Source organism: Python bivittatus, unplaced genomic scaffold (assembly GCF_059951505.1).
Source record: "Python bivittatus isolate LINGU-HERP-01145 unplaced genomic scaffold, Pbiv_v1 ctg000080_np1212, whole genome shotgun sequence".
Lineage (NCBI taxonomy): Eukaryota > Metazoa > Chordata > Lepidosauria > Squamata > Pythonidae > Python > Python bivittatus.
In genome coordinates this window covers 61,719,353-61,791,280 of record NW_028277035.1, presented here as the reverse complement: position 1 = coordinate 61,791,280, position 71,928 = coordinate 61,719,353, and the positions used below count along the sequence as shown (strand labels likewise).

Here is a 71,928-nt window from a genome sequence, read left to right as displayed (position 1 = left end):
CTCTCTCTCCATCTCAGAAAGTTGTTATGTAGGTAAACAACTGCTAGGCATTCAACAAGAGTCTAAATGAGGTGAAAACAGGCTAAGTATTTTCACTGTGTTACTTCTAAGGATTGCCTGTAATTTCTTAAACACAGAGAAGACAGGCTTATATGTAATAGAAAAAGTATTGTAACCAGATGCAAATAAATGCAGTACATTTGAGGTTTGGTATTTAACTTTTAAACCAGGTATACTTACATGTCATTCTTAAAGCAGAATTCTTAAAGTTGGAATTTGAAGTTAGAAAATTTAAAAGAAATCAAGTTTATAAACATTAAAAACAGCAAAATTGTTGCTGAGGTGAAATCCATTCACCCCAAACTTTATTCCCAGTTCAGATGCACCCAAATTGTGATAATTCTTGCAAAGGGTCTAGAGGCCTTGGACATATGGAATAATAACACATTTTACTTTAAAATTTCCCACACTATTCCAGTTTAGGTTGAAATAAAGGCATAATGCCACTTGATGAGTCATTTCTGATTTCAAGCCACATTGACATGATACAGTTACCCTTCGGCCCATTCTGTCTACCAGTTTTCAAAGAATTAAACAGCCCTACCATTTATACATGGCTGGAGGGTCATTGTTTGCAACAAACAAATACTTGTCACACAGTTTACTTTTTTTTTTTTTTTGAAACACCGCTTCTTACATTCTACTTATCCCATTTATTGATGAGGGTTTTTTTTTTAGTTTTAGTCTTAGAGAGGAGCCACTATGTTTGCTGACTTGTCTAAATCAATCTGGGAACATATAAACAAACCAACAAGATTCTTGAAATGTTTAATTATTGAATTAAGCACACTGGGATTTATTATGCAAATTTATATGGTCGCCCATCTGAAATTTGGTCTAGTGGTTAAGGCACCAGGCTAGAAAGCAGGAGACAGTGAGTTCTAGTCCCACCTTAGGCATGAAAGCTGACTGGGTGACTTTGGGCCAGTCACTCTCTTTCAGCCCAACTCACCTCACAGGGTGGTTGTTCTTGTGGGAAAAATAGAAGGAGGAAGGAGTATTAGGTATGCTCACCACCTTGAGTTATTCATAAAAATAATAAAGGTGGGATAAAAAAAGCTAAAAAAAAAAACCCTCTGGCAGCTAACCAGAAAAATAGATACATCTCAAGACAATAGAAAAGACAATAGAAGAAGCCAGGTAAAAACCATCAACCCCATGGCAAAACCCCAAACCGAGCTCCAATAAAATCCTGGCCTAAGCCAAGGGAAGAGCCAAGTTCTCAAGGCTTTCCCAAACTCCAGCCAAGTCTGAAGTCCTGATGAGCCTCAAGGGGAGGCTGTTCCACAAGGTGAGCACCATGACCAAAAGGCTCCCTCCTAGGTCCTGGGAGATTACCTGGCTTCACAGAAGAGCCCTGGAGCATTCTTGCCCATCTGTCGGCCTTGCAGGGTAAACCAGATAGGAACCACAACCAGATGAGCTATTTCTACTTCATTGTAAAGTTACACTGACAAAATCTTGCAAGTATGAAAGCACAATTCTCCCCTCCCCACATCTCTTTTACAGCCCAAAAGACTAGGGAGGGTCTCTTCTGAGCCTCTTCCCCACCCATTATCTAGCTGCGGGCAATGCTGTCTCTTATCTGACTATTCCCTTGGCAGCTCCCAAGGTCTTTCTCACATACCATTACACCATCCTATCAGATCTGGTGGAATGGACAAAAAACCACCAGAGACCAGCCCCACAAGTATCCTGGCTCTGCAGGTGCTACGTAAGGCTGATGCATATGTGCATAAATGCATACCCACAGTATACCCAGCTCCATACCTTCTGGAGCAAAGAGAAGAACCAAGTGCCATAGCTCAGAGGCTTTCTGTGAAGGATCTTTGTGAGAATAGCAGCACTGGTGGAAAGTCATCAATTGCCACAATTAGATGAAGAGCAGCCTCTTTCTCAAGAAACTGCAGCTGCACACCTTTCAGTACCCATGTCAATAGCTGTTAGTTATTTACATCTATTTGTTACATATATAGTAGATCTCCAGGACCCCAAAGCAATGTCCTTAGTTCCCTGTGGGATAGGTTAGACCAAGTGATAGTGATTAGCCAAAATGATCCACTGAGGGGGGACTTGGACCTGGAGTAACCTCACCCAGTCCTACACTTCAACCTCTTCCCTGTGTTGGCTCTTAAATGGGCTCCACAGCTCTTTATGATCCCAAAGGGTTTCTCTGAAGACAACTTTTAGGTCAACCAAGATTCTCTCCTGGGAGTTGTGATATCTCTCTGAATTGTCTGACATGTAGAGCACTGCCCTTGCCCCATTTCCATTATCGTGCAGGTACATGCTCCCTTCTACACGTCCTTCTCTCTCTGGAGCTAGTGTGGATGAAGGGGGAGAAAGGAAATGCCATCTGGGTGGGCAATGGGACAGTGGGAAAATCAGCACTCCAGCCAGCCCCCCCACCTTATTTCTTCACTGCCTTATCTTTCACTGGGGTGGGGGGAAAGAGATCAGTGACAAACCAGGAAGGCAGAAAAGCCACCACTCCAAATAAACATAGAGAATGGGGAGGGGTGAAGAGAGAGAGAGAGAGAGATCTGAGGAGCCAGGAGATGAAAAAAGGTCAGATTTCTTGCCAGTGAGAAACTGTTTGCCCTGGAAATAACTGCAGGAGCAGGAGCTGAACCAAGAGTTAATCAGCTTACCTTCTCAAAACCTGCAGATTGTGAGGACACAAGGAGTTGGGTTGAGATCAAGATCTACAGTCAAAGGGGTGAAATAGGCCTCTTGGAATTATTTTGAAATGCCATAACTTATCTATGAAGGTGTCACAGTGATAGATAGATAGATAGATAGATAGATAGATAGATAGATAGATAGATAGATAGATAGATAGATAGAAATATATGACAGCCCCATGTGGTGTTAGTGGTTAAGGTGGTGAGGGAGATGAAGGTTCTAGTCCTCCTTTAGGCATGGAAGCCAGCTGGGTAACTTTGGACCAGTCACTGTCTCTCTCAGCCCTAAACTGGGAAGTCAAAAAACATTTATCTACCAACCCGCACTAGACCAGTGTGATAGATTACAGTTCCTAATTTTCAGTGAAGAGGTCTTCATCCGGCAATGGACTGGTTCAGAATGGTGATGATGATGATAATGCATATACAGTATATACATCCATCCACAAATTACATGTTGGTGGCTTCACCATCTTAAATGCTTCTCTGAAAGTATCTATACAGTCTTACTTTACTCTCTCCCCAAAGCTGCCCCTTGAGGTCAGCACTAATTGGTCCCCAGCTCCTTCATAATACTCTGAAAGGAAAGTGCAAGAAGGGAGCATCTGCATTCCTTTCTCACTCTCCAGGTCAGGGTCATTGTTCACAGGAAGTGAGACTGACTCTTGGCCATCCTACACTTTTTTTTTTAATTAATTTGTAGGGACTAACAAAATCTGATATCTTTCACCAATGGAAAATTAATATAAGAAAGGGAAAGAGAGAGGGAGATCCAGATATTTGCCCTTGATTTATATGCTTAGCACTGTGTGATTTCTTTACCATCTTTTTTTCTAGTTTTCAAGATATAAGTGATATATGTTTGTCAAGGAAATAAAGAACAAAATCCTGATATAACCATTTATAGGCCATCCAATTAATTTAAGAAGTTTGCATTACTAAATTTACCACCAAAGAGAAGGCATTATTTCAGACAGTGGCAGATAAACAGTGATATTATCCATAAAAATAATAAATATTAAGCTATTATTTTATAAGGCATCTTTGTTATATTAGAAGAATCAAGCACAGCAGTCAAAACAAAACAAAATCCCAAAAGGTAAGTCTTTTAAAAATTCTGAATCTTTTTCCTATGTTTTGACATCAAATACTGCCTGTAACCTAATCTACTAGATGTTTGATGTGGTCTTTAAGTCGTGTTCATTAAGCATAGCTTAAAACATAAATCTCAACAATGAGATCCAAAGGCAAGTAATGTCAAGACTCTGAACAGACAGAAACCATTTTTCTGGAGAAAGTGAGTTGAAAAGAAAGTAGGCTTGTAATAGCCTAAAGGTTCTGGGTCTCAAAAACTATACAATAACTCTGAATCATGGATCCATAGAATTGGAAGAACTCAGTGTAAAATTCCATAGTAAACTGTCCCTTACAGATGGCTGTCTGTGGAAGGAAAGGTTGGAAGAGAGGCAGCTGGAATTGTGTGCCTGCCCCTTTAATTCTAAAACACCCCAGCATCCAAATGGGGGAGAGATTGTATAAAAAGTCCTGTGTGTGGAACAGTGTATGGTAGTAGTGGGTGTTTTGGTATGTTGGATGTGGAGAGGTAGAAGGAAGTAAGGGACAGAGTAGCAGTCAAGATATATGGAAAGGCCAGGAACATTAGTACCTAGAAATAGTAGTAGATATTCTAGGGGTAGTAATAGTTTGATAGTTAGAGTAGTATAAGAATAAGTTGAGCGATAGAAAGTAGGTTAAGTGAAAACTGTATTGATGGGACTCCTGGGTGGAAAGGAGGACACTTTTGGTACTGTGTATATTGATTTGATAGGTAAAGAAACCCCAGTATAAAAGGGGAGAGAAATGCCTCTGTGTGTGCAGTGTATCTTTGGGAATACCTTGCTGAGTCTGGGTAATCCACTCTTGGATATTAAATGAACTTGTGACAAAAGTGGTGGCAGAAGTGGGATATTCAAATTAACTGGGATATCCAACTAAATTTTCCAATCCAGGTTTAAGGAAGGTGGGTTTGTTCAGACTCACAGGATTCCTTGAACACTGTAGATGAAAAGGAAGTCTTTGGTTGGCAAAGGAAGAGAGTTTGGGCCTTGCAGAACACAAACTGTACAAACCTTAGCCAATATACTCACTGCTGAAACCAGACCCCATACTAGAGCCTTTATAAAACAAACCAGAATGGAAAAGGCAGAAGGGGCTGAAACTCCTACACCCACAGAGGAGGCTATCACCAGAGATACAGGGTAGGCCAGTGGTTAAACCCAAGGGGAAAATGGAAAAGACAGAAAGGGCTAGGAGCAGAAGCCTAAGCAAACCTGGTTGTTGGAATGTTCCAACAGGAAGACAGGTTCTTGAGGGAGGCAGAATGAAGGGATAGGCTGGAGTGGGAAAAAGCTGAATGAGAGGCACGGAGGGAGGAATTTAAAGGGCTCCTAGATCTCTTTAAAGAGATACAGTCCCCAGGTGGAGCACATACCCCTACACTTATGAAGTGGGGGAGTGGAGGACCCAAGGATATGAAAATTCCCAAATTGACTGATGAGGAAGACACTGAGGCTTATTTTACAGTGTTCGAGAGGGTGGCTACGTCCTGTAAATGGACAAAAGATGAGTGGATAGCTAGGCTGTCTCCTAGTCTGTCAGGGAAAGCTTTGAGAGCATATAGTAGTCTCCCAGCTAAAGATATATTGGATTATCAATATGTGAAGGAAACAATTTTGTATAGATATGGTGTGATTCCATATGCGTATAAACAAAGATTTAGAGGTTATGTATTCAACTCCTAGGAGGGTGTTTGGGAGTTATGGGCTCATCTGGAAGATTTAGGAAGGAAATGGTTAAAGCCAGATGTAAAGAGGAAGTGGTAGAGGAAGTCATTCTTGAGCAGTTTCTTCATGTACTCCCTTCCAAAGTAAGGTTGTGGGTACAAGAACATCATTCTAAAACAGGTCTCAAGGCAGTTGAATTAGCAGAGGACTATTTGGCAGCTAGCAAAGCAGAGGAGGAATTGAAAGGAGTAAGGAAAGAAAAAGAAAGGAAGCCTGTACTGGAGAGTAGGAACATAATGATGCAGGAAGGGGTCAGAGAGGAATGTGTTAAAAAAGCTTTGACTCCTAACTTGAAGGAAAAGAGTAATAAGATCAGTTGTTATAATTGTGGAAAGAAAGGTCATTTGGCTGGGGACTGTTGGATTCAGAAAAAGAAAGGAGCATTTGCTGTTGTTCATGCACCACTGGGAACCAGGTTAAGGGTTCCTGCTAAGGCTAATGGAGTGACTGTTAAGGGTTTGGTGGACATTGGAAGCAGAAGAACCCTAGTACTGCCTCATTTAGTAAAAAAGATGGTTTGTATTGGTAAAGAGCCACTCACGAGTGTTTTTGGACAAACTGAGATGGTGGAGTTAATGAAGGCTAGGGTGCAGGCAAAAGGAATAGAGAAGAAAATGGTAATTGGGGTTCTCCCTAAGTTGCCTGGTGAGTTGGTCCTTGGAATGGATTTTCCAATCCTGGAGGGATGGTTCAACCCAAAAAGTTGTAGGGAAAAGGCTACAGTGGTGAGGATAACTACTAGGGCTTAGGCAAAGGAGGAAGAGAAACACACAGAGGTTCAAAAGAGTGAACATGTACTTCTTCCTAGCCATTTGGACTTATTGGGGAAAGTAGGCTATGCAAGAAAAGAGAAAGTATTAAGAAAGGCAGATAAAGCCAGAAGAGAACCTATAGGGTTAAAGAACCCTAAATGGGATATTGATTTAGGGTGGTTACAGAAAAAAGATCCTACTCTGAATCACTGTTGGCAGATAGCAAAAGAGGAGGGGGACAGAGAAAGTACACCTAGGTTTCAGGAAAAGGAAGGGTTACTATTTAGAATCAGACTTCATCCAGTGACAAAAGACATAATTGAACATGTTGTAGTTCCCCAAGAGTATTGTAAGCCAATCATAGAGTTAGCTCATGAGAACCCGTGGTCAGGACACATGGGAAGGGATAGGACTACAATCAATCCTTGATCGATTTTATCAGCCAGGGATTAGCAAGGATGTAGAACAGTTCTGTAAATCTTGCTCTGCCTGTCAACTGGTAAAATCAAAAAGGGAGCAGGACAAAGTACCATTAGAGACAGTTCCTCTCATCCCAATGCCATTTACCAAGATTGCTATGGATGTTGTGGGACCGTTGCCTAGATCAAGTAAAGGAAATGAGTATATTCTTGTCATATGTGATTACACCACCACATACCCAGAGGCAATCCCATTAAAAAGTGTAACTGCCAAATGAATAGCTGAGGAACTGATAAAGATTTTCAGTAGAGTGGGTATACCAAGAGAGATTCTTACGGATCAAGGAACCAACTTCCAATCAGCATTACTTAAATATCTATATACTGAGTTAGGAATTAAAGGCATTCGTACTAGTCCTTATCATCTACAAGCTGATGGGCTGACAGAACGGATTAATCAAATGCTGAAAGCTATATTAAAAAAAATACACAGGCCAAGACCCCAGGCACTGAGATGTTTGGTTACCATTTCTTTTGTCTACATACAGAGAAGTACCACAAGCATCCACAGGTTTTAGTCCATTTGAATTATTGTATGGAAGGCAGCCTAGGAGAATTTTGGATGTGATTAGGGAAGGATGGTGTGACAGGACTGAAGGGTCTTAGAATGTCAGAGTATCTCCTAGTGCAACTGGAAAAGTTGAAAATGTTAGGAAAGCTAGCTCAAGAACATATGGTAAGGGGCAAAGAGAAACAAAAGAAACTCTATGATAAGGGTCTGAAGGGAAAACAGTTTAGGGTAGGAGAGCAAGTACTACTATTACTACCAAGCAAGGAGAGCAAGTTGTTGGCAAAATGGCAGAGTCCCTATACTGTGGCAATGCCCGCCTTTTAAGAAGACCGATATATCATGCTAACCTGTTGCGCAAATGGTATGAAAGAACAGACTCTGACTTAGCATTACTAGTTTTGAAGGAACAGACTCCTGAATCTTGTGGACCAAGCATGGGATGTTATCTTATATCCATCCTGTGGAAAGGTTGACCTAAACATGGACCTAACCAAAGGTCAACAGGAAGAGTTGAACAAATTACTGTTGGACTATGAGGAAATGTTCACCGCAAAACCGGGATTGACAGATAAAGTGAAACACCGAATAGACACGGGTAACACTCAGCCTATTTGGCAATGGCCCTATAGAGTACCAGAAAGGTTGAAAGAGATGTTGAAAATGGAAGTAGACAAGATGCTTCGTATGGATATCATTGAACCTTCTGAAAGTAATTGGTCTTCGCCAGTGGTCTTAGTGCCAAAGCCAAATGGGGAGAAAAGATTCTGTGTGGGCTATAGACAACTAAATAGGGAAGCCAAATTTGATGGCTATCCAATGCCTTGAATAGATGATCTCCTGGATGGACTAGACGGTGCTGAGTATTTACCTCGTTGGATCTGACAAAGGGATATTGGCAGATTCTATTAGACAACCAAGGAGAAAACAGCATTTGCCACACCGCATGCACTATTCCAGTTCAACCGTATGCCATTTGGGTTGCATGGAGCATCTGCAACCTTTCAGAGGCTAATGGATCAAATATTACCAGGAAGGGACAAGTGGTGTGCAGCTTACTTAGACAACTTCCTCATATACAGCAAATCCCGGAAAGAACACCTTGAGCATATACGATTAGTATTGGACAGTCTAAAGAAGGCTGGTTTACATATAAATCCTCAAAAGTGTCATTTGGGTTTTTGGGAACTCAGTTATTTGGGATTCATTGGTGGAAAAGGAGAAGTTAAACCGGAACAAGGAAAAGTGGAAACTTTACAGAAAGTAGAACCTCCAAAAACTAAGAAGGAGGTTAGATCATTCCTGGGATTAGCTGGATATTACCAACTATTCATACCACACTTTTCCACGATAGAACAACCTCTAACAAAGCTTACAAAAAAGACAGAACCTAACAAAATAAGGTGGACAGAAAATTGTCAAGAGGCCTTTGAAAAAATAAAACAAGCCTTATGTGATAAACCAATATTATGCAGTCCAGACTTTAATCAGCCATTTGAATTACAAGTGGACACTTCCAATGTAGGATTGGGTGCAGTACTCATACAAAATTATGATGGAGTGGCCCATCCAATCAGTTATATCTTGACAAAATTACTCCCTCAGGAACAAAAATATAGTACCATCAAGAAGGAAGCATATGCCATCAAATGGGCTATTGAAACCTTCCGAATCTACCTATGGGGTAGAGAGTTTACAATAATCATAGACCACCAGCCTCTGAAGTGGCTCCAACAGATGAAAGATACAAATCCAAGACTGACATGGTGGTATCTCTCATTGCAGCCCTACAAATTCAGCATTACCCATAAAGCAGGACAGCAGAAGTGTGGATTTCCTTTCAAGATTCAGGGAAAATACTGAACTTGCCCTCACCTCCTGAGAATTGAAGAAGAAAGAGAGCAAAGATGAAAGGGAAAAAAAACAACTCACATGTTAGTTGTTTTTTTTTAATAAAGGAGGGAGGTATGTGGAAAGAAGGGTTGGAAAAGCAGCAGCTGGAATTGCACGCCTGCCCCTTTAATTCTAAAACACCCCAGCATCCAAATGTGGGAGAGATTGTATAAAAAGCCCTACGTATAGAACAGCTGGGTGTGGTAGTGGGTGTTTTGGTGTGTTGGTATGCTGGATGTGGAGAGGTGAGGTGAGGCAAGGCAGAAGGAAGCAAGGGAGAGAGTAGCAGTCAAGACATGTGGAAAGGCCAGGAGCATTAGTACCTGGAAATAGTAGTAGATATTCTAGGGATAGTAATAGTTTAATAGTTAGAGTAGTATAAGAGTAAGTTGAGCAATAGAAAATAGGTTAGGTGAAAACTGTATTGGTGGGAGCCCTGGGTGGAAAGGAGGACACTTTTGGTACTGTGCATATTTTGATAGGTAAAGAAACCCCAATATAATCCACCCTTGGATATTAAATGAACCTGTGACACTGTCCAATCTCTGTTCAAAAACATCTCTTGGTAATTAATTCCACTGTTGAACTACTCTTAACTTTTTGCACCTACTACTTAATTTTTTTCAAACATTCAACCAGAATCCACTTTCATGTAACTTAAGATCATTATTAATACATTATAGATAATAATAATGTATTAAACGTATATGCTGCCCAACTCTCAACCGCTCTCGGCAAATCACAATAACCAAATGATAGAAAACCGGTCATAGTCTTCTATGTGACTTAAGGACATACTTTTGAAAAATACTTGAAAATTACTATCAGGTAGACTCTCAATTTTCTCTTCTCAAGGCATACTCAGTTCCTTCACTCTCTCCTTGTAGGGCACATTCTTGTAGGACACATTCACATGCCCTTCTTTGGACTCATTCCATTTTGCCTAAGTCCAGTAGTGTAGGGCCTTTCCCCATCTGTTAAGCTGATGGAGTCAATATTTCAACTGCCCCAGCTGGCCATGAAGTGATTACTGGTAAGAACAGAACAGATATAATAATGCACAAGCATAGCAGAATTCCCTACCCAAAAGAGAGAAAGAGACATTGGATTCGTTCTAGATTAGGAAATAGATAAAACATCCCAGAGAATGTCAGTGGAAAACAACTTGGATAGCATTGCCAGGAAAACAATATGGATGCATCCACAAAGTCATCAGGAATCAAGCTTGACTCAAGGAAGAATCTACCTTTCACTGTAGGTTTGAGATAATGTGCAAAAACCCGTTTCTCTTTCTTTCTAGTCTTTACATTCTCAGTTTATGAACCTTATCTTCAGATTGCTTACTTTTATCAGCTGTTTGCAAAGCATTTGATGTTTAATTTTATTATAGTGTTGTATTTTTTAATCCAGACCCCTTTTGAATGCAGAAAAGCAATGTGTGAATATAAATACATATCAATACTGCCCATCTCAAATCAATAAACAAGCAATGCCGTTTCCTGCTGATGCATTGTTTTGCTAGATGCTATATGAAATGTAGCCTCTAGCCAAGAAAACCAAGAAAGCCAAGAAAACAAACCAATGAACCATCAAACAAATCAACTGGAGTTCTCATCTGAGATACAAATGACCAGGTTCAAATTATCCTACTTCAGACACATTATACAAAGATCCAGCTCTCTGGAAAAGGCTGTAATGCTGGGAAAGGTGGAAGGAAAGAGAGGAAGAGAGCAACCAGCAACAAGGTGGATGGACTCAGTTATAGTGGCAATGAGTGCATGGTGGAAGAGCTGAATGACTAGGTTTGGGACAGATCATCATGGAGAATATCTATGTGGTTGCTAAGAGTTTACCACAACTTGATGGCACATAATCATCAATCATCATCATCAATATGAAATACATTAAAAAAAACACTTAAATCACATTGTAGAAAGATGGCTTGATTTTTCAAAGATGGTATGTCTATAGTGACAAGTTGGTTTCATTTATCTAGCTATGGTGCTAACAAGGAGTACAATGATATACTAATTGACAGCAATTGCCATTTCACAAAAGAAGAGGAAGAAGGAAGAAGAAAGAATTTCTTGAATAATTATATTTGAAGTGGAAGAGTTGTCTTGCATTTGCAAAACAGAAGTTGACACTACTGAGAGGGAGATTCGGTCTCCCTGAAAATAACAATGTGGAGAAGTCCATGCTGGAAGAACATCCTCTATATTAGAACTCAAAGCATTTTTAGTGTCCTCCTTGCTCTTAATGAGGCAGGAGCTTTATCTTCTCTTCATATCTCTGTGCAAACACTCACCTAATTCATATGGAACAAAACCTCTTTCTTTTCTACCCTTCCCTTCTCTGGCCATACCTCGGTACTTTTTGTTCTGATTACCCCCCCCTTGTTTCTGTTGAAGGAGGAGAAAAGGTTTGTGAGTTATACATATACATATTTGTATGTATGTGTGAGAATGAGAGTGACAAAGACAGGCATATAGGCACAAACATATACAATGCATTATGCACACATTTATTGGGAAGAAAAAATAACTAGGATTGGTTTCAGCTGGAACTGGGTCACTCTAGTATGACAGAGAAGCTGGATGTTGCACAGGAATTTAATATGTATTTAGTTATTCCTGTCTAATCTTCCTTTGTCCTGGATAATAGTTGTAAATTCAGGGTTGTTTTTCTTCTGGGTAAATGCAATAACAACTAAATAGGGTTTTATAAAGCTTGCCTTGAAACTACCCCCTCTGACCTAGCATTCAGAGTTATTTGGATTCCTAGATGTAGACGCCAGCTGTGGTGAAGTTTATGAAGAAAGTTATGCTGTGCAGGTATTTAGTTACTGCTTCTATGTTCCAGAGGGTAGCACTGCCAAATGAAAGCAGTTCTCTGCTTTGGAGAATGAATCCTGACTTAAATTTCATCCTAACCAACACTAATCCAAGATGGAGTTGGGCATGCATGTCAATCCTCACTTCCAGCCTTGGGAAGGCTACTATATACATTTTCCTAAAGGCAAGTCTCAATGAATTTACCATGTTTTATTGCTGAAGACACAAATATAACTGTATTGTAGAGTAGCAGCTAAGGAGCCTTTGTTATTCCTATGAGAAGAGTGGCATTTGTTTTGCCAGCCCCAAAGTAGGAAATTTGAGGAGAAACAGCCCAACCAAAATCAGTCCTGAACTATGATGTCAAAGAAAAATGCTTCTAGAGTTCCCTACGTTCTACAAAATATCTAAATTTGCTCTTAGTCTGCATAATTACCTGATTTCTTACTACTCTATAGTAGCTTTTGGGAAAACTGGAATTATTTTCACACACTGGATTAAGTCACCATGGAAGCAGGAGGTAAGACTGGACCATCCTTACTGGCACCACCAATATTAAAGATTCAGTCCAAAGAAAGCTGGAACAACTGAAATCCCCATTAGGACAAAAGAGTCGTAAATGCTTAAGACTGTGATTAAGTTCCAGCTCATCCCGTTTCTTTGGATTTCATCCAATAGACACAAATAGGATGAAATATGTTGCATTATGAAAACTCATGTCCTTGGTAGAACTGCCAAATTCTAAATTACATTACTGTCCAATCCACACTTGGAGCATTTGAATGTTAGTTGTGTTTTCAGAGTAGAAATTGTTCTAAAATGTAAATATAAAATTACACCAATCAGAATATGTATTAGATTAAAATGGTTATCTACCTGGAATTTATACCTGACAGAAACAGTGCAAGTGAAACTCAAATCATAAATAGAAACAAATCTTTAAATGCTGCAATTATACTGAGTGGCTTAATACAAAAATCAGCTACTAGCAAGTCCTGGGCTGGTGGTTCTCAGAGCATTTTTTAAAATTCCCTGGCCCCCAAATCAGCCTGCTGTGTTGTTTGTCTGTGGCTCACTGGATTTGAGGAATCGTATTCTCTAATGTATGTGGCTTGCTTTATGCCTGACTATTTCTTTACTTAGTCTGTAAACAATTTCCCTTTGCTTAAGGGACTCAGAATCTCATTTTTTGAAATTTTAGGTTTTATTATGAACATAGTAACTTTCTAAAGTTTAAACCTTAGAATTATTTCAAGTTAATAGACACATATATCAGTCATTCCATAAGTTTCCTAACATTTTTAACTAATTACAGTAGATTGAGCACTGGAGGAGCAAAAGTGCCACATTTGTGCTCATGCAGCATTCTTGTTTTTATCATTTGTTTTCATTGCTGTATGCTGCTCAGAGTCACATTGTTTGAGTTGGCAGCCTTATACATGTAGTTAATAAATAAATAAATAAATAAACAGATAATATACAATTCCAGCAGTCACCAGAGGTCCTTTCTCTGTGTCTTTCTCCTCCATCTCTTCATTGACTCCTTACAAAACAATAAAGTTGCTAGGCACAGTTACAATTTGTTTTTTCTGAATACTTTAGACACACTTTAAACAAAATGTTCCAGTATCACTGCCACTCAGAACAGAGAGATGAAAAATCACCAGGACCAAGGAAATAGATGGCAAGTCCAGAAGCATGCATGAGACTTCCAGAGGGCATCTTATTCCAGGACTCCTCAATTTAATACCATGGATCTTCTGATCCACCTCCTTCAAGGTAGAACAGCCTAAGCCAGTTAGTAAGACAATTCCTAGCTTGGATTCTTGAGTATCAACTTAGAGCTATATTGAGAAAGTTTTAGTGTATCTTCATTGCACAGGGAGATGCTCTTTTCCAGACGTAAACTATTTAAATCTTAACCTTGTTCTAGAAATAAATCAACCATTTCTGTTCCATCTTCATTCTTCGGTGTCCTACCTCTATCCCCCCACCACTACCACTATACCAATACTATTGCATCAGATGTGCGGGGTTCCCCTGCACAGAAACAAGAACTTCTAAGATTGCATGAAGTGGAACAAGAATTGCTTTCACAAAAAAGGGGTAATTTTTATTATTATTATTCTTAGCAGTATTCACCTTGAAGGAATATGAGGGATGCATACATTTTTTACAGACAATATATAAACATGTTGTACATAATTAACAATAACTTAGTTCACTAATCCAAAAATTAAGCCAATTAAAAAAAAAAAACAACAGAAAATACTGCCAAATCTTTATGCTGATACAAGTACAAAATAATTTAAATCCTGACTGCGGTTCTTCTATGCTGCAGTGACTGACAATCTATTGCACTTTGTCAACCTTGGACTCGGTCCAGCAAGCGTTCCTGATCTGCAGCCTTGGTCTTCTTAAAAGGTGGGCGTGAGCAGGCCTCGCCTTTGACACAGCAGCAGTAGCACTGGGCGGGTTTGTTTCCTAGCATTATGATCTCCCTCAATCTCTCACCCAGCCACTCCCACCCACTTCCGACCCTCACGGAATTTGAGCTGGTCACTACAAAAGGTGGATAACTGTACCATGTAGGTTAAACATTCCCTTTCCTCACATACACACACACACATGCACCCAAATAAAGGAAAAGGAGTAAATAATTTCCATCTTGGTTAACAGAAATTAAAATTTAGCCCAGGTGGAATTTCTTTCAGTTTTGGTTGTTGTTGTTGTTGTTTTGTGGGGCTTTTTTTGTCTTTGTTTTGGGGGGGGGGATGGGGCTTTTTTTGTCATTTCTACTTCTTCACAAAGGGCAGCTACATTATGCCTACACAAACTAGAAAAGCGAGGAAAGGCATTTTGCTTGGAATGCTCGGTCCTTTGTTCTTTTACCAAAAACTGAATTAGATTTAGGAGGAAACAAAAACAATGTACACCTGGATTTTTGTTTTTAGCAGACTTTTGCAGTTAAAGATACAGTTGGGTTCCAATAAAAAAAAAAAACACTGAAAAAAAAGACAGTTAAAAACTTGCCACAGAGTTAAGTTTATGCGATTTACATTATCAAACCCCTCCGTTAACTGGGGTCGTTTTTTTTTTTCATCAGAAATATAGCTAAATATGTACATCATATGTTATATTGGACCTCGTGATCATGAAAGTCATCAGATCATAACAATCAATAGAATACATTTCACACTGGCAAGAGCTTTATTTTTCAGCTTTTTACGTACAGTATGGTTTCAGAATGGGAGACAACTTTGTTTTTGAACACTTGTGATTTTCTTTAAAAACAAATCTATATATATATATATATATATGCTATAGGAAACCATATACCCCATTTTCCCCATGAGCAGATCGCGCTCCCTTGCTGTTGCTACGTCTGACCTGTCAGAAGAGTCGAAAATATCTCTTTCTCTTACCCCTGTCTCGCAGATCTTCATTTACTTTCTGCTTTTCACCTCTTGTCAAGCAGATCACTTGTCACAACATGCGTGCCTACAGGTGGCAAATTCTATCTCTGCTTGGACAAAGTGTTAATATGTTTGCTCTATACGTTTATGCATCTTGGGCAAATCTCCTAACAAAACAGATTAAACTGAACCACCATGATGGATCCTTTCAGGGTTGTTCAGCTTAAAAGGGTTTTCCTTCTCCTGCCATGACCTGAAATTATATGTTAAATCTAAGAATACAGTTCCCTAGAGCAGTGTTTCTCAACCTTGGCAGCTTTAAGATATATGCACTTCAACTCTCAAAATTCCCCAGCCAGGAAGCTGGCTGGGAATTCTGGGAGTTGAAGTCTACATACCTTAAAGTTGCCAGGGTCAAAAAAACATTGCCCTAGAGAAAGGGCTACAACTACCTGGCAGCATAGATGCTTTGTACATCAAAGGTTTCATAGCTTCAATACTTGGCATCTCCTATTAAACAATCTTACAGAAGAGAAAGGAAAAGCTGCAGAGGATAGCTGCTGCAATGGCCAGCGCTGGGTTGGTTGGTCTGCATAAGGCAGTTCACTATCTCGTTAAACTGTCTTTGCATAATACAGGCAATTGGCATCAACCTGAATGGCAGAGATGCCTAGCATTTTGGAAAAGAATTTATGGATCCTAATGCAAGATATTATTGCAGATTTTCAACACAGCAGACTGAGCCATGGAAGGAGGTGAAGGGTTGGGGGCCCCACATCATTATTGTTAAGGTCCACCTAGTGATCCAGTTGGTTCCTATGCATTTAATGGGGAGAGAGCAATCCCTCTCTCAGCCTCAGGCAGCAAGAAGTCTTGGGACTTCCTTGCTCTCCAGCAGAATGGTCATGAATCATGCTGGTTGAGGAGACAGTAACTGCACCTAACCAGGGAGAGGACACCAAGCTGGGGAAGTCTGGGCTAAGGCAATGAAATCAGTTATGAAAAGCTGCCTGATGTCTGTGCTGACTTGCCACTGGAGAGCGCAAGGGAGAGGCCTTTGGGGCAGGCCAAATGGTTTGAGGTGGGAATGCCCCTTATCAGCCCACTAGCTGCGCACAAACATTCTTAGGAGAAGTATGATGAGAAAGACATCCAGACTCCCTCTGTTTTACTCTCCAACCATGGCAAGATTGTTCCCTGTGGAAAACCTTTTAGCCATTTGTCCAGTGTATCTGTTCTCTTGTTGAATGCCACATTTTTACGTCAAGATATTCATAACGAGAAAGAGACTGCAGAAATTATGTCTAAATAATCCATGTCTGAGGCTATTGTAACCAACATTAAAGCCAACCGTTTCCCTCTCTCACATACATCCCCTTCCTAGTAGATTTTTTAAAAAAAAAAATCTAACAGCAATGAAGAGAAACAAAAATGTGGCCATTAAGCAATAAAAATAATAATAATAATTAGAAAAACTGTTTTCTACTAGGTTGGACATTTCTTTAAACAAAATAAAAATAAAATAAAAGATCCATAAATTCATGCAAGAGTTTTGAAGCTCTTTCTAGAACACAAGAGCAAAATAAATAATGATTTCTTTTTGTGACTGGTTTCTTAAAAAGTAGATTTTTTTTTTTTTTTAATAAAGTTGTCCATTTTTCCTCCACACAAAACACAATCCAAGATAGAAATCCAGCATGGGTGGCTACCACTGAACTTCCTCTGCTTCAGGAGATGGCTAATCTCTTTACAATATTCACAGTAATGAACGAACAGAAAGGAAAGCTGGCTCCAGTTTCTTTCGCTACTTCGGCCATCTTTCCTTTCCACTGGGGCAAGCAGGTATCGTATCAAACAGATGAGTTCCTCTTTCTCCTTTTACCTGAGGGAGCAAAGTGCATAACAGGCACCATTAAGCATTTCTGCAGAAGACCCATCATTGCAAAGTTTCCACTTAGCACTAGGAGCTGAATTATGCTGGAACAAGATCCCCTTTTGCTTTCCTTCCTTTCTTCCTTGCATTCTCTTTCCTGGGCAAAGGCTTTCCTTCCTGTCATCTTAGGCAAAGCCCCCAGTGCTGGAAGTCCGTGAGAATCATTGAATTCTATCCCATAGCTGTAACCATGCTGGATGGATGTGGATGTCCAAATGAGATGCTGGAAGATGGGTGGATGGGGGTAGGAGTTGGGAGGATATGTCCAGAGTGGCTGAAGGGTGGCAAGTGGCCCATTGGTGTCATGTGACTAGCCAGGGCAGCAGCACTGAAAGGAGAGGACTTCTCTTGCATGCATTTCGACAGTTCCTCAAAACATTCAGAGCCTTTCTTGCTCTTCTTGGATTTGTTGGACATTTTCCTATTTCTGGTCTGAATCCCTTCCTTCTTCATGGTCAGAGGCCTGTTTACCTGCAAGAAATGAAAAAATCAGGCTCCTGCAAGCAAAGTAACCAAAAGAAAAATATTTGAACAACCTCCTAAATCTTCCTTGGATTGTGTCCTCCTCCCCCTAATCCAGTAGTCTATATTTCTCACTTTTCTCTCCCTGAAGATTTTGTTTATAAATTAGTTTTATTGGATAAAACCACACCAAACTCAAGTATATTCTGATTGCTTTCACCCTTCCTTTCTTTGCCCTGGCCCCTTAACAATCAATCAACTCTATATCCATAGATATTTTAGATGTATGGGTGTATACATGTTTTCAAGTCAATCTTGATTCATAGCAACTATATGGACAAATTCATGCAGGGTTTTTTGGCAAAATTTTGGAAATGGTTTATCACTTACAACCTTTTTGGAAGTGGTTTACCACTGCCTTCTTCCTAGGGCTGAGAGTGCATCTGACCCAGTCACCCAGGTGGCTTCAACACCTAAGGCTGGATTACAACTCATAGTCTGTCAGCTTCTAGTACAGTGCCTTTACCAAACTGGCTCTCCTATCTGCATTTGTATCTCTACCTCTATCTGTATACACACAGAATATTCTGCACACTTCTCCACATTGACTTCAAAGCTGGAGTTTTAAAAATCCTTCACCTTGCCCTAGATACATGCTCAAGTAAATCCAATATTTTCTCCTTGGATTGAGTCTGGATTTTTCAAATTAAATTTAATTGTTTTGTTTTGAAGCACCAACCTTACATAAAAATCATCCATTATATAAATCCATTTTAAATATCCTCCGAATTTCTGGGGTACAGTAGAGAAGAACTGAATATGCTTTAGCAATAACAGTGAGTTATAACTCTCTTTTGCCTAGATTATCCAGGCTTTAGAAGCCAAGCTAACACATCGTAATGTTATTGAACCCAGCATCACTATGCCAACAAAGAATGGTTATGACTTCCCCAGGGAACATTAAAGAGCTTTTTTTCAAAAAGTCCCTTTGCAATGAATGCAAGGGCTAGTGGACAGCAGGCAGTTAAGGCATCAATCTCAGCTAAGCAAGCAAAAGAAGACACAAGGCAAGAAAATACTCACATTGTGCAATTTGTAATACAGTCCACAGGCATTACAAACTGGATCCCCGTTGGCATTACGTCGCCATAAAGTGGTGGTGGTGGTTTGGCAGTTGGCACAACAAGTTCCTGCTCTCCTAGCAGCTGACTAATTAAAGATGAAAATATATATGTTGGAGAAGATGTTCTTTCAGTTTTAACTGGTGTTATTAGTTTTAAGTCAAATATTATATATTCAACCATCCCCCTCCTAAATTCCCAGTTTTTAAGGGTTTAAAGTTTCGGATAATTTGATTTCCACACCCAACTCAAAATGAAATGGAATATAGGCTCATTAACATCCCGTTTCCTTGCTAGTGTTGGATATCTTATGCATTTACAAAAACCCTGTCTCCCCACTTCCCTTCCAAGCAATTGGCCTCTCATCTTTTGCACATGGGCAAGGGAAGTCAACTAGCCAATGAATAGGAGATTCCAGCTATGCTTGAAGAGCCCCAGGGTTATATCAGAAATCAGAGAAAACTGGTGGTCAACTTTAAATGAGAATACATCTAAAAATCAAGAGACATAGCCTGTCAGCCTTTTACATGCTATCTATGTGTCAGGCCTGGGGAAGGTTACTCTTTTCATTAGCTTTCTCCACTCTAAGGCCCTCCAGATATATTGGAACTACAATTCCCAGAATTCCAATTCAACTTCTTAGAACTACTACATCACAACTGAAGAGTAGCAGGTTGGGAAAGGCCACTTTAATGAATATGTAGGCCAATTAGCTGAACTGTACAGATAAGCACTCACATGCTACTCTTCCCTTTTCTCATTCCACTTCATCATTTTAACTCATTTTCTCCCAGCCAGCCTCACTTCCAGCCACAGAACTGGACTAGGCGAAAACTGCTTAAAGCAGCAGAACACAACAAGATAAAGCAAAGCAGAGGCGAATATAGTTTCCCTATCTAGAATTATTTGAGTATAAAAATATCCAAACACACTCTTGCTTTATATGAGGGGGAGCCACAAGAACATCTACAGGATCGCTGTGAAGAATATTCAAGCTACCTGGCAGATAAAGTCTCCGATACACTCAAAGTTGGACTGAGGAACCCGGGTCTGGTCTTTGGGTTTATCTGGAATGAGCTTGAATCTGTGCCTCCTGAAGAAATGGACAGAGTCCTCCGAACTGGGAGCTCAGCCACTTGTGTTTTAGATCCAGGTCCCTCCAGGTTGTTAAGCCTGCAGGTTGGGTCCATGGGATGGTGTCAGCTTCTTTGAGAGAGGGTGCGGTTCCTTTGGCCTCAAAAGAGGTGGTGATATGCTGTGGGTCCTGGGAGTTGGGGGTACAGTATTATAGTGGTTTTCCTCTTTTTCTGTAGTTGACTTTGATGGGGGAGAGGTCAAGCCCATGGCTCCTCATTTGTGGAGTGCCTCTGGACTTGATGCTCTTGCCCCTTCTGTTTAACATCTACATGAAACTGCTGGGTCTGGTCATGAGGTCCCTGTATCTGCTAACGAGTCCTTAAACTCATGCTCAAATACAGAACCTCATAGCATTAATACTTATTACATTAAGCACTGTCTCACTGCCTCTAACTCCCTTTTGCATTTATATGTTTGCCATTTTCATAGCATGGTCAAATTACAAGACACTACAAATACCAGAATTTCTATTAGCCAGTGTATTTTCACCATCACTCATGAAAAACAAGGTAAATTAAACTCTATGTAAATGCCCCATTTCTGATTAATAGGAACCCGAATGCCTTAATTCCCATCAAAGAAAAAATTAATTATTTAGTGTTGATAACCTGCAATTTAAGGATTTGGAATATTTAGGCTACTTGTTCCAGTACTTAACACTCTGCCTCTGAAACCCGGTTGTAACACTCGAGATCTATAATGCTATACTGAAAAAGCATTCAGTATATATACCTCCATGTAACTACCATATTTGTAAAGATGATGCTGGTGTACAGCTGTATTACAGCTTTCACTTTAATATATAACTGATAACTGTCCCTTTATATCTTAAAAGAAGTAAATGAAACGGACCATCATGATTTGCTACACTTTAGCAAATCAAATATCAGCCCAACAGCAGCATCTATTGATTAGCTTATTTGTTCTACAAATCTTTGCTTTCAGGCACAGCCAGACTGACATTTTGAGCGGCTTAAATAAATGATCCAAGCCCAGGCTGTACTAATCTATGGCAAGACTGCTATGGATTCCAATAGGAGCTGTATTAATTTTTGCTTGGCCCTAAGGGAGGGGGGAGAAAAACTGATTCTGTACATGAAAGTAAGATTTACATTCAGACAAAATGCCTTTCCCCCTTAAACTGGTATTTGGCGGAATGACCCATAACCCTGAAAACAATAGGGTCATTTCAGAAGTTTTTAAGAGTAGAAGAAAATGCACCCTCTCTTTTAGGAAAGAATCTTTGGTAAGAAAGAGTTCCTGTTTCAGGAAATATTTTTCATCCACTCTTTGGTGCAGTATGTGTACGGGAATGTGGAAATATAGATGCTTTTTCCCCACATAAAAATATTTAGTCTATGACAGAGGCCCCTTAAAATCAGATTAATTTCTGTGCTGATTTTGGAAGCAGCCACACAATAATACAGCTAGCAACTATACAATCCTGTTTCATTGAGAATGTAAAACAGACCTATATTCCCCAACATTTAGATCAGGATCCCCAACTTTTGGGGCTGGTGGGTTCATTAACAACTTGAGAAAATGGTAAGGGCGCTATCTCAAAATGTGTGTTCAGAAGACTTCACTGATTTGCTTGAAAGGGGGAAACAGCCAGCTATAAGGCACCACATTACCAGAATGCTATTCACAAGTTCCATTTCTCAGATATCCTCCTGTTTACTTTTCTCCTTTTTCTCAGCAGCTAGAGTTACTCCCAAACAAAGCACTGACGATGCAACCACCCATCATTTTTATTTCAGACTAAGAAGTATTCTTGGAAATAAAGATGGAGGTTGTCCTTCTGTTGTTGGTGTTGAAGCATGCTAGCTCTGCATTTTTAAACATTAATATTTTTCAAAAATCTCAGAATGAAGAACAGGGAGCCCTGGGAGGTAGCAAGCTGAAGTGTCCACAGATAAATCTGGTGAAAGCGCTTTCTTTAATCTAAATGTGAAAGTGCTTTCTTTAATCTAAACATGAGAGTCCCATAAAACAAGCTTTGTTAATACGTTGTACTAACATTGTACTAATATTCCATCCAATCTCTACCACAAGACAATTAAGACTATGTATAGTCTAAAACTGGTGCTCATGTCTGAGAATTATGGAAATTGTAGTCTAACAAATCTGGAAGCACTAGGCAGTTGAGAGAGGCTAATTTTACTATGTATACCACACACTAATACTCCTTCCTTCCCCCCGCATTATAATATATTCTAAAAAGCATCTACTGATCAACTTTGCATATTCAATTTCTTCATGAATCTTGCACATTTTTCTTTAACAATCAAATTCAAGAATAATTAGTCCCGCTGATTTCAGTAGGATTCACACTAACCCAGTCTGGGTACAACTTTATATATTTGAATCATACAGTGGGGCAAAAAAGTATTTAGTTAGCCACCAATTGTGCAAGTTCTCCCACTTAAAAAGATGAGAGGGGCTTGTAATTTTCATCATAGGTATACCTCAACTATGAGAGCAAAATGAGAAAAAAAATCCAGAAAATCACATTGTCTGATTTTTAAAGAATTTATTTGCAAATCATGGTGGAAAATAAGTATTTGGTCACCTACAAACAAGCAAGATGTCTGGCTCTCTCAGATCTGTAACTACTTCTTTAAGAGGCTCCTCTGTCCTCCACTCGTTACCTGTAGTAATGGCACCTGTTTGACCTTGTTATCAGTATAAAAGACACCTGTCCACAACCTCAAACAGTCACACTCCAAACTCCACTATGGCCAAAACCAAAGAGCTGTTGAAGGACACCAGAAACAAAATTGTAGACCTGCACCAGGCTGGGAAGACTGAATCTGCAATAGGCAAGCAGCTTGGTGTGAAGAAATCAACTGTGGGAGCAATAATTAGAAAATGGAAGACATACAAGACCACTGATAATCTCCCTCAATCTGGGGCTCCACGCGAGATCTCACCCCGTGGGGTCAAAATGATCACAAGAACGACCTGCAGAGAGCTGGGACCAAAGTAACAAAGGCTACCATCAGTAACACACTATGCTGCCAGGGACTCAAATCCTGCAGTGCCAGATGTGTCCCCCTGCTTAAGCCAGTACATGTCTGGGCCCGTCTGAAGTTTGCTAGAGAGCATTTGGATGATCCAGAAGAGGATTGGGAGAATGTCATATGGCCAGATGAAACCAAAGTAGAACATTTTGGTCTAAACTCAACTTGTCGTGTTTGGAGGAGAGAGAATGCTGAGTTGCATCCAAAGAACACCATACCTACTGTGAAGCATGGGGGTGGAAACATCATGCTTTGGGACTATTTTTCTGCAAAGGGACCAGGACGACTGATCCGTGTAAAGGAAAGAATGAATGGGGCCATGTATCGTGAGATTTTGAGTGAACACCTCCTTCCATCAGCAAAGGCATTGAAGATGAAACGTGGTTGGGTCTTTCAGCATGACAATGATCCCAAACACATCGCCCGGGCAACGAAGGAGTGGCTTCGTAAGAAGCATTTCAAGGTCCTGGAGTGGCCTAGCCAGTCTCCAGATCTCAACCCCATGGAAAACCTTTGGAGGGAGTTGAAAGTCTGTGTTGCCCAGCGACAGCCCCAAAACATCACTGCTCTAGAGGAGATCTGCATGGAGGAATGGGTCAAAATACCAGCAACAGTGTGTGAAAACCTTGTGAAGACTTACAGAAAACATTTGACCTCTGTCATTGCCAACAAAGGATATATAACAAAGTATTGAGATGAACTTTTGATATTGACCAAATACTTATTTTCCACCATGATTTGCAAATAAATTCTTTAAAAATCAGACAATGTGATTTTTTGGATTTTGTTTCCCATTTTGTCTCTCATAGTTGAGGTATAGCTATGATGAAAATTACAGGCCTCTCTCATCTTTTTAAGTGGGAGAAATTGCCCAATTGGTGGCTGACTAAATATTTTTTTGCCCCACTGTATGCTTCAACAGTAAGAAAGGAAAATCAGTGACTGTAACTAGTATGCACATTAAAAGGAAGTAGAATATGACTGACACTTTAAAAATTCAGTATAACTGAGTGTGGCATCTATGTCAAGTAGCAGAATTTAAAATTTAAGGATAACAGAGAGAATAAAGACACAATCCTTCAGAGAATTCTCCTACATAAGTCTAACTAGAATTAGTCAGCATTATAAACAGCAGCATGAGAGAAGAAAGAATGTTATTTTAATTTTTTAAATGGGACCCAGAATAAATGGGACAAGCTGCAATTATATTATTTTGCTAACTAAGACAGTTTTCTGATGCTCTTTGTAAAAAGCTGCCTTAAAACAAGTTGCATCTGTTTTGTCCATATAGTCTAGTCTACTCTAAATATCAGCATGGCCCTGGAGGTCTGAGGAGCAGCCCTCCCATGCTTCTTACTAATCTTGCATGAGAACTCTCCTACTGAGCTGACCCACCGGCAATGCGACAAGGTCTAATAAAAGAGGATACCTAAACAAGGCAAGTATGCTCCCTTTTCTTGTTGGACCCCCATAAAAATTACTATCAGGAACTTCTGAGTCCAAAAGATGCCAACCAGTGCATCAATTCATGCAATGAGGCTCCTGCTAGAATAGGAAAATTCTCTTTTATCAGGCTATAGGCTTAGGACATGATACATAAATGGTCACCTTTCTATTCAGACTTCCAATTTTTTCTGTGTTCCAAGATGCCACAAGATAAAACAAGGTTTTAAAATGTATCTTACTTTTCACTGGACAAGAAAATGACAACTATATTGGCTGGTTCTGAATTTTAAATTATCTTGTCCCCGTTCCCTGATCCAACAATTACACACACACACACAACTCTAGAAACTCACTTGCTAAAAGCCAAACTTGCGAAGAGAGAGAGCTATGTTTGCATATTTAAGATTGCTTATTCGTACTAGACACTACCACTTAGCCCTATCCCATTTCGTCTGGCATGGAGTTTACCCTGTCAGAAACGATAACGTTTCACTGTTGTCTTAGCATTTTTCTAGTTGTGTCAGTCACTTCAGAAGTAAAGTAAGTCATTAAGACGATCACCCGCTTGAAGTTCTGACTCATGGCCAAAATCCTCTGCATCCTGTCTCAGCATTAGATCATTAGAACTGTTCCTTTAGCCTTGCAATCCTTGTTCTGGAAAAATGCCCCCTGCCAAAGGGCAAGGGGATTTTTAGTCTCCCTAAATCACATTGTTCCGTGTGTGTGTGTGTGTGTGTATATATATATTCTCCTTTTTTTAAACAAATATTTGTACAGGGGAGCATATTTGCAATTTCAAAACAGACTGCCTGAATAGCATGGCTTGCCTATAGAAACTCTTTAAACCTTTCAGAGCCAGGAAACAGATACACAAAGTTTCCTTATCTTCAGAATACAGATATCCGGATAGGAAACTACTACCAGGAGCTCAGAATTTTTTTAAAAAATTAAAAAATCAACAACCCTGAAATGGAAATACAAAGTATAGGTGACTCCATGGAAAAATAATCAGCTCTTTAAAAGGGCAATCAGGGGATCGCTTATAAAGAAGGCTAATGTTAGTTTTACCATGGAATATCTGACTACAAAATTATCCAAATAATAATTGAACAGACAGAAACAGCTTTGACTCATCTGTTATTTTTATTTTTTTTAATACTTTCTGCTTTGGGTCACTTTTTGTACTTTTCAGATGGGAGGGCATGCAAGAGTGATTCTTTCAGTTTGAGCATACATCTGACCTGTCCAAGAGGTCAAATGAATTAAAGCTGTCTTTTCTGGATAAAAGAGGCGGAATAATGCACGGGAAGAAGTAGGCTGATTTAATTGGGCACATACTTTCAAACAGGCAGGAATGTAGTGCAAAGATACAGACAGACAGAATGTGAGCGTGTGAGCCAGGGTAAGCAGAACCTTCCTTTGGTCTGTGCCACTGGCCCACTTCTTAGGATTGTTGTTAAGGCTATAAATCATAGGACTGAGAAAGCTCTAATCAAATGCTAAGCGTATACAAATGCATATACATATCCCCATATTAAATAGCTATCGTTCTATATCCTGGCGCACAAACTACTATGGGTGGAACCCTAGCCATTTGTCCCTAGGCTATTCTGTGACCTCTCAGTGACACAGACTTGACATGCAGCACAACATCTAGCTTCCATGCAAGCTCTGAAACACAAAGATGGATCAGGTGGTACCCCCTTCCTTCATATACAGGGGTGGTCCCATGAAACCATTTTGCCCCGAACCTGATAGAGAAAGAGACACCTACCAGTCTCCGCTTAGGTTTAATGAGAGGTCGATTTTGACCGTTCATTTTGTGGTAGAGCCCGCAGGCGTTACACAGGTAATGCCCAGTACCGTCTCTTCTCCAGAGAGGGGTAGCAGTAGCTCCACAGTTGACACACTCTCTGCCTTCTAAATGGAAACACGAAGAAACCGGATTTCTTTCTTTAAAAACAAATTCACAAAAGCTTTTTGCATTGTCCATTTAGGTAGATTCCAGATATCAAAACAGCACATTATTCAATTTATTTAAAAGGGAAGGAGAAACATGGATCAGCGACACATCATTTACAGTGCATACAATAAAGGTGTAGATCTGGTAGGGACATGTAGTTTCCAAGCATTTATTTTCTTATATTAACAATAATGCTGTCCAACCTAGAACTAGTATTTTTATTTCAGCTGCCACATGAGAGAACAGACTCTGTTCCAAAATGAAGAGTCATAGGCTATTCTTTCCTCCCTCTCCTCTCCAGTATCTAAGAAATAATATTGGAACTGAAACAAGCGTACAGAATTTTTGTTCATTAACGTTTTTTAGTTAGAGAAAAATTCTGTTCCTCTTGCCTGCCCAATCCTTTTCTGCTATAAATGTTGCACCCTTTAAAATAAAGCAGAATTAACTAACTTTGGTTTCTGTGCATTCCATAAACTCTCATACCCAACATCTATTTTATTATGCATTCTCTTTGTTACCGGCTTAAGAATGATCTGGCTCAAAATGCTTAAACGTGGCTGCTTGTTCAACAGGAATCTTTTTTAAAAGGAGAGGGGGTGGGGGCAAGAATATTAACTAAAAATTCATTTGTTTGAGGGCGAGGAAATTCTTTGAGCAGAGCTTATGCAAATCATACAGTATTTAATGCAGAGGAAACACACTTTGGCAGTAACTTGAGCAGGCCATACTGAGTTCAGCTGTGTCTATGTCTCCTTTAATCTATGGAGTGGGTGGTTTTTAAACAGCCCAGGCTGGAGTGAAAAATGAGGGACCTCTGTGAAGCCCAGAGCTCCTAGCTTTTGTCCCTCCTTGAGCAGGAAGCTGCAGGAGTCGCCTTGTCGTGAGTCTTGCTTTTCCTACAAAAACATTAAATGGTCACGAACTCTCCCCAGTTCCATCTACAGGACAGGATCTCCATTACAAAATGTAGGGAAACTTGCATCTAATAAACAGTTGTAGCGTATGGGAAAGGAGGACAGAAGTCGTGGGAGGAAGGCTGAAACCAAATTTCCCAACGATTCCTATTTCAGTTGACAGCAGTTTATAAAAGTAGCAGATTTTTTAAAACAAATATATTATATCTCTGTTGCCTATAGCACAAAATTCCAGAAATTCTCTCCAGAGAGGGTGATTCAAACTGAGAAGTAACAAAATATGCCCTATCTTGCAAGGCTCCTAAAAGTGGTCATGCCTCAGAATTACTAGCCACTTTGAAAAGAGATGCAAGTACATGCAAGTATATATTGTTTTATTTTTCTTTGGTGTCACAACTTCCATCTTTACTGTTTCCTGGTAAAGCCATTAAAATAAAATACAATTAACATAAAAGTATTATAAGTTTGGATTCGTGTGAGTATTTATTACACTGAATGTCTTTCTAAAAAGAAACCAAAGGAGCATCTTTGGCTTGAAGTCTGTATATTTAATGACAAGCAAATAAGTTGCAGGTTTAACAAACACATGAATTAGAGTTAAGTAACACATTATGTTCCTCGAGTTTTATTGGATTCATTTAAACTATTATTTAAAAGGTACCTTGGAAGCCTGCACTAGTATGTAAACTATATTTGAACTCTGCTCTTTGTATGATCTGGAGGAAGTAAAGTTCTGTAGAAGCTTTTAAAAAATGACCTTGTAAATTTCAGCTCTTAACTGAGTTCTTTACAAAGTCTGCTGTTTAATGAAGATGAACTTTATTGTAAATTAACAAAAACTTACAATAAAGTTCATCTTTATTAAGCAGTTAACAAATTAAAAAAAAAATCAATAATGAAGATCCCACCCAAAAGAGTAAAAGGCATAGAAGGCCTCCCCAATGAATCCAGCTGCCCAAGGCCGTCAATGGGGTTGCATTAAGAGATTTTCCAATATAAACCTTTATTTGCATAATTCAGATCTAGGAAGTTTGTGTATCTTTTTTTTATGGATTACGGCACCTCTTGGGCCCAGCTATAGTGAATGCTATGGAGACCAGTGGCTGGAAAAAAAAGAGAGACCTGGCTTGCCTGTAACTAATTAGCAAAAACTAAAATTATGAAAGATAACAAACTGGAAATGCCCTTGCGCTCCACATCCTCAGAATGTCTACTGATAACTTAATTTTGTTACATTTCCTCACTAAAATGTAGGAATATGAAAATCCATTCAAACCTGACCAGGAAATTTTAAAAGTGGCCAGGGAGACACAAAAACCTTTAATGCTTATCCCTTAACTTATTTAACCATCCATCAGGATATTAAGGAGAGTTTTTTTAAGAACTGACCCAGCTCCTGAAATACACTGATATTGATAGTCATGATTGTTATCTCCCTTGATTATTACAGTTAAAAAATCAAAGGGGTGATTCATTTATTTGGAATTACTAAACTGAGGCTGAATGAACTTCGGCATTCATTTAACATAAAAAAGAATATATATATATTTAAAAATTAACTACTTCATTAATCAAATATATTTGGGGAGAGGGCTTGTATTTGTAATTTGGAAAGAAACATGGCCTATATTATAATGTCTAAAATACTTCAATCAAAATTATTCTTATTCTGTACAATACTTGTACAGATTTTTACCTATTTAAATATTTTACAATTCTTATTTCATGAATTATCTAAAGGGAATAAATCCAGAGTCCTGAGTTTCACAAGGAAGACAAATCCTACTCCAACCAATTATTATATTACTACTACTATTATTTTTAACATATTACTGTTATTTGTAACAGCAGAATTTAATTAACGCTTGCAACATTTGCAGCAAAGGTTCAAGATGCAAACGGCTTTCCAATGCTTCCCTGATATGTGGCTTTAATTAAAGAATTCCCTCCCCCAGGCCCCCCCTAAGAGAGCCGCTCTTGCGCCCCTTCCCTCCTCCCTCCGCGGTTGAAGCTCGCTCGAGCAGGCTTTTGAGAAAGGGCTGGGCGGGGAGTCGCCTTACCTGAGCAAGACCTGGCTTTGCTCCTCTGCTTTGGGGTGAAGCTAGAAGCGGGGCCCCCGAGGAAACTGCCCGGGTGGAAGAGGCTGCCGCTGTAGTCGTGGGCGGCGGGCACATAGGAAGGGTAGGTGGGGATAGGATGGTGCGTGGAAGGCTGCGCGCCCATGGAGGCGGCGAGGCTGCTGCGCAGCGGGCTGGCGCTCTCCATCTTCATGCCGTCTGCCAGGGCGACCTGGTACTTGAGGGGCTCCTTGTCGTCTTGCCTGCTGCCGCCGGCTGAAGCCGAGGCTGGCGAGGCGGCGCTGCTCCCCGCATTGGGGTCTGGCGAGACTTCCTTGGGCGGCGTAGGCGGGAAGCCGAAGAGGTGCGAGCCCGAGTGCGAGGCCGGCGTGAGCGAGGAGGCCGAGGCCGCGCTGGACGCCGAGCTGCTGCCTCCGGGGTACACCGAGATGGCGCCGGGCGGCGCGCCGGCTGCCGAAGGGTGCAAGGGCCCCTTGGTGAAAGGGTTCACCGTCCACGGATTGTGATGGTGGGCCGCCGAGAGCGCCGCTTTGCCACTGTCCAGCCAAGGCAGGCCGGGGCTGTGGAGCAAGTGAGGCCGGCACATTTGGCCGCCGGTCAGACGGGCTGCGAACGAGGAAAAGGCGCTAGTAAGACAGGCCAAAGCCTGGGGTAAAAATATTGCCTCCTTTCCACTCTCGCCCCCCCCACCCCACCCCACCCCACCCCAGGTTTCCCGCCTGCTGGGGCAGGGCTTGGTGGACGAGAAGACGCCCCCCTTGACCTGCCCGCCCCAGGCCCGCCAGCGCAAAGATCTGTTCCCAAATCACTAACGCAGATCAGGCAGGCATTCGGGCGCGCTTCCGCGCTCTCCTGAACCCACGGAGGGCGAGCCAGCTGAAATACAGGCTCCCGTCTTTGCAGTTTCTGACGCAAACCAGGCAAAATGTTTTAAAGATGTAGGATCAAAAAGCCACCTAGGGCCTCTTCGGGAAACCAATGGGGAGTTAGGAGAAAAGTGCGCAAAATATGTACGCTCTGTGCCTCCCCCCCCCCAAGGGGTCCGGCTGGGACCCCGCCACCCTTGATCAAAGCGCAAGTGGCGGAAAGCAGCGCCAGGCAGGCGACTTATATCGCCCCGCCGCTCTACAATCGGACGCCAAAACTAGTTTGAACGTGGAGGGAAGTAAAACGTCAACGCGAGTAGCTGACAAGCAAAGGGCAGGAGTTTCTCCCGCTTGCGTGCTACTTCCCAAAGGGGCTTGTGGACAGGCAGCATATAAGTGCCGGTGTGGATGGGGTCTGTTTTGCGATTATTTTCCTCTTTTCGAAAAATTGGCCTCCAAAGACAGCTCTTTGCACGCACCCACAGAGTTCTTATATGGGCACTGACAAAGGACAAACATTTAAAAGTGTTTCAAAGTACGTTAGACTTCGTGTCCGGAAAACGGGCCTGTCTTGCGGCTGCGAAATGCATTTAATAGCCCTCTCCTCCTCCACGCACGAGGACGTCGCTTCCCTTTTCTATTCTCCCCCCGCCCCCGCCAACAATTAAAAGCAGCATCCAAACTTGCGAGCGAAAGCTTTTCTAGGATTAAGCCCACCCGGCTCACCCTCGCCTCTTACTGCTGCTTTGCCAGAAACCTTCCGGCCGCTTCTCCATGAAGATCCGCAGGAGCCCGAGGCAGAAAACGGAAAGCGAGAAAAGGGGCAACGGGAAGGGGAAATTACCGTGTGCCTGGCTGTAGGACACTCTGGCTCTCGCATGGGCTGAGTTGGCGTAGTACGGGTTGCCCTGGGAGTCCAGATGGTTAAAAAAGACGTCCACTTCGTCCGGAGGTAGGAGCTGCGCCGGTTCCATATAGTTGTGAGCCAGTCCCGGGTGATGAGTCTCCGGGTGCTGCCCGTTCAGCACGGCGTGATGGGCCATCCAGCGTGGCTGGTCCGTAGCTACCTCCATTTCGGTGGGTTTCTTCCCACTCCACCCCTAGCCCCCGCCTCCCTCCAAGCCCAAACCGTTTTGCCTTGGTTTCGTTTGGTTTTAAATCGTAGAGATCTCAGAAGTAGTTAGGCGGCCTTGGAAGGGGGGGGGGGAAGCAACTGCGTCTCTCTTTGAAGGAGGGAAGCTGCGGAGGGAGGTTCCTGTTGCCACACACGGGATCACCACCTGTAAGAAGGAGGGAACGGATTAGTACCTTGCAGGCCTTTGGAAGGGGTACACCGAAGCGATCGCGGCAGATAGGAGTTCGCCAAAGGCTGTCCATGGAAACGCGGAAGAGGGGGAGGCAGGCACGGAGAACAGCAAAAGCGACCCATGGCGTCCCCTGCGTTCTGCCCGCTCCCTTGCCTTTGCATCCTCGTTAGGCTGCCCTTTCCATTAATAATGCGGCCAAAACCGATCTTCTTTAACCACAGCAATACGAGATAGAACAGATCTTTGATCTACATTTGTCTACAAAGGAGTTCAGGCTGACATTAAAAAAAAAAAAATCCTAAACTTATAGAAAGGGGTTAAAAGAAACTGGAAAGCGTTTATTCCTGCAAAATAAAGCCAACCATCACTCTCTTCCCCAACAGCCACCCGCATTCAGCTCATCAACATACTTACAGAGAGATCTTCCAAGCAGACTGAATCAAACTCCAAATGTTTGAAAAGTTTCTTTAGGAGGTTGTAAACCGGGGCGGGGGGAGCGGGTGACGGATGATTGTTTGGAGGATGGAAATGCAAAAAAAAAAAAAGTGTGGGAGGGAGAGGCGAAGGAGAGCGCGCGCGAGAGGATTGGATGGAGGCTCTTACTCAGATGGCAAGCTCCACTTATTCTGGCCTTTTTTGTAACATCCCCAAAGCATCCTGTGTCAGCTCTGGCGCCAGCTGGACTCAGTTCAGTAGACATGAACTAGGGGCTACGCACAGGCTAAGAACCTCCGTCCAGCCAATCAGCAGCACGGCGTCTAGTCTCGCCTTGCGATTGGCCCCAGAAAATCCATTCCCTCGTTCGCTGCAAACAGCAAAAAAGCGCTGAACCCGCCAAAGGGAAAGACGCTCGCCCCCTCCCTCCCTCCCCTCGCTCACACACACACACACACACAATACCTCCGCTGCCTTCTCGGCTTCACTCTGCAACAACTTCTGAGATCTCCCCACTCAAACTCCCTCATCTATCGGAGAGAATGCCCACTTCTTAGAAAAGGTGAGCGCTTCACGAAATGGAGTGCCCGGCCCACATCGAAATTTCAAAGTCTGTAGCGGGCACTAAACAACACCAAGTGGTTTGAGGACGGTTAAGACTCTAGACTTTGAGTAAAGATATTTCACCAGGTGTTGGGAGGCAGAGCGAAGGATGGAGAATAGGGGGGTTACAAAACATACCCAATTTTGAAAAACAGAGTATTTGTTAGAGACCCCTCCCCCCAAAAATCCTATCGACCCAACATTTTAAAATACGAATATTTTGCATTTATATGCTTGATTTAAGTTAAACCCCAACTAGTAATTAAAGAAAAAGTGTTAGGTAGTTCATGAAAACACTTCTCAACTGAAACCTGAAGTTAGTGCTTATGTGTGAATATGAATCAAGATATATTTAAATTTAAGATCATATTGTGCATGCCCAGTTTCTTTTCTCCTAGTTGTAGTAAGTAGTTCATTGTATCTATTGTTTCATTCCCTAGAATTGCAATCCTCATGAGCCTTTTACAAATGCGATTGGTTTGGTAGAAGTAAATACATTCAGGGTTGCATTGAATTGGTATTTTCTTCCGAAGCAGTAGGCTAGCACTGATTATAAGAAACACCTCACTTATTTGAAACAACAAATTGCTTTATAGCAAAAAACAAAATACAAATGGCTTTATAGCAAAAAAGCAAAATACAGCACGGTAAGTAGTCGACCTGGAAGTAATTATGGGTATAAATCTTGAGTATAAATAAGTATAATTTTGAATTTTTAAAAACTTAATGTTTTGATTCAAACAAACACCAGAGTTACTTTGAAAGCATAAACCTTTCAGAAAACAGCCTTTAAATAAACAAACACCCAAAATCAACTGGAACTAAAGCATAGTCTAGAATTCCTTGTATCCAGTAAGGTTAACGGAAATCAGGACATGTACAGGTCTAAAAAAGACACATCACACCTATATTATTTTATTTTTCATTTCTTATACTGAATGAAAACAGTTTATCAGAAACGGCCCTCCTATTCAAATTCTAGATGTGGCTTAACTATCTGAAGTTACACTTTAGTGACCTTGCATTTAAGTATTTTAAAACTTAAAATCATCTTTCTGTTCGCTTGAAGCTACAGGAACTTTCAGCCCATCCTGTTAGGAACGGTTTCTGCCACCCGTCCTTTGGATGGTTAGAAAGACCTGGCCGCGGGACCCGCAGCTCTCGCTCTGCACCTTCCAACGTGAGACAGGCACAAAGAAGGAAGAGTCGCCCATCACCCCGAAAGACACAAAACAACTTCTCCGCGAAAAACGTGTTTTAAAACAATACCCTCCCCCGCCCCCACCTTCAAATCAATCACACACTTGAGAAGACCAATTATTTGGTGGCTGCTTTTTACATTAAGCCGTTTAATGTGTTTAAGTCAGGTTTTTTTTTTTTTTAAATCTTACTGATAGTTAATGTATTTTGCTTTTTTAAACATGAGCAATGGAGGCGCCACCCTCCTTCCCTGGTTCCTCCGGAGAGCCGCCTTGAGCCTTCTTACTCCTGCCCACCGGCAAAGGGCTAATCCTCGGAGGAGCAGCGTCGCGGTTCCCCGGAGCCTTGAGTTAGGACTTAGGGCCTCGTGTTCCTCCTGGCTCCGGATCAGGCCCCCCAGTCCTGCTTCGAAGCCCAGCACGTTGGCACCCGAATCCAATCTCTTCGCTCTGCGTTTGAAAGCTGGCTTGTTCTGCCTTCAGTGGTGGCCGGAGGGAAGCGGGTGCTTCCCTCGGGTTCTCCTAGCAGCGAAAGGAGCAAAGGGCGCCTGCCAGTATCGCGCCGGGTTGGCTCCGCTCCTATTTAGTGGAGATCGGATTCCCCTTCGCGCCTTCTCCTAATGAAGGAAGCATGAATTCTTCCCTGAACGCTTTCTCTTCCCCACCCCTCCCGTCCTCCGTAAGCGAGCAGCTTCCTAAACCCTTAATGCCAATGGACAGCGAGCTTGACGGATATTCTGGAGGATTTATCTCATTCTGGACGATTTATCTCTTCAACGCAGAGCCCTGGGGATGCCGACAAGCCTTTTGAGTTGTAGAAAATTTCGAACTTCCAGGAACTCTCACTCTTTACCGGGCGGAGGTTATTTTTAATCTATCCATTGTCATATTCAGTAGATTCCATTTTAATGACTGCGAACTTCCGTCTGTTCTCCTTTCAGCTGTGCTTTTGAAGATTCTCCTCGCACACATAAGTGCCCGCGCTTCAACTTGTTGCCAGATTGTTGGGGGACCTCCTGCTTCCCCTGTGCACACTTTAGCATCGACTCAGTTATACTCTGTGAGGTGAGCGCCTTGGGTTTCGCTACACAAATACTCCGCTGCATGAACACCCAGAGGAAACCCCCTTAGCCAAACTGAGCTGATGGAGAGGAGTGGGAACTGCCGCGGTAGGCTGGCAGGCAGAGGACGAGCTGTGGATGGAGGTCTCTCCATATTTGTACCCCCACCCCGCAATGGGTGGGTGGGTAGATGAAGGGGTGTAGATCACGGAGTTTCAGGGGAACTAATCCCGCTAACTTTTTTGTTCCTCCCCTCCCCCCCCCCCAAGCTATATCCCAGACGTCTTTCCTTTCACTTAGCCCAATCCTATGCGTTTTTGAGTAAATTTAACAAAGCTCCTTCCCTAGTCAGGGCATTCAGCGTCTTTCCGTTGTCGTAGTCTGCCTCTGCGTTCCCTTGCGCAATCAGGACAGGACTGAACCCATTTCAGTTAAGTGCAGGCAGAAACTTCTAACAGAAAAATCAGCTCTCTCCTCCCCTCCTGCCCCTCGCTTGCCTCTCCCTTCGGACCCCTTCCTTATTCCCAAGGTGAGGCGGGATTGGTGCAACATCCAAAGCTGCGCTGGCACGAAGGGCGGCAAGTAGGAGGGGAGTTCAAGTTGCACTTATTGAGACCGATCTCAGGGATTTCTGCTCTCAGCTGTGGAGATTAGAAGTTGCTGAGAGCTTCCTCTGAACATAAAAGGTTCCTGGTGCCTTTCCTCTAGCAGGAGGTTTCTTTCTTTCTATTTGGCCCTTGCCCCCTTTCCTGTTCCCGAAAGTACGCACGCCCTGGGCTAGGCAGACATTTGAAGAGAGCCTGTGGGCCTTTCTGACTGATCGGAACCTAAATACAGCCGAGATTGGGGTTCTCCCACCGGTAGGTAGGGCAGCAGGGAAAGGCAGAGTGGGGGGTCCAATTAGGAACAAGAGAGTAATCTTGTGTAATTTTTTACTCGCCTCATGCCGTAGTCCTATAAAGTCGCAGCACTTTCATCTCTGAGGCCTCAGTAGAATGTTCGCAGGCCCGCACATGTGCACATGCCCAGAAATGCATAATATTCAGTGTAAATTATCTTCCCAGGTCTTAATATTAAGGATTTCTCATCTCAAAATCCATTATTTCTTTCTAGAAGAAAACTTTACAAAGACCCCAGAAACAAGTGTTCTGCCTATCTTTCCTGCTTTTAGGAAAATGATATAGCATCTTTTACAACAATGGGGCTTGTGGCATTTTTTAAAGTCTAAGAGATTAATTATGGCAGATCAGGCATCTTCATCGTTGTAAATGATGGATTTTAGATGTGTTTGTGCTCCAAAAAACCAGATTATCTTAGGCAAATCAGGGTCTGCACAGGATTGCAACTTTTCTCCCAGGAGGAGACTAAGGAACCGCTGGTCCGAATTAATTCTGAGTCTGCCAGAAATGCCCCACACAGTTTTCTTCCTTTGACACCCTGAGCATTAGCCAATTTTTGAAAAAGCAACCCTCCCCCCACCCCGTAAGAGTTGTGAAGAACTTACACAAACCCTTCCAAAATGCAACACTCTTGTGCCAAATGACTCTTCCCAGCCTCTTCTTTGGGGACTGAGCATCAGGTTAAGTCAGAATCAACCAGCTTTTCACTCATGGAGCTAATTAATATGTTCCCTTTTTTTTAACTGCCTGTGCCCTAAGAAAAGTTTAACTTTGGCCTATCTGGGGACCAAATATCCAGGACGTGTGTTTTATTTTTAAGATATATGCTTGATTGGTTTAAACAGGGCTTAAACAAAAATCAACACACAGTCACCCAAATATAACAGGGAGGAAACTATACACTCCCCCCCACCTTCCAGAAGTGATATTCATTATTAGCAGTTAGCACAAAGGGGTGGGATCCACCAGAGATCCTATTATTGGCCTCCTCACTATTACTGCTCGGGGAGGAGGGCTTCCTTGCATTTCTCTTAACATTCCCAGGACCTATAAGCAGAAGGCAGCTATGGTGCCTTTTATTTGGGGGTGCTAAAGGAGATATAATCCATTGTGTATAAACTTGCTGGTGTAAACGAAAGGAGTGTCAGCATGACTTATCTATAAGATAAAATGTGCAAGGGGGGGTGAAACAGGGCACAAATATCTTTCAGATCTTTCAAATGCCAGTACAGTACTGTATTGGAGTATGGGGGAGACAACCCATAACCATTCAACTTAGGCAGGATTCTTTCTGTCCTTCCCTTTCTGTCCTCCTCTCCAAAAAGAGTCATGTGCACCTGGAAAGCTTGCAGCTTTGCCCACTGGACAAAATGGAAATGATAGCTAAACTCTGTCCTCTCTCTCTCTCTCTGGGAATAACATTCCAAATACACTTCTAGGTGATCTTGAACAAGAATGGAATGGAATCTCTCCTTATATGGCCATATGGTCGGTGCACACACTAATCTAAAGCGGTGTAGCTTACGCGTACGTAGTGTGCGTGTGTCCAAATCGGCAGTCATAATCAGCAGACTGCGCCTTTCCTAGAGTACTTGTGCCAATTCCTTCTTGTATGGGAAGTAAGAAAAGACTTTCCGAGGAAGGGAACTTGGGGAGTTAAGACCAGGTTGCATGACCTCTATTTGCGGGGATGTGATTAGGCGGCAGGATAAAATCATGAAGACCTGTTGAATGTTTGAGAAAAGAAAATAATCCCGCATCCCCGCGACAGTTGCGGGGGGAGGGGGAGCGGGGGAAAAGCTAGTTTTCCTAATCCTTCACTTTATGGCCGAAGATTTGGGGACAGGGAACACGTAGGAGGCAAAACAATATTACAGTCAGGGTTAGCCTCCTTCGTGGACATTTGCACACGCAGCAAGGAAGGGCGGGTCATTTACCTCTCCTCTGCTTTTCGATCTGCATAATGGGAGAGAGAAGATCCCACCTTTCTGAAGGGAGGGGAAAGAGAGGATTGACAGCCAGTAACTGGGCAATAGGAGTCTAGTTCTCCCAACCGGGCGGCCCCAGTCATGGAGACGCCTGGACTCTGACGTCACCCGCCGCTGCCAAATTCGCCCGGAAATGAACTTGTTAATAATAAGCCCCCCAAACGCTACTACGCCGCCCTGTTCAGCCTGCCTTCTCCCCAAAGCAGCCAGGGATCTGAACCCTCGGCCACCCTTCTCCCGCCCGTCCGTTGCCTCCCGGTCACCTTCCCACCCAGACAAAACAATTCCAGATTCTAAACCAAGGCAGGCGGGAAGGCGCGCTCGAGCGCCCGGTCCGACCCCCTGCCCCCTCCCCGCGCCCTCAAGCTTCCTAGCGGGCATCCCGCCCCGGGTCGCCACGGGGAGAAGGGCAAGTGCGGGGGAGGGAGGGGGCCTGCGCTGGAACTGGGACGCTGCCTCTTTGAATTCCTTTCCAGCCACCCCCGCTCCCCCCTCTTCCCCCTCCTCCTTTGCATTTTATTCCAAGGAAAGACCTCCTTTCAAAGCAGAGAGGAGCCGCGAACCTCCGGGCGGGGGAAGCCGGTGTGGCAAGGGCGATTCCTTCAGTGGCAGGAGCACGGAGGCTGAGCCGGGGCTGCAGGGGACCCACGCGGCCAGGCCACTCCTCTTTTCCCACGGCTGGAAACCGAGAAGACAAGCGACATTCTTGCAGCAGATTCTGCCCGGCAGATGGGAGGTCTGGAGTCTAGAAGGCGCCTCTTGTCCTTCAGGGTCATTGGACGCCTGGGGACAAAGGTGCCTCTGGGCCGCAGCACATCATTGCCAGCACTAGGTTACACGGCGAGCAAGCCGCTCCCGGACCCGGAGGCTGCTGCCTTCACCAGTCCCTTTCCAAACCAACCTTTCTGGTTTTCCACAAAGCTGCTCATCCGAACTTACAGTTCCGTGCACGCGCTAGCACGCACAAAGACCCACACATGTTGAGGTATTTGCGCGCGCGCGCTTGGGATCGAGACAATGCAGCAGCAACCAGGAAAATGCCAGACGTCCGATCCCCTAAATTCAGTCCGGAAGGGAGGTGCAGAGGGAGAGGATCCCGCCACTACCTGAGACTGGTTGCCTTGGAATCGGGGATAAAACGACGCCAGCCCGAGTGAAAGGTTGTGGACAATTCAGAGAGACAGCAGCGACGAAGAAAACTCTTCTAATAGCTCTGCCAGGAATCGAGGAGAGAGAAACTGCCCTTTTAATTATCTTCCCTCCTCTTTTTATAATGCGTATAACAGAACGCTGTTTAAAATAACAGCCTGCGAAAAGAAAGGCATTATTTCTAAGAACTCTCTGTGAAAGACAGAAAATAAGACTCAAGCAAAAAGTTCAAACATTTTGATTCGGGCATCTTTCTCCTGCCCGTTTCTAGGTTAAGCAACGCCCCCTCCACAAGATTCGGAGGTCAATAGAGCAAGATTTTAATCACTAAGTGAGCAAGCGCTTTGCATTAGATATTACCAACATTCCAGCAACCACATCGAGATTATTACTGAAGTCTGAGGGAATAAAAGGAAATGTCACTGTTGCATTCCTCTGGCTAACAGCATCATTCGGTTAATACTGGCGTTAATACATTCGTAGCAATTTATTATTAATACCATTATTTTAATTATCGCACTTCCCCATAGGCAACAGGACTGCGCCTTTTTTGGGGAGGGGGAAGGTTTGTTTTAGACAAGTGATAAAATCTCAGTTAACGAGCTGATAATTCGCCCTTGTTTGTTTTAAAAGACAAATTGTAAAGATTAATCAAGCTGCCTGATTTATGGAGAGAGAGGGGGGAGAGACAGAGACCCTAAGACTTCCCAGGAAACTCCCCTGAAGCCGCGTGTCAGGTTACCCTACAGCCGGCTCCTGCCACTGCTCAGCGCTGGCTTAGTGGCCCCCTCTCCCTGACAAAACTGGGCACACGCCGGGAAAGGAAACAGAGTCGGAGCAGATTAAAAGGCAAAAACCAAAAACACCAAAAAACCAGGACCCTCCATACTCTCCCTTCTATCATTCAGTATTTCTAACGTTATTCGGGTTACTGTTGCTGTCCTTGTTCCTGCGCAGTCACTGTCATTATCATCACCACCACCACCACCGGTGTTATTTCTAGTACTGCGGCTGCCCTTTGTTTTTTTAAACATGAGCAATGGAGGCGCCACCCTCCTTCCCTGGTTCCTCCGGAGAGCCGCCTTGAGCCTTCTTACTCCTGCCCACCGGCAAAGGGCTAATCCTCGGAGGAGCAGCGTCGCGGTTCCCCGGAGCCTTGAGTTAGGACTAGGGCCTCGTGTTCCTCCTGGCTCCGGATCAGGCCCCCCAGGCCTGCTTCGAAGCCCAGCACGTTGGCACCCGAATCCAATCTCTTCGCTCTGCGTTTGAAAGCTGGCTTGTTCTGCCTTCAGTGGTGGCCGGAGGGAAGCGGGTGCTTCCCTCGGGTTCTCCTAGCAGCGAAAGGAGCAAAGGGCGCCTGCCAGTATCGCGCCGGGATGGCTCCGCTCCTATTTAGTGCAGGTCGGATTCCCCTTCGCGCCTTCTCGGAACGAGGGAAGCCACGCGTTCTTCCTTCAACGCCTTCTTCCCCTTCCCAACCAGGGCCGCCACGAGGGCTCTTCGCGGCTCTGGTTTCCGAACTCTTGGCTGCGAGTCGCCCTGCTCTTCGGGGGGCGGGGGGGGGCGCGATCCTTCTGTTAAACGCCTCCGTGCAGCCGACTCCGAACAAGGAAGCCGACGAGCAGGATGTCTTCTGGTCTGGGAGCGCGGCGCGGTGGGGCCTCTGATTGAATTAGTTCCCTCGTCGCTGGAACCTGCACACAGAGCTCGGGCGCAACCGCTGAGCTCATTCCCTGGGACTGAGCTGCAGGCCGCTTCCCACGGCTGGTTAAACAACCATTCTGTCCATTTCATTAAACTCTCTGGAGAGAACCTGCTTGAACGGGCAGCAGAGTGCGGCACAGTAGCAGCCAGCCGGCTCCAATTCCCGAAGGCTCCCTGCGCCGAGATTCAGCCTGCGCTGCCCCCGCCAATTCTCCCATCTAGGCTGTTTTAAAGGTTGCCAAAGCGTTCTCGGTTGCTTTAAACAGATTCAAAACGGAAAGAGGAGCGGAGGGAAAAATGAGAACAGGCGGCGTGAACACTTTCTGCAGATGGTTTCCCTAATATGCATGAGGATTGGGGTGATTTTTTACAACAGTATGCGTGTCTCTGGACTTTAGACAAGGAGGGCTGGGTAAGTTTATAGGTCGTTCCTGGTAAATGAGGGTTTTTGTACCCCAGATTTACAGTTTGTGGAAGGAAAATACCGATATCATAGCCACTCTTAGAAAAATACGAACCTTTTGTTTCTCGTTAATTTTCTGTTTTCAAGTCTAAGGTTTGAAAAAAAAATGCGTTTCTTTTTAATATATGATTAACCTCATAATATTCTGTCGATGCATTTCTGCAAATTGCTCCCCATTCATTTTTCTTCTCTAAGCGGAATCTTTTGCTTTTATTGTTATATTTTCTTGGACATACAGTATATTTGAGATTATCCTCCATCTTTGTGCCGACAATACAATAGATAGGCGCGCACACATTAGCAACGATTCAGTTGTATTTTTTGAGCTACAAAGACACCTGTGCCTGAAATCAAGTGCCTATGTGGGGCAACCTAAACAGACATAGCAAAGAGTGTTTATTTACATTATCTCTGTCTCTGACACACGCACACACAATCACTCATTTTCCTGGATACTTTTCCCTTCCCCCAATTTATCCCATTTTAAGAGACTTTTAAAAACAATGAACCGGAAAGTAGCTAGAACCGCAAGCCAGGCGTGTAGCTGTGTAGTCCGATCAAGACAGAGTTGTCTGCTCTATTCATTCTCTAAAACTCCTTAAGTGTCCTGTCACCTGCGGCTCCTGTCACTAACACTCCCTTCACGAGATCTCTCCTGGTTTGGGTGTCAAACTTCCCGCCAACCACACGCCTGAGATTAATTTCATTCCCTCGCCCGCCCCAGCCTCCCCTGCTCGATCTCCTTTTAAAACGCTTCCTTTGCGTTTCTCTGCAAAAGGAAAACGCAAGGGGTCTCTCTCTCTCCCCCCCCGCCCCGCTTCCCTGCGTCCTGCCAATCTCAACCCAACGCTTAGCGGCCACTTCTCGGTCGCCCTTCCCGTGGCCCGCAAGCGAAGACGGGACACCTTTGCAGCCGCCGCTTCGCTCCGTCCCGCTTCTCTAGGGCGGGTCTCAGTTGCAAACTTCAAAGACCAAGCGCCAAGTTCTTTCTTTGACGCACTACCGCGTGCCTTCTCTACTTTCTCGTAAAGAGACTTTACAAACTCTCCTCTCACCCAGAGAAAACCAGCAGAGAGATGGATCAGGAAGTAACGGGGGAGGGGAGGGGAGGGAGAGAGAAAGAAGCCCACGAATTAACCCCGGTGAAGGACCGGGCTGGATTTACGCCGGACCGCCAGACACCCCAGAGAAGGACCTGGCAGACCGGGTACTCTTGGGGGGGGGGCAGAGCAAAGGCAGCCTGGATACTCACCGCAGCCGAGGGTGGTCTCCCTCCGGGCGCTCGGTCCTTGCGGCGGCCGCGACAACAGGCAGCTCCTCCAATGCCAGCCGCTGGCAAAGGGAAAGGGGCTGGGAGGGGGAGCGGCCGGGAGGAGTGGCAGCCGAGAGCGACTGGCTGTTTGGTCTGGAGAGCGGAGGGGAGGGGGGCTGGCTCAGGCGGCGGCGACCCCCTCGCACTGTTCCAACAAACTGGCAGAGGCAGGTACAGAAATAGAATCACGTACAACTGGCGTCAGAAACGCACACGCGCGCGCGCGCACACACACACACACACACACAGTCCGCTTCTTCCTCCCCGCTCTCTCTTCCGGGTTAGCAGTCCAGCAAGCAGCCGCCCAGAACTCGTTTGCAGCTGCAGGAGCAGCTACTGCAGCTGCTGAAAAGAGCCTCGCGCCGCACCAGTGGCAGTGATGCAATGAGCCTCTCTTCTCCTGGAGCGGATCGCGGTACCCCGGAGTGGGGCAGTGGCAGAAGAGAGCCGAGGGGCGATTCGGAGTCTCCTCCACTTTGCTCTCGTCCCCCGAAATTCATTCCAGACTCTCCCCGCTTCATTTCATGCAAGAAGAACCTCGGCAGGTTACTCAGAAGCAAATCTAGGGGCCTCTGCGCCGGGGATTGAAGGCCTAGAGGGAGATCCTAGGCGTGGTGACTCAAAAGTAAAAGTCCCAGTAGACCCAGTGGAGTTGCTCCCTAGTAAAGGCGCGGTGTTGAGGCCTTAGCCCCGACTACCTTTCCACTGCTGGAATTTGATGCGCCGGGAATTTTATTTTATTCTGTAGCTGCCGATTCTTCGTTGCTTTGTGAGCTTAGAGGGAACTTGAATGGGACTGAAACCTGGCGGGGGTGGGGGAGGCGGCAGATAGGAAGCGCCCAAAGGGAGGTGAGTCCCTCACCCCACCCCATCCCAGGAGTGCCGCTTCTCCCTTCCAGGATGGGGTGGAAAAAAAGTGGTGCTCCCCTCTCCGGTCAGAGGGGAGAAGAGAAGCCCCCTGGCGCCCCTGCCCAAGTTTTTGGCCGGAGCCCTCTCCTACCCCGAAGCTTTCCAAAACTTCCTTCTTAGCCCGAAAACAAGCCTCCCGGCCTCTCCCGTCACACCCGGAGGCTTGCCTCCCATGAACTGGGAAGGCTGGGTTACAGTATTGTGGCTGAGGTCACCATCCTCTCTTTTCTTATCCCCATACAGCCAAGCCTTTAAACGGTTGCTAGTAGAGACATAAAACGATGCCATCGGCACCAAGCTAGAGGAAGTCTGGAGTTTTAACATATTAAAATGTCCCCGGCTAGTAAGACAAGAAAAAGAAAGTATGAAAGCTCCTTGCCTCTACATTCTCCTGGCTCCCCACTCGGTTCTTCACGCCAAGGGAGATCTCCTCCTTTGGATCCGATTCTCTTTTGCTGGGCATTAAGTCCTACCTGTTCGCCTTCCTCGTTCGCTCTCTTTCAAAAAGCCTGGCCAGCAGATGCACCTGACAGCTTGCAAATACATTTTCGAGGACTCGCAATTTGTCAGCCACTAAGTCGCCCGCCCCCTCCCTTCCACCGCGGTTCTGACGTCTCTCCGGCTGGCTTTGCAGCAGTTTCTGAATCAAAAGATACATTTGGTTTTTCAGCCGCGTGTTTCAGATTTTAACTCTCACCCAGGGGGAATGCCACCTTTGCTAAACTCGAGCCCACACGCCTCTGGGTTTCCGAACCGAAATAAATTATCTCCCAATGGGGACTCTTGGGCAGCTTGGGAGATTTAAAGTCCGAATTATTATTTTAATGCTCGGTTCGGAGGTGTCGCTACTACCCTTCGTTCCCACTCGTTTCTCCAGAAGAACCGAGATGGACACGAGGAGAAAAGAACCAGGTCGGTCTCAAGAAATATCCAAAGTATTTTGCTCAACGGAAGAAATCCTGTCATTTTGCAATTTAAACATACATTATTTGTTCAGATAAATATTCTTCGAAATGAATGTATGAAATTTTAAAGGATGAGTGTTTCTTTCTTGTGATTATACAGCCGTGCCAATGTGTATTGAAAAGCTTCACCAGGAGAAGTATAAGAGGGTACTACTGTATTTCTCTAGAAAGACTTTTATGCCTACTATATCGAAATTTAAAGAACAGCGTTATATGAATCCAGATTCAATTAATTATGGGATGTTGCCATATTAATGAAGTTGAGGCAAAACAAAGGAAAGATCAGTTCTACTCAACCTGGAGAGCTTTCATTTTAAAAAAAAAATGCATATATTTATGTCTTTTTGAAATGCTTTTATCTTGAGCCTCACATTATTGTTAGTTTTTTTTAAAGAAGAGATATCTTTTTACTATGTTATTACATTTTTTACTCTACTTAAGAAAATAATATTAAAACCTGTTTTTAAAAAGGAACCTGCAATGATTTTGTAGATAGTTGTGAGGAAGATAGGAAATGGCTATTTAAGCCCCGCTCAATACTAGGCTTTGGTTGTTTACTGGGACTTTGTTTCTTTTTATCCTTCAGAACAACCCCTATTAAACTCTTCCACTTTTTGATTAAAATTATGCCTGAATGATGCGGCTGCTTTCGTGGGTGAGATTTTCTCCCATTCCTGAGTTCCCCAAAAGAAGATGGTGGACAGCGAGGAAAGAACAAAATTATTTTAAAAGCCGGGGGGGGGAGGAGGAGGAGGAGGAGAAGCAGCTTGTAATCTAGACTTTGAGAGTTTTAAAACATGCAAAGCTGTGCAAATCTTCTGCACGGGACTGGGACCGAGCAGCCCCTCCGAGCTGGCAGGTGCAGAAGCGATACAAGCCGGAGCTCTTCAGAGCTGCGGGGGTTTCCAGGGGAGGAGGAAAACCTGCAAAACCTTCCCGAGTCTTTTTAAAATGCACAAATCTCAGAACAATAAGAAAGTGTGTCTGTGTGTTGGCGAGATCCGGACGGGGGGAGGGAGGAGAAAGAGAGAAGAAATGGAAGAGTGTCGCTGCAGTCTTTTAAACTTTTCTTTGCCCACCCCTTCATCTCTCTCTTGGCTATGACCCAATCCCAACAGCAAGCCTCCTGGGAGTGTGTGTGAATACACAAATCCTCGTCCCCCAACCTGGAATCTAGGAGAACAATTCTGAAAGAATTGGGCGCTTCCTTATTCAGTGGTTTACTTTTCTGGTGCAGGCCAAACGCAGAACAAGGGCTTCAGGCACCTCTTATTTTCTTGGTTCGTTTAGGATCTGAATCCCCAGTGAAAGGTTGTCCTCAGAGTAAAAGTGATACAAGTTTTCTTCCACTAGGGCCGAAGGTGAAAAGTACATGGCGGCAAACATAGGCAATGTGCGGGATGCAGAAAAGGGCCCTGCCCACACCTCTGATTGTAATACATTGTCACTTGGAAGCTCCTGTCGCCCCATTCTGTAATTATCTTTGCGCCTTTAATAGTAGACACTGAGAACACCAAACCACGGGATAATAACCGGCCTCCTTCCTCTTTGCTCGCTCCGTGAATCCTTTTTTCCCTCAGTCACCAAAGCAGCTCTATCCTGTATTTTATTTCCCAACGAACTGTCTTCTAATTTAAAAAAAAAAAGCACCTTAGATGCTTCTTGGATTCTACATACGTGCATACGCCCCCACCAACACACATAGTCTGCTCGCAAATGCTCACAGATACACGCAAGCTCATATTCACGTGGAGCGTGGGGTTTTTTTCTGTCTCTCTCTCGAGAGCGCCCTGTTCAACCCATCCTCGGAGGTTTCATTCCAAGCCGGTCCTCAACCCAAACCTTCCCGCCGGAGTGATTTAAAGAACGGCCACAGCAAGAGGGCGAGCGACCGAGCAGGCCAGGCCAGGCCAGGCCAGGCGTTCTCCTGTCCCACCAGCGCTCCAAGTCCTGTCTGTGTCCCAGACAAGAAGGGCTCCTTGTATGCCCAGAAGCCCAGCGGTCTCCTTTGCCCCTGAGGGACACCACCCGCAGCGCTCTTAAGGAAAGGCAACCCTCCGCCGGGCCAGGTCCCCTCGCCCCTCCAGTGCCCCTATTTTCCCGAAAGGGTCGGGCGGGAGGAGGAACAAGGAAGTCCGGCCGCCACCTGCCAGGTGCGTCTCCAGGTGTGGCCTCTCCAGAAAGCCCCTGCCGCCCCGCCGCCTCGCCGCGTCCCCTTACCTTTCCTCCGCTCTCCGCTGCCTTTTCCTTCGGCCTTTCCTTTCCCCGCGCGAGAGGTCGCGTTCCTTAGGGCCTGGCTCGTCTCTTCCCTTGGGAGAGTCTCGGCTCTCTGCTACCAGGCGCTGCCTTTCTGGGCCGGCAAGACCGGGCTCGGCGGCTGGCACATCTGGATTCGACCGGCGCCGCCGCCTCTCGCCTCCGATCTGGCGCTCCTGGGGGGAAAGAAAGGGGGAGCCGCCGGGGGGGGGGCAACGGCGGGCTGTTGAGGGCAGGGAGGAGGAGGAAGGGCTGCCAGGGCGGGCGAGGAAGTGGGGGGTGGGGGTGGGCGAGCCTACTTCAACCTGGCAGCCGAGCTCGGGGGCTCTCGCTTGCTCACACTCTCCCGCGTTCAAGGCTGGTGTGGCGAGCCAGGGGTGTATTTATGTACATAATAAGGCAGCTCGTCCCGTCGCCTTCATTTGCATCATTACAATATCTCTACAAGCCCCTCGCATTGTCTGCGCCTGGCACCTTTTGTTGCCTCTCCTGTCACAGGCGACGCGACTTGACTCTCAGATTTGCCAGGAGCTGGTGGGAGGACACCAGGCGGGCCTGCGCCCAGCGAGGCAGCCGAAGACCGAGGCGTCCGTTTCCCGAGGAAGCTGCCGCCGCCGCCGCCCGCCGCCGCCGCCGCCGCCGCCGCCGCCGCCGCCGCCGCCGCGAAGGGGGAAGGACGAGCGGATGATCTCAGCAGTCCGGGGAGTTCCCCGCCGCATCCTCCGGTTTATCCCTGCTCCCCCCCCCCGCTCCAGACCTTTCCCCTTAATTTCCATTGATTTCAATGAGGGGAGAGGGAACGACTTCTGCGTCCGCCCCACGGATTATCTCCCTGCTTTGGGGAGAAAAGCGCTGCCCTGAATCCTTTCACCCGTGGGACCACTTTCTCCCCTGACCTCCCCTCCCCGTGCACCCCAAGGTGGGGACCCTGGTGCTGGCACTTCTTCCGCCCTACGATGGAAAACATGGAGGGGGAGAGAGGGGGCAGTGAAATAGGCAGCCGCCGGCCCATCCGCCACTGTTGAGAAAAAGGCAGCGGGGAAAATCCTGAAATTCATAAATTCTTGGTCCATTAGGCGAGTCAACCGGAACTAATAGGTTGGGAAATGTTTAGAAATCAAAGACGCTGCCGCTTCACTTTTAAAGCCGGCTAAATCCTTCCTGTGCTCTTAATTTCTCGTGGGGCTATAAAGATGTTAGACTAGGACTGTGGTTGTTGTTATTTTCCGCCTGCTCCTCCTCCCAAACACACACACACACACACACTCCCAGATCGCAGCCACTCGAGCATATATTGTATTTTATTTCTCTCTTCTGCGTTGGTCCCACCATTCCTCCAAGAGCCCAAGGCGGGCCACGTGGCAATCTCCGCTGTATTCCCCAAACAACAGCCCTGTGAAGTAGGGTGAGCTGAGAGCGACTCGCCGGTCATTGGCTGGCTTCTCCCCCAGGATGCCAAGGCGCTCTTAACCACGAGGTCTGGAAAGAAGGGGTGCACTTCCCGAGAAAGCTGGGTATCCCAATCTTTCCCAACTACAGTATGTTACTCGGAAGGAAAGTCCCACCGACGTCGGTGCCTCCATACTAGGAGTGAGGCGTTCACTACCCAAGACCCATTTTAGGGGTTGTGCATCTGTCCCTCGGTTGCAAGGGCCGTATAAAAACCAAGGAGCCCGGAAAGAAAATCTCGAAATATTTTATATTTATAATAAGGAGCAGGAAAACTTTACAACAGCGGCAAAATACGGCAGGAAGGCGGGGAAGGAGGAGGAGGTTGGGCGGTGTGTGTGTGTGTGGAATTTCGACGGAAAAGAATAATAGGTGGGTTATAAAATTAAAAAAGAAATTAAAAAGCCAGAAAGCAATGGCAATGGTGGAGGGAAGAAATCTCCTATTTCGCTGGCATTTTCTGTCCGCCTTTGTGATGTACTCCAGGGGGGGAAAGGGTCCCTTGATAAGCTACCGATAATGCTTATCAGGCCGAAACAGCCCCGAGCCTAAGAAACTGGTGTCATTACCGTCCTCGGTTCTCACAGATGAGATACGTACCCAGATTGACCCAAGTTCTGTTTTAAAGTCCTCCGTTTGCGATTCCAGGTACTGGAATCTGAGCGTTGAGGCCAGAATATTTTCTCAACGGAAAAAAAATGCCTTGAAATTATTTGCAAAGCTGGGGCGGAGAGTCAAAGGAGGATTTTATTAAGCTACGGCGGGGCTTGAACCTGCGTCTTGGGAGAGAAATCTTTGCTGGCGGCGGGAGTTCAGGACGCGTTCGCGCTGCCTCTTTTCTGTCTCTCTGCAGACACACGCGCAGGCACAGATTATCAACAGCGCCATCATCATCATCATCATCATCATCATCATCATCATCACCACCACCACCACCACCACCACCACCACCTCCACCACCATTTGTCCTTCCCGGAAGGATGGTTGCTGGATGCAGGGCCTCTAAGAAAGGCCCCGGTCCCCAATTCCACAACGACCCAACTTCTCTTCCCCACTTTTCTCACTCTTTTATCCCGTCTCCCACCCCCAGTCTCCGGTATGGACTCCTGCTCTTTTTGCTCTTCTCGGCTGCCCTGGTTGGATTTCAGCTAGAGCTGTGGGCTTCACATTCTGAAAACACAAACGGTGGGGAGGGCAGAGAGCAAAGAACACTACTCCACCGTTTATCCCTTTCTTTTTCGCGGGGGAACAATCACGTTCCACATTCTGAAAAATATGACACACACGGAATGCCTTAAGGTTTTTTCTTTCTTTCTCCCTTTCTTTTTGTACTGTTTTAAAGGCAGTCTAATCTTTTCAATCCTGCTTTGTTTTTGTTTAAATAACGATTTGGGGAGAGATATATACACATGGGTGTAGGTGTGCGTGAATGTGAGCGTGCGTGTGTGTATACACACACACACATACCCCCCCAAGTCTTAATATATAGAAAAGGCTCCCCGAAGCCTGGCGAATCTGAGCTCAGCAGCTCCCGAGGTTCTCCCCCTTATTATTACTCTCCAGGAGTAATTTTTCATCTCTGCTAGCTAATCTTTGTTCCCGGTGAAGATAATGAATAGTCCAATCCTTATCTGCTGGGCTCCTGGAGGCTGCAGGAGAATGGGGTTGAGCAGGGTTGGAAATTGGTTCCAAAGTGCTGCTGAATAAATGCTGCTTCTTATCTCTCGCCTCCAGATTATCGGGGCCCTTTCAAAAGTCGCACGACAAATACAGCCGCCGCATCTAATGCATCATTTACCAGAGCAGATCCCGGCGCGTTTGATCGGCAGATAGGCGGGAGGGCAGGCAGGAGGAAAGAAGGAATAATAATGATATTATTATTATTATTATTATTATTATTATTATTATTATTATTATTATGTAGTAGTAGTAGTAGTAGTAGTAGTAGTAGTGCCTCACTGGAGGTTATCAAAATAATAACAGCATCAAAATAATAATAATAATAATAATAATAATAATAATAATAATAATAATAATAATATCATCTTTCTCCTCGCTTTTACTAATAGCAGGCGTGCGGAGGGCCCCTTCCCGGGGTGGCCGGGTGGGTGAAGATCTCACAGGATCCGGGCATGTGGGGCTGCCGAAAACCAAGCCGAGCCTCCTGGGAGCCCCCTCCCCCCGCATCCCCTCGAACAAACTCAGGCGCTGGCCAAGATCGGGGATTCAGCTAAAAGCGGGGAGCCCAGAAGGCCCCATCGAGAATCTCTCGGGGAAAGGTGCTCTTGGGTGACCCTAGGAAGGCCCGAGGGATGGATGGACTGGACAGGGAAGGGGCTGTTTGCGCGGGCCAAGCCTCGCCGGGAAGGAGAAAAGGAGGAAGACCCGCAGAGCTCCTTCGCTCTGGGGAAATGAACGCTGGGCTGCGGATCGACCTCGGGAGCGTTTGCGTTAGCTCCGCGGGGAAGAAGAGAGGGGATCCTCCCAGAGATGCGGGGAAGGGGCTCGGTTAAGTTTCCGGTGCGCTCGGAACTCTCCTGTCTGGGACAGGCTGAGTCTTCGGCTGCCTCGCTGGGCGCGGGCCCGCCTGGCGTCCTCCCACAGCCCGGGAATTAGGGATCGGGGCCTGGGCAAGTTGCTGACCTGGACACATCCAAGTCCGAAGCAAGGGATGGCTTTTCTACAGACTCCGGTGCCCCGTGGGGGACAACTCCCGTTGGGTAACTCAAGAAAGATCTGGCCACTTCCTGATGTGCTGGACCACAAGCCCCATCACCCCAGCTCGGAGAAGACTGAAAGGCAAGACTGGACGAGTTTCCTACTTCTCCTTGTTGCTGTCCCTCTGCTCCTAGTCCCTCTGCCAGTAGGCTTGGCTTTTTTAACGGAGGACTCCCATCCCTTTACCAACGGGATTAGGAACAGAGAGGTCCCCCCGGGTCCCCAGGTGGGTTTGCAGACCTTTAATTTTGCCGACTTGATTTGCCAGCTTTTCTTAAAGCAATGCACCCCAAATGCTTGAAATATCTTTGCCTCCCCCCACCCACCCCCCAGTTTCCTCCCACATCTACCTGGCCCTGAGAAGAGAAGACCTGTCCTAGCCCCTTAGTTTCTCAAGCCTGACACACCTGAGGAAGGCGCTTTAATTTACATCCTCCTGTCCACCAGAGTCTAATGGAACCAAACAGATACCACTGGGGGGAGAGATGTCTAGATGTGTGGCATGTTTTACTGGGGTGTTATATGCGTCCTTCATGCCTCTGTGGCTCTTGTATGGGGAAGGAGAGCCATAACTTCAGAGATCAGGAGTGCTCATGCTCCTTCTTGGCCAGGGCACTCTGATAACTTTAGGGGAAAGGGGAAGATGATGGCCTTGCTGATTTCTGCAGAAGGAGATCTGCTCAGTCTAGCTCGATAACTTTGATTCAGCACTTGCCAAACTACAGGGGAAGAGATTTGAAAGAGAGTAGAGAATCTAAACAGGACCATGGGACCTTGCTCTCCACGGACATTTCCCACTGAAGTTTCCCTCTGGATTCAGAACATGGCTCATAGCAAACCCCCATGCTGAGAGCTGAATAAACCTGCCACAACTTTAGGGCTAAGGAAGAAGGGGTGTAAGTTACATCTTAGATCCTGCCCTGAAAAGGAAAGCAGTGAAAATAATACCATCTTCATTTTGTTGTTGTAATGGAACATGCTGGGTTTATTTATTTAATTTAGTTAGAGGAGAATGTAACCATTGGGAAAAAACCAGGGCAAAAAAGGGCAACATTTTTTTTAAATGAAGCAAGCCCCCACTTTGGCTCCTATTAAAAGAGTTTTTGCAAATGTTCAACTTGTACATTTTTTTACAGCTACATTCACAGTTATTCCCTCTAAAAATGGACCTGTGTTCATTTATTAATAACCTAAACATTACATATTAAAGACCTATGAGTGACACAGGATGACAAAAAGCTGTATTTTTCCAATATACACAAGCACACATTTAATAACCTCCTATTGCATCTCAGCTAGGCCTTCTCCCTGATGGTTCCCATGGCAACTGAGATAAAAAAGCAGCCATTTTCCATATCTCTATGAAAGTCTATTATATTGCAGGATTAGTTCATCTTCTGCTAAGGTCAAACACAAAGTCATACAACCTGAAATATTTAGAATCCATGTACATTCATTTTTTTGTAATGCCCTTTCATTTTCCACACAAGAGTAGGTTCTCCTGAGGTTTTACTCCACAGAAAATGCAAAGCCAAGCATTAAAAATCATGATTAGCAGCTGATGAAAAGTTCATCTTAAATAAAACTATTGTTACATAGGTGATGTGTTACCCATTTATCTCTATCAACAGCAATGATTTCCAGTGATATTGAACATGTAATTGGCTTTGGTCTGATTTGCAAGTGGGGAGCGCCACCTACCGGTCCACGTTGGAGTGACACTGGCATTTGCTAACAGAAGGCTCGTTGGATTAGATTTTTTTTTTTTTAAGCGTTTTAGTTTGATTATGGAATAAAGATTAAGACTTCCACAAGTTGATCTTGATTCCTGGTGACTACCATGTTTTGTTTTTTGTTTTTTTGCAACAAAACAGAAGAAGTCTGATACTGCTCTCTTTGGGGATGTTTGTTCAACTTCTGGTTGTAGCCCACTCTCGTGGGATTTCTTAGTGGTCTCCCATCAAAGAACTAAGTAGGTCCAACGCTGCCTAGCTTTCCTCAGGATCAGTCAGGATCAGCTAGGGAGCGCCACCTTAATATACAGTAGGAATATTGACATTTTGAATATACTTAGGAGTTTCTGTTACGTTCTGATTTCAGAACTTCAAATACTGCACAGTTTTGTGCACATACAATGTTATTGATTATAACTATTGATAACCATCCTGAATGCTTTCTAAGAACTAGAGCTACAGAATATAAATGTTTATATAAATAAATAAAATATTTCTGTTACCAAGACGTATCACCTACTTGTCCAAGTTATGTGGAGGTGGCTGTATCTCCTTTCCCGAGGCCCCAAAGACCACAGCTGGGGGGCTGGATGATCATACGATCCTGATCTGATTCTTTCGAAGGCACATTCTGAGTGACGCTATGCCTGTTTAGGAACTTTGGGAAGGTTCTGCCATTATCTTTCTAAGGAAATAAATTGGCTCACACCTTGGGGATCCGTCTCAGGGCCCATCTGGACCACCATTCCAATCCTAAAGGGTCAGCCAGATGGCCATGGGAAGCCCCAGTCAGGAGAGGGGCCCAAGAGCCCCCACTGTTTGTTATCCCCAAGAGCTGGTATTCAGAGCCACACAGATCACAGAGAGGGACATGATGTGGAACAAGGAAGCATCTCTCAATGTGTGTCAGTTCTGCAGACCCCAGTCAGCTGAGCTATGAGAGCCGAAATGCTTAATATTTTGATGTTGCTTGCTTTCCTGTGCTATGCTCTATTATTAATAACGGTAAGTGCCTGCAAGAACTCCAATGTAAGAAAAGCTAGATTGAAAAGAAACAAATCTTAAGTTGTAAAAAAGCAAACTATGCCCGCAGGAGTCCTGAAGTGCAGTACCTGCAGTGCACATCCAAAGATGGTGCTTGTGCTGTGCATGATTCCCATGCCGTCGTCTCTGCTGGGCAGCTGAGCTGTTTTGATCTGGGCTTGGCTGCAGTGGAAGAGGGGTTGCTTCAAGTCACATTTGAAGGGGAGATGCTGGAGCTCAGGGTTGGACTGAAGGGGAAATGCTGAAGCTCAGCTCATCCTCATCCTCATCCTGAGGATGGCTGTGGTGAGGACTCACCAGGCAAGGTGAAGCTGGGACTCTGGGGAGTGACAATGGTGGCAAGATAAATCCAGGTGCAGAGGAATAAAAATGGCTATCTATCAGCCTATGCACATTCATGTCTCCCACTGCAGATTTCTTTCCTTTCTTTGATAAACTATTCAAAGGTCAGATGTGAAAAATCTAGTTTCCACATCCCAGTGTTCCACTGCCCTGTATTGCTGAGGCTGGTTTTTGCTAGCATATTGGCCTCTTCACATTCAGAGTTTTGAGGAGAGCTAAAATGTCCTATTTTCAAAACCTTTCATGTAAGTAAGAAGTCAACAACTCTTGTGCAGATTTGTTATCAGGGTTACATAATAACGAGACAGGATACTGCCAGTCTGGGAGATATATGTGAATTATAGAACACAGTTCAGTAGAAAGGAATGGCTGGAGTTTACATATTGTTGTAAGCTACAGTTTGTTTAATTGTGGTCAAACAGGAAGCTTGCTGTAATCATCCCTGCTGAAGCTATAAACACATATCTTTTCTTTTGGCTCAATGGCTTCTTGTGTGAGGGCGTGAAAGGATCAGGCTGGCTAGGTGGAATGTAGCTGTGTTAATTTCTGATCAATTGTAAAATGACATGTTGGAATAGTTTCACTGCAACATGAAGAAATCAGAACATTTGATCAAACAAAAACATGAAAGGCACTGGGTGATGAGTTCAGTGATTCTGTGCATTAAGAAACATATGATTCCACAGTTATTTTGCTTTTTTAACTGAGGGATCTGAAGTGGCCACTAGAGAGCCGACATCGATGGGACACTGCATTTTAGAATGGAAAATGCTTTAAAAACATGCCAGCTGTCAGTTAACTGTCAAGCAAAACCGCAGACACAGTGTTTGAACCAAGAAGGCCTAAATAGCTTGGGACCAGCATATTTGGCAGATCTCACGAGTTCTTCCTCCTTGCTGGAGGGTCTGATAGATCTCAAGTTTTACAGTCTCATTGGGGCAAACTACATATGAACATGGCCCCAAAGACTTCTTCCTAAAATTCACAGAAGGAGGAAACAGACATCAGCCCAAAGTGTTGATGGGGACATTCCGTGACAGACCCGATCATTTCTTTTTTTCTTAATAGCTACACAGTATGGGAAGAGAGCCTGCTAATTGCTCAGAGTAGAGGCTGTGGGGAGGCTGATGTTATTAGCCCCTTGACTTTAACCTCCCCTGGCTGATACTTGGCCTGTGGAAAGAGAACTGAGAGGGCCTGACTCCAGAGTTGTGGGATTTACTGAAGTAAGAAGAGGATTAGATCATACCTAATTCATCATAAGACAGCCAGTTTGGTGTAGTGGTTAAGGCACCAGGCTAGAATCCAGGAGACTCTGAGTTCTAGTCCTACCTTAGGCTCAAAGCCAGCTGGGTGACCTTGGGCCAGTCACTCTTGGCCCTAGGAAGCAAGCAATGGCAAACCATTTCTGAAATCTTGCCAAGAAAACTGCAGGGACTTGTCCAGGCAGTCGCCAGGAGTCAATGTTGACTTGAAGGCCCGAATCATGATCATGATCATCATCATGATCATCAACTGTGAGTTTGTTCTTCATAAGTCTTAATAGTCATAGGTTCACACACTGTGCTAGCCCACATTTTGCTTTAATCATGGTTTGTTGAACAACCTCTAATAGCCTGATTTTTACCTACAGCACTATGGCATGAACAATGAATTGCAAACAAAGTGGTTAACGCATCAGACAATCCCAGTGAAAGATGAGTTGCTCTTGTTTAACTCACAAATGTCAACTATCAGGGAATGTTGTATATTTATTAGAAAATCCTATCATTTTTAGAATACTGTATCAGAATGGCTGAATAAATTAAGAACTAGTTTTTGGCACCTCGTGAGTCTACATTTCTGCCTTTGATTTTGGACAACTGCAACCCTGCCAATGACAGGAGTTAAGACTAGATTGGATGGAACAAATGCTTAGATGGAATTCTAGACTCCTGTATGCACTGGTTGTTTGACTGATTGATGGATTTATCTCCACTGCAATTAGAAAAGACTCTCAGTGGCTTACAATACATCAATAAAAAAATACAATAGAACATCCACAGTATTACTCAAACAAGAATTAAAAACAGAACAATCTAACCAACCTCCCAATACACACAAATTCAACCAATAATTGTCATCCTTTCATACCCCAAAGGGTCTTTGAAATAGTTTAATTTTTAATAGCTTATGGAAAGGCAACAATATGGGAACAATTGAATTTCTAGCAGAAGGCTATTCCAGAAAAGCAACACCTCCACCTGTCCCATCTCATTAAACTGTGGGGAAGCCACAAGCAGGTTCTCCCATATCATCATACCCCCAAACTGACATATGACTTCTCTCAGCAGCTTCAGACAAATGTTAAAGAGCATGGGAGAAAGGGCCAAATTCTCTGCCACCCCATAGAGAAGCAACTGCTCAATTGATCTCTCCTTCGCCACTACCCAGAACTGCCCACTAAGAAGGAATGGAACCACTGGAAAACTGGACCTCTAGTCCCACTCCTTGTAGGCAGTCCAGAATAATACCATGGTCAATGGCATCAAAGGCTGCTGAGAGGTCCAAGAGGACCAGGAGCGGTGCACTATCCGGGCTGAAAAGGGTCCTGATAATCCTCTTCTTCTAGGGTGCTCTGACCATTGTCTCAATAACCTTCTCCCAGAACTGAAGATTAAAGGCAGGGTAATAGCTATCAAGTACAGAATAATCCAGAGAGGAATAACATACCACAGCCTCTTTCAAGGCTGCCTGGCTGGTAACAGCCCCTTTTAAAGGGAGGCAATGACCACCTCCCAGAAACAATCTGTCATACTCCTGTCCAGCATGGCAAGGTCCCCAGTGTCCTCTCTCTGGGGACAGCTGGAAGACAGCATAGGATCCACTTCACTGGAGTCCATCAGACAAAGAAAGTCCCAGGCAAGAAGACCAGGCATTGGCCCAGTCATGACTTTGGATCCCATCCTTGAAGAGTCAATGTTCATTTTGCATAAACTCAGTAGGCAGAGCTGGTGCCATCCAGGATCACAAAGTTAACATAAAACAGTGGTGAGCTTGAGTGTATTTCAGTGGCTGTGTATCTTTACTGCCTCAACAGCCACAAGGATCATAGTAATTTCCCCCTTCAAGGTCATCCCTGCAGGCCTGGAAGGAACTGGAAGGAACAAAAAAGCAAGCAGTGTACTTACTTGTGTTTGTGCCCACCCAGGGATGGGCATGCACAGCCTGGTTGCTTTCTACGAGACTCATCAATGCACCCGAGCGTATGGCACTTCCATGGTTCAGAAAACACCCTCATTTTGGAAGGATTTAGACAGCACCTTTGTAGACAACTGATTTTTATCCCAGGATCTCAATTTTCTTTCATAGGAGGGGAAAAAAACTTTGGCAGTATAGGCACTGATGGCATAATAGATCAGTAGCAAACTTTGACTTATATCTTTGCAGCCATTGACTGAAACAAGACCCAAAATGAAAAGTTTAGCAAACGAGTAGCACGGCTACACTGTGAGCCTAATCTGAACAGTTGGGAGTGCTGCTAGTTAGAAGATCCTACCTGTTCAGCAGCATTCTCCAAGCTCAAAATTCCCCAACACCCTTCAACATAGCTACCCAAGCTGGATGGGGATAATGGGAATTGCAATCGATCACATTTTGAGGGCGCAGGGTTGAGGAAGACAGAGCTACTGATACTTTACGATCATGAGCTCATATTTCAGTGGAGAGATGGAGACTTTGTGTTGCAGCAAAACACAACAAAGGGTCTTATAGCATTTTAAGGACCACAGTGTGGCAGGAGAGAGAGAAGGTTGTTTAATTCCTTCCCCTGAAATGATGCTTTTCTCTAGCCTTGATTTCCAGCACTGAATTATCAGGCACCAACCTTGCCAGGCCAATCCATCATCCTGTGTTGCTGCGTTCAGGGCTCCCTTGCCGTTTTCACCCGTCCCAGCAAACGCCGACTGGCTTTTGTCCTGTGGAATGCTAGGTTGGTGCTGAGCTGACCCCATTAGTCACCCACTACGGAGCCACGGAGAATGGGCTTTGCTAACAGCCACCAGGAGCTAATGATTTAAACGGTTACTCAAAGCGAACAAGCAGTAACTATTGACTTTGAACAAGGCCCTTCCATTGTTTGAGGGGTTTATTTTTCTTGTTTCCTTTTTTCAATCTCTTTACAAGGCAGCTGCCTGAAGAAACAACTCCGTCCTGGCTTCATGAGAACTGTTAGGGGAGACGTCAGCACAAAGACATCGATAAAGGGGCAAAGTGTAAAGCGTCTGTTGACCATGGAAGTCTTCAGACTGTTGCAGGAAGAGGCCCTTCAGTTCAAAAATATGCTTTCTGCCTGCATCTAATGTAGTTTTAAAGAAACACCTTAACAAGATCAGAAGAGTTGTGCTGGTTCGGATCAAAATTATTGCTAGTCCAGCATAGCACATTCCTGCTATCAGCCCAGACTAAGAAACCAATGCCATGTAGATCAGGACTACTTTTATTGTAACAGCTAGAGAAACAAATTTTGCAAGTCTGAATGTGCTTCCCTCCTCCCTCACTTTACCTCTGTGTGAAGTAGGAAGTGGCCTGAGACATTTTCTCAAATTAGTTTCTTGGCCGGGTCTCAAGCCCCTCTTATCTGACCGTTGCCTTGGGAGCAGCTCTTCCTCCTGTCCTTCAAGGCCATTCCCTGTTCCCTCTACCCCTGCTCATGTTTCCCAATAGATAAATACTGTATATAGCCATCATTACTAGCAATCATTGATTTGATTTTTTCCCATGTGTTTATTGAATTTGGCTAGTATACCAGTTTCAGCTTCATCTGGACCAGGAAATTCTGACTTCGGTAACTCACTGTAATGGGAAGAAGGAATAACCTTGAGAAACTGGAGGAAGTACCACAACCAAGGCAACAGTCCAATAAAAGGAATTTGAGTCCAAGGCAGAAATGTAGTTTGAGAAAGCTTCTCAGACCTGACCCTCCCTAGTTCCCATGAAGATAAAAGAGGGCGGAAACATATTCAGACTTGCAAGTTTCTGTTACTGTAACCTTATAATAAAAGTAGTATTAGCATTCATAACTTTAGATTCCTAGTCTGGTTTACATTGAAGGGTTGACACTCGTGCCCTGACTACCACTCAACTTATGTGCTGCAGTGATGCCGTGTGATTGTAATAGTTTCTTGGTCGTTTCTGAGATATTTTTGATGTATGGCAGTGTCATCCTTTTCATGGCTTGTGTTGGTTGTGCTGTAGTGGGCTGAGTGGTCAGGCACTTTTTGATAAAGTCGCATGGATATCCATTTTGTTGAAAGATGTTGTATAGGTGGTCTGTTTCTTTTTTCTGGTGTTGTGGGTTGCTGCAGTGTGCTTGTACTTGTCTGAATAATGTTCTTACACAGCCCCTCTTGTGGGAGGCTGGGTTGTTACTTTGGTAATGGAGCACTTGGTTAGTGTGGGTTGTCTTTTGCACTGCAGCAACGCAGAATTCCTGCAAGCTTGGCATTCAGACAAATCAGCCATCAATAGACACATAGAGATAAATCACATTTATACACCATTCAAAAGAGACAATAAAAAAGCTAAGAAGGAAACAAAAAGACCAGAACGCATCCTCTCCATCAACCAACACCCAGATAAGCAGGAATTAACACCAGACAAACAATTAAGCAGAAAACAATACCCTAATCAAGGAAGTACTAAGGAGAAAACCACACCCCCATTAACACTGGCAGGGCAAGTTACTATATAAACAGGGAGCAAACCCCACACTCACTAGCACTGAAGATGTTACCTAGTTGGGTAATGAAATGTCTCCAAGCAAACAACCCAGCTCAGAGAGCACCAAGGACTCCACGATACAGATACAGATATATTCTAGACAGCTTGCGACCAATAGTGTGCTTCTGAAATAAGGCAGGTTAGATATCAAAACATTAAAAAAAACTAAATAAAGCTTTTAGCATATTTTCAGCAAAAGCAAAAAAAACAAAAAAATTGCTTCAGAACTTTTGCTAGAACCAAAATAGGATGAGCTTCTCCCCCATTACAAGGGTTTGTTATTTTAACAATGAAAATTGCAACATGAGATATAGAGCAGATTCTGAGCAAGGCTCAGCATTATAAGTGACACAGAACTGCTGCCTGTCCTTTTCCTTCTTTCCTCAGGACTTACAGGGCACTTAACATAAGAATTTGATAGTTCTTGAATTGCCATTGTGCCTTTGTGACTGCATGCCATTGTCTCTGCTTGCCAATTGAACTAATTCAGTTTCAGCTGAGTTGTGGTACATTGCACAACTGCAGTTGAAGAGATTTCCCTTTTGAGGTGCTGAAGCTCTGGAGAGGTTGTAAGCAGGCCGATTTACTATTGGCAGGGATTCAAAAGTCACCCCACCTCCTCTGCTCTGGAATCAGCCCAGCTTCTCCCCACACCTTGTAAGATTTCAGCCACCTAGCATCTTGCCGCAAGGCACAATGCTATTATTTCACAGGAATTTAAAATGGAACAAATGGGTAGAACTTTGACAGGTCAGCATTACATCTCCCCATATAGACATTATCTGGATGTTGGAGGAAATCACCTGAGGAACCTGCACAGAATGAAATTGTATCATGGACAAAGTGGGTGGGGTCAGCTATTGATGGAGTGCCATTGGTTAGTGGAGGGAGCACTGATTGGCTCACAATTGCCTCACAGTTTGCCCAGCACCTCAAGACTGGAAGCAACTAAGAGGACCACGGCTGAGGAACTGGGCAGTGAAAATATTTGACCTGTTGACGACATTGCCTGACTTCTGCATTGCTCTGCCCATGCCACCAAGAAAAAGTAGCATAAAATAGGGATAGGGCAATACATTTGCCTTGCATTGTCTTAAATGTCTTCAGTCTGATGTCCTCCAGGTATACTGCAGCTTCCAGAATCTCCAGCCTGCCTGGTTATGAGGGCTGAAGCAAAATGGGTAGGAAAAGACTGCGGCACCATGTGCTTTGCATACTTAGTTCCTTGCAAATCCCCATGAGAGGCCAAGCAGCGTTTCTGTTCAGGTTACATATGGTGAAGTGACTTCTAAAATGAGATCAAGCCACAGCCTGGTAATAATTATAAAATGTGGGAGATCTTTGCCATACAAGCATGGCAAAGAAAAGGCCACGAAAGTGGCTCGTCCAGCACAGAAATAGTGTGGATGCCTCTAGGTTCCTGATGGAAGATTCATCCACAATCTTCCCAGAGAAATCTAGGACAAATTATCCAGAATGAACTTCCAAATATATGAACCTCAAGATCCAGCCCAAATAATTTCAGGACCAAGAGCAGTGACTTTACGTGCTCTCCTAAATAGGAAAATAGCTGTGCAAAGAATCCCCTTCCAAATGTGGTATTTTTCTCAGCCAATCCACCCTGGTTGTTTAAACTCCCTGAAAGACACAACAAGTGACATATTCAAGGCAAAATTCTCAATGGGACAAAGCTGAGGAAACAAAGAACTGCAGCATTTTTTGATCCCTGAATGTATTGAAGAAGTCCTGAGCTGTGATTTCCTCTCTAGAGTCAATCATCACCAACTGTGTCTTTTATTTTTGGTAAGCAAGTTGTCTTTCTCTCTGAATTTCTGAGACCAGGCATTTCCGGACATTTCCTTTTCTTCAGGGGAAAGCAGTTTTGCCTTGATGCCCATTTCATGGAATGTTTCCTTCCCCATCACCCAGCCTTCTTTTCTGCAAACAGAGACTTTTCCATGCCAACAATAACTTCCAGCTCTTAACATTGCCAGCTCCTTGTCCTTGGGATACAAAGGCCCAAGCCCTATATGTGCGTGTGAGTGTGCAGTTTCCCTATTCAGCTCCAAATCAGTTTCTTGTGTGTATTTGGCATGTGTGCCTGGGCCAGGCTCAGGTTGCCTCACCTAAAGAAATCAACGCAGCTCCCTGGCTCTTTCAGTTCCACTTTAAAAGGAAAAACGTACTAGGGAGCGAGAAGGGATGAGAAGGGAGCCTGAAACAAAACACGAGGCTACCAAGATTCATTTGCTTCTGTCTTTAGTTACTGAGGGTTCAAAACTGTAACTCATTTCACCGGCAGCTGATTTGTATAATCTCCTGGGAGTGTTTCAAATGGGATTAGATTTTTATCATCCATTTTGAATATGACTGTTTTAAGCAATTTGTTGCTCTATAAGATAAGGAAAACACTGGGCACCCCTAATCTGCTGGGTTCCCCCCCCCTTTCATTTCCCCCTCTGTAAGAAATTATTCCTCTCCACACTGTAACTGGATTATGGGAAATAATCTGTACAAAAGTCCAGACACCAATGTGAAGAAGGCTCAGAAACTGGATGTCTATTAGGTCAAAGTAGAGGATATTTCACCCAGACTCTCCTGAGAAGGCCTTGCTGTAAGCATCCTGAAGATGGAATTTTGCCACTTTTGTAAAAAATGCTGTGACAAATATTTCAAGGCTTTTGAGGTTTTTGTTTTGGCCTGTCAGAAGAATATCACATTGACTGATAGTTTGCACAATGCTGAAGCTTTTCCATATCTAACCTGCTGTACATGTTTGTCTCCCTTGCCATTTTTCCTAATAAAGAAAAACAGGATTTTTTTCCCCTTTGAGATCCACTAAAGCTCAGTGTGACTGCTTTAAGTTCATTCTGAAGCCTTAGGAAAAAAAAAAAAGATGGAAGACAGAAATCAAAATCATATTAAGGGGCTAGAGAAATGGGATAAAAGTAACCGGATGAAATTTAACAGATGTAAATGCAAATATATTCACTTAGAAAACAAACATCAGATAGACAGGTTAAGCTATGGACTGCTTGGTGTTTCTGAAAGAGAACGTGGAACTTTTGCTTTCAAACTGAATCTGAGTCAATAGTGTGATATGCAGGTTGGGGTTACAGCAACACAAACAATGATAGGAACAGCAACTGAAGGAGGTGGGTGTGTTTTGCCATGAAAAGAGAAGGTTGAGGGAGGATATGATAGCATTCTTCATATCCTGAAAGGATGTTGCATGGAAGAAGGTTCTTTCTCATCCCAGACTGCAGGGCATGGAGTACTGGACTGACATTACAAGCAGGCAAGTTTCGACTGAGTGTTAGAAAAAACTTCTTAGCAGGAAGAGCAATTCAATGCTAGACTAATTACCTCGAGAAACAGTGTGCTGTTCTTCATTGGATGTGTTCAAGGTTAGGTTAGTCAACCATCTGTTGGAAAAGCTTTAATCTGGATTCCTGCACTCAGCAGGGACTTGATAGATTTTATTGACCTATTCAACCCTGTGAATTGTAAGCTAGATGCGTTACTATCTAGGCTGGGTGGAAAAGAACACCTAATTTCATATTCACAACCTGCTCAATCAGAGAGTTAATTTCTCTATGCTCCCCTCCAAATGTTTCTGTTGCCAAAGAAATGAAAGTCCAAAGATGAAGGTATTTTTATCCCTGATGGCCTTTGTGGTCCTCCTTCCATGAAAAGTTGAAGTTTCCAAGAAAACTTGCCTGGCATCTACTTCATCATCTTGAAGAGAACAGGCAAATTTATTCTCCAAAAATTATAGCCGGATTTAGTATTTTGAATATTCTAAACTTTGCATTCTTCATTCAGCCCATTAAAATTTTAAAGTCTTTTTTTTAATTTGCAGGTATTTATTGTATTTTATTCATTTAAGAGGAACCTGTACATTTCTCAAACAAATAACTCAATAATATGAAAAAGTCTCTTCAATCTGACAGTGAGCTTGAAATTAATTCAACAGTCCTCCCTGATGAACCATAAGTATGTGAACTTGCTGTGGTTTCTTTATATATTCCTGGAAATCGGGCCATGCAGAAAAAAATTTTTTTTTCCTTATCAGTTCTTGTTCAGTTTAATGAAGGAGAGTTTGCTTTTGAAATTACTTTCAAAGGAGAAAAGTTTTGACAGTGAAATTTTCATGAATGGACTATCACGTTCTTGCATTTATATTGCTACAAGGTGGCCAACAGATGGAGGGGGATGTACGCTCTTTTACTGTGCAACTGTTTCCCAGAAAGCAGGCTTCAGAGGCTTTGGTGAATTCCAAGGAAGGCACAACGATTTTGGGATGGAACGCCTGCCATGGGGCCTTTTTCAGGCTGCGAAGCGTGCTCAGCCAAGGAAGCTCCTGAGTGATGGAAAGATGAGAAATGTGACATAATGACATGTGGAGAAGCAACTTCTGCCACTTCCAACAGTCCTGGAAGCTCAGGAACCTTTCACAAATAAATTCCCAAGCAACTCAAGAATAATTTCTTTTGCAGAGGAAGAGACGTTGCAAGGCAGATTTTCAGTTACTTTTCACTGGTTTTTCCTGGTTGAAATTGATTGATTGAGTGATTGATTGATTGATTGATTCACTGCCATCAAATTAATGTCCACTCTTAGTAGACACATAAATAGATTCTCCCCAGGGTGGTTTGTCCTCTGCTTGGCTTTTTAGCATTCTCAGTGGTGCATTTGTTGCTATAATAATTGACTCCATCTACCTTGCTGCTAGTCATTCCTTTCTTTTTCCCTCAAGTGGGCTTCTCAGGGGATTTAGGGCTTTGCATAATGTGTCCAGAATATGACAGTCGGACCCTAGTCATTTGTGCCTCCGGTGAAAATTCTGGATTGATTGTTCTATGATCCATTAGTTTGTTTTCCTTAGCTATCCATGGTATCCTTAAATGTCTTCAATAGCACCAACATTCAAAAGCATTAATATTCTATCTATCCTGCTTCTTCAAAGTCCAACTTTTGCATCCATAGGTGCCATGAAGAAAAAAAAGTCTGAATAATTTTAAACTTTATATCAATGCAGGTTTTTACAGCCAGTGTCAAACCAATGATGATGAGCTTCTGGGTTAATAGGCCATGGTCTAATTCTTTGGTATCTTGATGTTTCGCCAGCAACTGTGGCTGGCATCTTCAGAGGTGAAAGTGATCTGCTCTGTAGCATATTTTTTGGCCTTATAATTCTAATCTTTGTAGGTACAGATACATCCCAGCGTCTGAATATCCTTTCCAAGGTCTTCCTTACTACTCCATCAAGTGCTAGTCTGTGGTGAATTTCTTGATTGCTGGATCCTTCACTCTAATGGTCAATCCCAAAAGGCAGATGTTATCTTGAATGTTAGAGTCAATACACAGTATCACTCTATTTGTGAACAAACACTCCTTAGCTTAGGGGTGGCAAACCTTAGGCATTTTTTACAGTGGGCAGGACACAAATGCCAAATGTGAAAGGCTGCATCACTTGTCAGGGTGAGAGATGACTTTCCCCCATTTTTTTTTCATTTACTTGGGGGGGTGGAGTTTGTGGATAAGATCAGCACTACAATTTTTGTGCATTTCCTGCCTCAAAATGATTGGAAACAGCACTAATTACTTTTTGGCAATGATACTGGAAAAAGGTTCACAGAACACCCCCCCCCCCAAAGGGAGTTGGGGTGGCACTCCCTATCATTTTCCAACCAAAATGGCAGGGTGGTTAGGATGGGCCTCACAACTGAGGAGAACTAAAAAGATCCTTTGGTGAACACCACTATCATATCTGCCATACTTTTTTGCGGGGGGGGGGGGGAACAATAATATTTTACTGCATTTCAATTCCCCCCCCCCCAAAATCCTGGATTGTTGCAGTGCGATTGCCTTACAGGAAATCTCACCTTTGCTGCACCTTGGACAGAGGTAAGAAAGAGGGTCATTCTAGTTTTAGTTCATGACCATTTCCACCTTGAGCTGGAAAGAAATACCGAGTCATAATTACACAGACTGTTTGTGTGAATCAGTTCTAAGGTACACACACAAATATATTTCCAAGCAGTAACAAGGGTGCACTAGCTACAGAACACTGTTGTGTGTCTCTACTGTAAACAAATAGTTCATAAATCATTCCTGCTCGAGTTTAAAGAAAAAAAGCACCACCCTTGGTAAAAAGCTTGACTTGCCAGCCTTTAATTGACAGAATCCATTAATAATGTTTTCCAGCCGCTTCTCGTTCAGCACTCAACTCTCCTTTTAAAAGTCCTGTCATGTTAAAAATTGACATGTGTTGACTTTGGCCTGCAAGAGCCCAAGTGCTGGTTGTAGGTAGGAACTTTGGGTGTTTAGTCTGGCTTGCATTTTATTTTTCCCTTTCATCAAATTAGTTCAGCTGTAGGTATTTTTAAAAGAGAGACAGAAAAGAAAAACTGCTTTACAATCCAAGACTCCGGTTTAGAGTTGCATGGTTCCTTCCCCCATCATCTCCCCACCCCCCAACTCAACAAAAAATAACTTGCAAATGTGGCATCATGTACATCGAGCATAAGAATGGGAAACTGGAAGAAAGAGAAGCACGTAAAATTGACTGCATATAAACAGCACCGCTTTGCAGAAAAGAATAATAATTTGCCTGGGTACAGTTTTACTACTTGTTTCTAAAAAAAAAGAAAGAAAGATTCTAAGTACAACCCAACCGAAGCAAAACACTTCCAAATGCCATGGAGATTTTAGGAGAGACTGAACTTAAAGCTCAATTCAATTCCTTGCTTTGGATGAACTTTGTTCATTTTATTTTATGTATCGTGCCCCACCCATCCAGACTCAGAGCAGCTCATTCAGCAGGGAATCAGAAGAGATGCAACAGAGGCAGGGGAGGGATTGGCAGAAGGGGCAATACAGTGAAGGGTCACTCCAGGAGGGATGGAGAACACTACAACTCAGTAGGAGAGGAAGGTCCTCTGGCTTCATAACACCCAGTAATGCCACTGGACACAGGGCAGATTTTCTTCCCATCAATGGTCTTTTTGCAGCAGCAAACAGGTCTGGAACTTATATTTTCACAGGAGTCAGTTAAGACAGATGGAATGAGAATATGGGTATTGGGAAAAGGTGGTCTTCTTTTCAGTTCCTGGCATTTTTAAAATGAGGAAAATGGATCACAGGATTTATAATAGACTGAAATTAGGATATTGAGGCTTAATATTTAAGTATAAGGCAATAAAAGTATGATGATAAAGGCATTATTTTTAATATGATTTGGTTAATTGGATTAGATTATGTAACTGTAAACCTTTTAGGAGATTATTCAATGGGAGTTATACATTTAAGGTCCCATGGGATTCAGAAGGGAAAACTAGTAAGTCATAAGCTTAACTATCCAAATTAAATTAATATAACTGAAAAGGGCTTAATTTTGGCCACTTCCACTGTTTCCCTTCCCTTATCCCTCAAAGTAGTTCAAAGGCACTTTGTGTCCATCTCCTCTTCTGCTGACCTGAGATTCGGAGAACAGGCAGCAAACACCGTGAGGCAATCCCTGTCCCCTCCAGCTGACCAACAGGAAAACATCTTTAGTTGAAGCTGCTGGTCTTTGATCCTCTGCAAAAATAATCTGAACAGTTGCTATGAAGGAAGGTTTTCCAGGTGCAAAGCCACCTTTCCTCCTGCATTTGAAAACCTCGTGATGGTGAAATGATAATAAGTGGCTTTTAGCAGCTAGGAACTTTGGAAGCTCTGACCATCATGATGCATGATGCTATGGTGGCTGGAATAGGAGATGGGGGAGTCTCTCTAAACAAAGCCTATGGATAGGCCCCAGGACCAGGATGCTGAAGCTTGGGGTGGGAAGAGCTGTGGTTCTTTTCTAGCCAGGAGCCAAGAAGCAGGTGGAATTCATATTATCTGTAAAATTTTGATATCAAACATGAAGCAGGGTGTTATAAGAATCTCTGCCAATGAGTAAAGATCAAAGCTCAGCAGAGCCAAAGTATTATACTAGCATTGTCCCAGTTTCCATAAAAAGCAGTGGGGCCAAGAAAAAGAAAATCACAGTTTTCAAAATGAGCCCAAGTTGTGTGATTTCACAGAACTGGAGCTAGTACTGAACCAGCACATAGCCCTTTCTCATGTGGAGGTACCCTTTGATTAAAGTTCCTCCTTGGAAGGTATAGAGGAAAATTATCTTTGCCTTTGTAATCAGCAATTTAAGCTTTGGTATTCATTGCAATTCAAATCCATTCATCTTTGGCAACTGTTAAGCAACTGACTCCACAGTCTTTCTATTGACTTAAATAACTGCTTCTGCGTATTTGAACATCCTATTTTTGCATGGATCAGTCTTTTCATACATGGGTGGAATTCATATTATCTGTAAAATTTTGATATCAAACATGGATAGGATTGTTTTAACCTTTTAGCACTTTTCAAAACTTGCTTAGACCTTCCAAACACTTATTTTAAGAGACTTGTTTCTGATTTATATAATTAATCTGATGCAAATTGTAAAGAACCTGTTGTTCCCCTAAACTTAGACTTCTCCCATCAACCTCAGCTACCATGTAATCCTGAAACCTTTGAAGAGTTACCTTCTCATAAAGTGGCTCTATGGCTACTTCCCCTCTAGTGATTTATGGTGTAACCCAACCATGGATGCAGTGAGTTAAAGCCTCTGTTTATTATTAATATATTGGCACAGCAATGGTAGGGCATTAAAAGGTGCTATAAATCATTAGTGAAGAAATTACCCTTGTGAAATGCTGCAGTTAGGAGCTTCCCTTGACTCAATGAAACCTTGATGGGGATAAAATGACTTCTTAACTCATTTATTAAAGAAAATTACAGTAGAAAGCAAAATTAATCAATTGAAACACTAGGGCTACCAGATCTGAGCTGCAAAAATCCAATAGTCCACTATATGGCAGCAAAACAGCCTTAGAGCTTTTCCTAAGAGCTGCATTAACAAGCATTCCTCCAGCCCTTGAGTTGGCTGAAAACAATCCTGACGTAAACTGAGGTGTCCCAATAGCAGAACCCTATTCTGCCCCAGAGGTCAGGATGGTGACTGGTGCTACCCCTACAGGTAATTTAAGGGCAGCAGCAGTTGGTATACAGGTAGTCCTCAGTTAACAACGGCAATTAGGACCAGAATTTCTGTCACTAAGTGATGTGGTTATAAAGTACAATGTCACGTGATTGTGCTGCTTAGCTACAGCAGTTCCAGCAGTCCCTAGTTACCATCATAAAGTGAGGAGCCCATATGATCACAACTTCCAACATCTTGCTGGCTTCCCCATTGACTTTGCTTGTGGGAAGCCAACAGGGAAGGCTACAAATTGTGATCATGTGACCGCAGGATGCTGCGACAGTTGGAAATCCAGGCCAGTCACCAACGACTTGGATTGTGATCACATGACCATGGGGGTGCTGTGCTGGCCAGAACTTCAAGGACCAGTTGTAACTACCACTCGTTCAGCATCATTGCAAGTTCAAGTGGTCACTGAATGAGTGGTCATTAAATAAGGACCACCTGCATTCCCTTGGCTGAGTTTCTCTTTTTTTTAAGTAGTAATTTTATTAAAAATCACAACTACTATGATAAACACACTAATACAAACTAAAAAAAGAAAAAGAAAAAATAGAATGTGTAGAAAAGAAAAATAGAAAAAATATAGAAAAGAAAGAAAAAATAGGAATATAGTAAAGAAAAAGAAATGTATAAATAAGTAACTTAACCCTTCATCACAACAAATATAAACAATTTTAGCAACTTATCACCTTCAACAAACAATCTCCTCTTCCCATATCTCATCTCTTATCTATAAACAAATCCTTAAAACCTCATTATTTCATTCCTGATCAGCAAAAGTCCATTAAGGGTTACCAAAGATAATAGCATATTTATTTTGATGTTGATCAAATAAACCAACTTTACATTCTTTCCTTTTCCTTTTCCTTTTAACAATCTTGATCTTTAGTCCCTTTAGATAATGTCCTAAAACTTTATTTCTTTTTTTTTTTTTTCTTTGTCCCTACTCACAAAATTCTTCAAAGCTTTAACAAGCCTCTTTTGTAAATCCAACATAGGAAGATTATCCAGGTCACTCACTTGGTTTGTTATTTGTATACCCCTTTTAATTATTAAGACATCAACCAGTTTCTTTTATATGTCCAGCGTAGCATCTTTTTCCATATCATTCTTGTAGCTTGTCATTTTTAAATCCACTCAGATCAGTCTCAGTCTTGTCCAGTAAAATTTGTTCCTCTTCCATAACATCTTTTAAACACAGTCTGTCTACAGAGGCAGACACTCTTAAAATTAACTTCTGGGTCCATTGCTCAAAAATATCCTTCAATATGTCCAGTGTTAAAATATTCTGCTCCATTCTGTATTAGTAAGTCAAATTTAAGTTGGCTGGTATGGGTCTTCCGGGCTGTGTGGCCTCTCCAGAACACGGCCACACAGCCCGGAAGACCCACACCAGTCATCGTATTCCGGCCGTGAAAGCCTTCGACAATACATCAAATTTAAGTGTTCTTTTCCTTTAATTGTAAACTTTAGTTCCTTCTAGTTTCCCCTAGTCCAACCTTCAAAGTCCCATCCTATCATGTTATTGTTGTTTTTGTTTTAAGAATTCAAAACAAAAGCATTTTCCCATGGGAGGGATTCTTATAATTAATCCCAAATTCTTATTTCAAATTTATCTGGACCCTTAGTCTGTTTGTAACTTTTCAAAATCAAAATTCTAATCAACCTTTTGCTGTTTATTCCAAAAGAATTTGTTTAAGTCCTTAAACTTGTATTTAAAACTTCTTTGGCTAAGAACTGAAGGAAACTCACCCAGTACTATAAAACTTGTTGATCCAAAGGTTCCTAATAGCTGAAAAGCAGTTAACGAGCAATTTCTGAAAGTGATTAGAAAAGGAAGTATACAAACCCAGCGTCTTTTTGAAGGCGCTGATCATGGTTAGAGCAAGATGGCTATTTCCTTGTCTCCCATAGCTCTAATCCCACCAGAGACCACTTTCTTGTGGTCTCCTTGTGAAAAGCAACTGTATGGAGCACTTGTGGGTGACCTCAAATCCTCTTCTTGTCCCGAGAGGAATTATGAAGAGCCGGTCTACTTTCTGGCTCTTCATTCTGCCCCAGTCATCAGCTCTGTTTTAGCAGAGCTGTCTTCAGTTTGGCGTTTCTTCCCCAGAAGTCCCATTTCTTCCCTGGAAGTTCTCCCTTGGCTGAATTTCTCCATCCACCAAATCATCTGCTGGGAGAAAAATAAACTACTGGACATTATGCTTAGCATGTGATAAGGTGGGGGGGGGGATGTTGAGCAACTGGGGGCCTGGGATGAAGGATTAACCAACTTTTAAGTTGTTCAAGTGACAGATTACTGGCATGCAAGTTCTTCATAGCTACCTGGGCTATTTCTGAACATGGCTCTAATGCTGTTCCAGAAAAGCATTTAGTCTGTAGCCCAGCTGATAGGTCTTTTTTGATCAAGGAGTTAAACTCTCTTCCAGAAGAATGGTGAACCTGTGTAATCATGTAACATATCATGTAACATGAGTGCCGTAGAGGGGCTGCAGGGAGCAGCAGGTGATCTCTCTGTAGCTTTGCCCTTTGCCCCACTGTTGTGTCTGTGACCTGTCAAGCTAAAAGGGGAAACAAACAAAATTCTTGTCAATTTCACCCCAGCCCCATATATCCCAAAATGGTAAGTGCTGAGAAGAGGGAATTGTGGGGCTGGCAGCATTCAGAAGTTGCTCATTGGACACACCAAATAGTGTAAGAATAAGCAAAATAAAAATGGCAGAAAGCATGGCCAGATGAAATCCCTTTTCAGCCACAGTAGCAGAGAACCTTATTTATGTGCTTATTTTGGACAGAACCAGCAACATAACGCTGGCAGAAGCCAGCTCTCTTTCCATTTGAATCGATGTTGTGTTCAGTACAGAACAAAGCCCTCTGTTTTGAAATACAGGTCAGACATTCTTTCAAACGTGCACTAAGCCATGTTTAAAAAGAACATCAAACTGCGTATAGAAAGAACTGACCTCTTGTAATGCCCATTCAGGCATTATGGGGGACAATGTCTGTAAAAGAACCAGGTGCCTGGTCTCTCAATAGCCTAAGCCAAGTGGCCATGAAGGGCAGTGCCCATAACCAGAGGGAGCGGTGTGCCTGCAGCAACAGCAGGAGTCCCAACCCCGGGTCACATCACCAACTACTCCAGTG

The 71,928-nt window shown here is 43.7% G+C and overlaps 1 protein-coding gene across 4 annotated transcripts; it reads right to left on the bottom strand.

The window, feature by feature from the left end:
- Window positions 1-14,129: 14,129 nt before the first annotated feature.
- GATA2 (GATA binding protein 2) lies at window positions 14,130-46,831 on the bottom strand. Of its 4 annotated transcripts, none has more exons than XM_088134247.1 (6): window positions 46,630-46,831; window positions 31,260-31,695; window positions 29,532-30,155; window positions 26,366-26,544; window positions 18,948-19,073; window positions 14,130-17,873 (listed from the first exon to the last, which is right to left on the bottom strand). In XM_088134247.1, the coding sequence occupies exons 2-6, from the start codon at window positions 31,486-31,488 to the stop codon at window positions 17,574-17,576; spliced, it is 1,458 nt and encodes a 485-aa protein (XP_087990373.1). In that variant the 5' UTR covers window positions 31,489-31,695; window positions 46,630-46,831; the 3' UTR covers window positions 14,130-17,573. The 4 variants fall into 4 exon arrangements, with proteins under 4 accessions (XP_087990373.1, XP_087990371.1, XP_087990374.1 ...); XM_088134245.1 differs by lacking the exon at window positions 46,630-46,831 and adding an exon at window positions 42,476-42,675; XM_088134248.1 differs by lacking the exon at window positions 46,630-46,831 and adding an exon at window positions 42,476-42,674 and having other exon boundaries at window positions 26,366-26,511.
- Between the last annotated feature and the right edge of the window lie 25,097 nt (window positions 46,832-71,928).

Coding starts and splice junctions, on each gene's coding strand:
- GATA2 (XM_088134247.1), bottom strand. CDS start 31,488: ATGGAGGTAGCTACGGACCAGCCACGCTGGATGGCCCATCACGCCGTG. Junction 26,545..29,531: donor CAAAGCCAGGTCTTGCTCAG/GTAAGGCGACTC, acceptor TTGTTTTTAAAG/AAAGAAATCCGGTTTCTTCG. Junction 19,074..26,365: donor TTAAACCTAAGCGGAGACTG/GTAGGTGTCTCT, acceptor ATCTTTAATTAG/TCAGCTGCTAGGAGAGCAGG.